Genomic DNA, 72,089 nt, shown 5'->3' with positions numbered 1-72,089 from the left:
AAAAAAACAGAAGAGGCTGATGCAGGATGAGACTAATGAGCAAGTCATTACTATGAACAACTAGAGCTCCGTCCCCTGGGGAATTATGGGACATAATGTGGAAGTACTTGGAGTCACTGCATCTACGAAGTGAAGAGGCTATAAAGTATTTGTTTTCTTAGTGGAGAGTCAGGCACTGAAACAGTGCAGAGGGGTTATGAGTGGGAGGTGTTGATAGGCCTCTGGCAGTGTCTGTTACAGAAGGAAAACAGCATGAAATTAGAAAAGGCTTTGTTTGTATCTCCATGGTGGACTAATAAATGCATATTGAGTTTGCTGGCTAGCTCTCAGTCACCTTAGGGTGTGGCCCGTGATCATGCCTCTGTGCATGGTACTGCCTCCCTGGTCTTCAGGGACCAATTCAGGTGCAGACATCTGCCTCAAGCTCGACCACTCAAATTTTCTCTCGTGAATTTGAAACTTGAAACACAATGACACATGGAAATGAGGTTACTGTAAGTGAATTCTGAAAGTGTCCATTAACTTTTGCCTGCTGAGAACAGAACAGATCTCTTGTTTCCTCTTCCTAAATTTTGGCTAAGTTTTCCCTCCTGTTTCACATTCTGTCATAAATTTGTTGTCCTTGTTAGTTAATGAAGAGAGTCAAGGTTGTTTTGTTGTTACTTAGTATCAACACAATGTCAAGATGTATTTTCTGCCACCCGCTGCCTCACAAGCACAAGGTCCCAAGTTCTATCCCCATACCAAAAAAAAAAAAAAAAAAAAAAAGTATTTACGTGAGCTCAATTTTAAAAGGCTTTATTACCCTGAATGAAACAGGAATGGCACAGTCTTTGTCTACATCAATGGCAGTCAACTAGCTTCATCTCCATTCAGCTCCACCCTGAAGGGATGCACCAACAGAGAGTGGGGTCCAAGCAAAGGGAAATCCCGACAAAATAGCAGGCATGATTGATATTGAAGAACTTAGGTCTGCCTATCCCCTTTGAGCACATAAACAAAAGACACAATTCACATTTTTAGTTAGAATTTTATGGGAACACTGCAGTCAATCCCAGGCTTGTGGGTTATCAAGAAAATCTGTTTGCTTTTCATAAAAAATGTGAGAGTTTAAACTGTGAGTTAAGAAATCCTTTGGACAGCAGGCACCCATACCTCAGTATATTAAATGTTTTTCAGTCATCCGCTCTGTTCATTATAGGAAAGTAAATTTGCTTAGCCACTAAATACCAAATGTTCACTTAGAAAACATTAAGGAATGTGATCAAGAGATTTTCTTTCTTGTGAAATAATTGCCTCAAAGCTGCATAAACACAAAGTGCACATTTTCCAGGGGAATACGAGAGTGAGCCTTGGCAATTAGCAGATTTATATGCTGTTGAAAATGACTCTCTTGCTCTCTTAAGACAGCTTCAGGAGCTCTCACAGTCTGCCTCTACTGCACATTGCTTTCATATGGGGAAAGCCCGGTGTGGGATTTGGCTCCAGATTTCTACTGGGAGAGTAAAGTTTTGGTATCCATGAACTTTTGGTTGGTAGTTAGACTGGGAATAAGAAGAGAAGACTTCTAAAATGGAAACCAGGAGACCGGGGATCTCTTAGGGTCAGCCACTACCTGGGTCTAGGACTATGGATAAGATACTTCTCTTCCCTGTGCCTCAGTCTCCTCACTGTAAATGTTGATCAGAGACTTTTAAAATTCCATTCTGTGAATTAATGCCCACTATTGGGACACAGTTCCTTGGTAACCCTGGATTCCATTCTTAGCATTTCCTCCTGTTTTAATAACAGTAATAGTAATAATAACAACAACAATAATAATAATAGCAACAGCTGCCAAGTGTATGGTGCTTATTATAGACAGGATGTTACTGTGAATATTTTACATGCATTGCTTTATTTAACACACACCGTAGTCTTCTGAGGCAGGCTGTAAGATTACCCTAATGTTAGAGATGGACAGACTGAGGCACACAGAGATAAAATAACTTTCCTAAAATCACATTGCAAAAGGAGACCATCTGGTGCTGAATTTAACCAATAATCTATACTGCCTCTCTTCTAAAAATCCACATCTGGAAAAACATTGATACTGTAGTTTTGTTTTCCTTTCTCACCTCTAGCTCAGTCTTTTACAAAAGAGTTTTAAAAAGAGAGTCAAGGAATCTTCATTAAACACTTTATTTGTGTAGGTGTGTCTGTGTGTGTGTGTGTGTGTGTGTGCTAATGTCAAAGACCATAGAAGAGAAAAGAAAAATATTTGTCCTGTCCTCAAAAAGCTTACTGTCCAGCCCTTGCAATCTTGATGATATTTCTGCTGGGAAGCTGGAGGGGAGATAACATCACAAACTGCTGCAAAAATTTAACTTGCTATTGTAATACTATGTCTTATTTTTGCTGTTGTCTGTTGCTGGATCCAAGTGATTCCTTGCCTATCAGTGGTCAGTGACCATCAGGATCCTGGGAACTGTTGGGGGCTGGAAGCATGAAACCCAAGGATATGAGAGATAGGACATAGAAGTAGCCAAAAGATCCATTCAGAAGCACCATTTTGGCCCTGGTGGGGGTTTCAGAAGGATTTCTTAATCAAATGCGACTTCATTTGCAAGTCTTCATTTGTTCTATCTGTCTGAAAGAGTGCCACTAATTCACCCTCTTTAGATTCCCACATTCATAGCTTTCCACATTTGACTGAGAACACAGCACCTTCTGTAACAATTGACAATTGAGGTCTGGTTACATCTACTTTCCTAGATTACAGATCCTCAAGGACACAGATAGTGACTTTATCTTCTCAGACTTCACACCTCCCCCCTTGGCTGTGAATCAAACTCATGATCTTGCACACATAGGCAGGTGTTCTACCACTGAGCCACACCCCCAGCTCCCTGGTATAGAGTCTTACAGACAGTCAAACTTATGACTAAGCAACACATACATGAGTGAAAAAATATGCCTTTAGGACAAGAGTTAAAAGTCTACCTGAAACTAGGTGATCAAAAAAGGGACTCTAAGTAACTGACGGCTTGAGGACTGGATCGAACCTAGAACCTCAAAGTTTATCTCTCTGCCTTTTGCTTCTGCTTCCTGTGACATCCTTTTCAGGTTGGTTCTGGTCATATGGTAACATACAACAGCTTCAGTTTTTCCATTTTATCAGCAAAGCATTATTTTTCAGTGGTTTCCATCAATTTAAATGGTTTGACACTATCTTGCCCAAAGATGAATCAGTCATCGTGCTTAGGAAATGGAGATCACCAGTGGCCACAGGAATTCTCCTAGAACTAGGAACTGACCCACCCTGCATGCATGGATATCAAGGAACTGGAATAAAAAAGATTCTGTTCACCCAAAAACAATTAAGGTATTTCATCAGAAGGGAGAATTTCTATAAGCCAGGGGAAAATATCATATTTTTCCATAGGAGGAAGGGATTAGATTGGGACTCAGAGGGTTGTTAAATGTAGCAGTTGGGCTTATACAAGATAAAGAGAAGATCTGGCCCCACAGATGTGTTGATTGATTTCTATAAAATAAGTTTCACCTTGTAGCTACCAAGTGTATATACAATATTCGGTTCAGTTGTTGACACTAAATGAAAGAATGAATGTACTGTATATTAAATTGTTTCCTGAATCTGATTCTTTTCATCTGCCTACCATTTCTGGGAGGACAGTGTCATTTCCCACTATTTCTTTGTGAGGACAAGCAGTGACAGAGTTGGGACTGGAACTTGGGATCTCTGGGGAGCCTCCTCTGAAGTAGCTATATGTGGAGATGGCGGCCTGCTGCTGGATGCCAGCAGCTTATCTGTGTTCCCTTAGTGCTGCTCCTTGTGGCTGCATTTATACCCCAGACAGCTGAATACTGGCATTAGCACATCCTTTGCAGGAAGGTTTCTCTCAGTCTCGGCAAGCAGAAAAGGCTTAGTTAGCCCCTGATGGCCCATATTGTGGCAAAACAGCCTCACTTTCCATTAGTGGGCCAGGAGAGTGAAGTCAGGGATTGCTTTTAAAAACAAACAGTGAAGAAACAAAGAATTTCAGAAAAAAGCTACTGACCCCTTCTCTCTCTGTGCCTCTCCATAGCTCTGCTAGTTTCTATTGTTCTCAAAGGGAAGAATCAGCAATTAGATGCTGATATAGAAGGCTCCAGGTAAGGCTGTGCTGTCTCTCACACCTTCTGTGCTAAGCGAGTATCTTAGTCCATTTTATGCTGTGGTCACAGAATACCTGTAAGTGAATAGTTTGCAAAGAACTATTCCTTACAATTCGGGAAGCTGGGAAGTCTATTTCTAAAGCTCCACCTCTGGTGAGGGTCTTCTTACTGCATTATTTCATGGCATAAGGTAGCAGGGTGAAAGAGCACTGTTAAGAGAAAGAGAGGGAGAGAGATGGAGACTGCACTAGGGGGCTGAACTCACAATTTCATCAGACGTCCACTCCTGTGTGACTAACCGACCCTGCCATAATGGAATTAACTCGTTAACAAGTTCAGAGTCTTCATGACCGAATCATCTCTTAATGGTTCCATCTCTTAACACTGAACTTCGGGAGACACATTCAAATCATAGCATTGGGTAACCTTGCCTCTTCTCCAGACCACGAGTCACTTTCTGAAGCCAGAACTCATGTCATTTCTATCTTCCACACACAAAACCTCGGAGAGGACACAATTCAAAAGTGCAGACAAAACATCTGGAAGTGGCGCTTCCTCCCCCGCTCCCCTAGCTAGCGAGCAGCTGAAATACTCATCCAGTGGGAAAACAAATGTTCAGCAAAGTCACTAATTACAGGCCAGAGACTCTGCCAGGCAATGGGGACACACACAATGAGCAAAACAGACAAAGCTGTTCCCATAAGATCTTAACTACTTAGCAGGAGAAACACATTTGAAATAGCAATGTTAATAATGACAGTAAACTTTACAAACTGTGATCAACACTACAAAATAAAAGGCAGGGGCCACTGGAGCTAATAGTGAAGGCCCTGGCCCAGTGGATGGGAAGGTTGTTAAAGTATTTGAAGGTCATCAAAGAACACTTCCCTGGAGAAAACACAAGAGGCTACATAGCAAAGTGATTGCCCAAGTATAGGTGCTGGCTTGGCCACTTACTCTACATGATTCCTAGTGATTTCTCTTCTCTATAAAGTGGGGCTATGATAACAATTGTTCCTGCTCCCTAGCTTATGAGCATTAATGACTTCACAGGGGTAAAGTGCTCAGATGGAGCTCTTGTGCATCAATGCTACAGAGTGTTTGCTGCTGTAGCCCTGAATGATGAACTCAAACTAGCAAAGAAAAAGTGAGAAAGTAGATGCTAGACCGAGAAAATGAAATGCAGTAAACACGTGAATTTTGCAACTTTGAGGAAGATGACAGGCGGAGGTTCTGGAGAGAACCATATGACAGATGAGTATTGCCTGAGTGAGGCCAAGTGGGGAGTGGGTGCCAGGTCACCTTGTAGAGGTCAAGGTAAGGATGCTCCAGTTCATTCCAGGTTCAAAGGGGAGCTTCTGAGAGGTCTGAAACAGAAGGAGGCATGATCAGAGTTATGGCTTAGGAAGATTGTAGCTGAATGTGACATAGGGACAAAAGGTAAGAGGAGGCAGAAAAGGAAGCCACTACCAAGCTACAGGCTTTCACTTTTGGTTCACTGTGGTACCTTACTTGTATCTGGGCATGGGTGGGGTTACTCTCTAGCTCCTGGATGAGTACTACACACCTGATGTGGATAACACTGTGGTTATCTCTGCTCTATAAATATCTACTGGCTGGGGAGCATGCTTTGGTTTCATCCATTCAGGGTACAAGTTAACCACGTACAACATGCATGTCATATAGCCCATTGATTGGCCTTCTTTGAAATTTGCAGAGCCCCAAGGGAAGTCAAACTCTGTTCTGCCTCTTCTAGCCTCTGAGTTCCATATAAGCTTTCCTAATCTACTTTTTCCTTTTCTGAGTAAGGGTCCAGTGGAATGCAATGCCACCATGGTCTTATGTGGAATTGGGAACCTGGTCAAAAGGAACAGCTTTCTGAAGATCCTACATAAATCCCATGCTGGTGGAGGAAGGATATAAAGGAAAAATAATAGTAACAAAGAACACTGCAGTTCTGTAGGTGACTAAGGAGCAAAACACTTTGACTCATTTAAATTTACTTATTTAATGTAAATGTAACAGAGAAGCAAGTTGCAAGGATGTCATGAACGGGAGACACAGAGATTTAAAATTAAATGTGTAACCTCAGGACACGTGTGATTTTTGCTTTATTCAGGGTACAGTCATTCCCTGTTGCACTGATATTTTAATCTCTGTTCCATTACATTTGTCTTACAAGGCCAAGTGGAGAATGCTTAATGCTAAGATATTTAAATTAGATCAGCCTGACCTGAGATTCATATTTTATATAAAGTTGCCATGAACTTGGTAATCCATTTTCTGAGATGTAACATGTTTGATGATTATAAATGAGTGAAGGAGACTCTCAAGGGAACTCTCAGATTTGGTGGATTACACTCAACTCTAAAATGTGTTTATTTCATTTGAGCACATGCTTTGGCCCATGACCCTTTCTGGAAACTGACATAGGTTAACTTACAAGTGTTAAAAGTTAAAGTTCAGATTGTGTTTGAATGTTCATCACTTTTCTGCTCACTAGGTAAGGTCAGTTGCCAGAGGTGTACACTCTCCATCATTTCCACCAAACCTCTTGAATAAGCAAGGGGCTCTGGAACTTGGCACAGGCAACATCAAATATCACCCTGAATAGTGTGGTACTGAGTCAAGCTGGGAAGGCACTGCTCAGGGTTTTAGCTTCTGAAGGCAGCAGGCGTGAGCTCCATCTGATGTGGCCTTTGGGCTTGGGGAGATGTACATTTCAGGATTTGCACATGTATTGCCTTATTTGCCATTCACTTTGCATAACATTTAACACCAAGATAAGTGGAAACATATTTATATGAAATACTTCATTGTGGACAACTCATCGTCTCGTTTCATGACTACTAAATATGTTTCTACAATAAATAATTTGTAATGAGGATCTAAAATATTTATCCAAAAGTTTGCATTTGGTGGTGTCACTACATTGGGTCATTTTTCTGACTGCTCACACTGGACATCTATGTGAAATAATTGGAAACCAAACTTCTTCCTGTTAGCAAAGCTGGAAGGAGCATCTCTTTATTAGTCTAAATTTCATCGAGTCCATTCTATCAAACCAAAGACTTGATAAAGAATAAAGGAGAAGAGTAAGGACATAGTATCTACCAGATTGAAGACCACTTCTTCCCTGTACTTAACACAACAATAAAGACATTTCCATTCGATGTAATAAAGAATTTCTTAATATGCACAGCTGTCTGTCAATGGAATTAATTGCATTAGTATGTAGGGAGCTCTTTCCCATGATAAGTGTGCAAACAGAGACTAGTTAAATACATTTGGAAGAACAGGCAATAACTACCATCTGAGGTCCCTTTCCACTCAGAGATTCTATTGTTATTTGATTCTTTCTAAGTATCATTGATCACAACAGTCTAATCAGTCTTAGAAAAAGATAGAAGTAAACAATGATTGAGAATCTGTCGTACAGTATGCACTCTGACAGGCATAGGCGGAGGCATAGTTACAAAAATTATAGCCCTTCAGGCTTCAACGGGAGAGCAACCAATGGAGAGGTTTTATTTTTTTTTCCCTATAAACAGGTACAGGCACCATCATTTTTCTTGACTTCTGGGGCCTACTTTCCCACTCTTTTGTTTCATGGAATATACCTGGGTTTGGCCTGAGGCAAGGCCCATGCCTGAATCTCAGCATCCACAGTCAGTGGAGTTTGCAATGAGGTGGAGAAAGGGAGCAACCCAAGTGCCTGTCAGCAGGAAGTAGCATCATTCATTCATAATACTCCAACAGCTAACTCACAGTAGGGACCTTGCAGCTGACCCAGTGAACAAAGTGAGTCAGTTCTCTCCCTCTGTGCCCACATGGACTGTGCTGGCCTTTGGCTGAATCCCAGATTCCCCAGCACTGACTGGGAGTGACCCTTCTGTTGGTAACTGCCCTGACTCCTGGCTGACTCTGGCAATCTGGACACATCCATAAATCTGTATCACTGATCATCTCCAGGAACAAATTCATTCCTTCTCTCTTGCTTATTTTTTATCAACTGACTTTCTCCCTTGCATTGTAAAGTTTGACATATTAATTGTGCATAGTTGTATTTATGGGCTGCAACATGGTAACCCCATTTATTTACACAGTATGTAATAATCAAATTGAGGTAATTAGCCATTTATTCTTCTTAAACCTGTTTCACTTCTTCTTGTTGAGAGGATTCAGACTCTTAGTTTTTATTAAATGTATAATAAATTGTTTTGAGTTATAGTCACTTTGCAGTGACATAGAACATGAGAACTTATTTTTCCTAACGGTACTTCACTAACTGTTATCAAACCTCCAAGTTAACCAATTATCTCTCTTCCTCCTCCTTTTCCTAATCTCAAATAAACACTATCTGTTCTCTACTTCTGCCTAGTTATTTTAACATCAAAACATGTGAGGCCGGGGATTTAGCTCAGTGGTTTAGTGGCCTGCCTTGCAAGGACAAGGACCAGAGTTCAATCCCCGGTACACACACACACAAAAAAAAAATACAAAAAAAAAAAAACGTGAATGGGGAGTTTTCATGTGTGGAGTCCAAACAGAGAGAGACTATACAAATTTTAGGGCATATAGACTATTTAACATATAACCGCATTGTACTTTGTGGAATTATAGTATAATCAGAGATTTTAGGCAAAGACAAAATTGAAGATAGAGTTGAAATAGGATTTTTAACATCTTGCTTAGTGACAAAGTTTCCTATTGGTAATCTGTTAACATTGATGTTCACCCTTGCTATTTACCAAAGGAATACAACTTTAAATAATTATGTCTTATTTTGTGTCCAGAAATCCTCCTACTCTAACCTTGGAATTGTTAGTTGGTTCAATTATCAGAAAAAGTAATTTAATGTAGCCAGTGCATTACACCATGTTCACATGGACTTTGAAAGGTAGAAAGTAAAACTAGATATTCGCTAATGTTTATTGAGCATTTACTATGCATGAGACACTTTTATATATTTATAAACAATTTTAATCTGATCTTTACATTCTTTCTATGAGGGAAGTATTCTTATCTCGTTTTATGTGAAAGAACTGAAACAGAGAAATGTTCCATAACTTGCCTAAAGTCAGAAAGCTAGTAAGTGATGGAAAGCTAGAATTTAAAATCAAGCGGTAAGACTCTCTAATTCATACTCATACATAAGAAATTTGTGTATATGTGATCCGTCAAGTTTGATGTTAGTTTTCTCAGTTTGTAAATGCATTAGTCATTGTAAGTGACTTAAATGAGCCATTTATGGTGCACAAACTGTTTTGGTGTCTTTTTGCCCAGGTTCTGCTCTGACCTTGTCAATGACTTGCTGTGATAGGAGACACCTATATAGGGAGAAGCAGGCTCTCCGGGCTGCAACTGCCTTGAGCATCTGTAGAAACCCCTAGCCAGCTTACAGAAAGGTACCATACCACTTGCATGCGCCCTAACTGCTTGTGAGTACCGGCCGTGTTGTCATGATCAGGGCAGACCTTTACTCAAAGGACGGTGCTTCCATTTCTTCTGCATACCTTCCGATAGATTATCTTTGTAAGTTTCATATTTCTTATCTGACAACAAAGCTGTTCAAGTCAGGTTATATTGTGATCATGCTGTGTAACAAACATTCTTCAAATCTCAATGGCTTAAAATAAGAGTTATTTACATTTCACTTAGGAATGCCCATGTGGGTAGCTGGCTTGGACAAGCTTGGGTCCGGTGGGAGAGCTGAGCCAATTTATGTCCCTTAAGTACCTTCATTCTGGGGTTCGTGGCCTGCTGAGACATGCTCTTATTGTGAGTGAGTACTGGAGTGAAAGAGGATAAACAGAAACCCCACAAGCATGTTTAACTGTTTTTATTATATCAGTCAAGTAAGTCATGGCCACAGCTAGTCAGTAGGGTAGAGATATATATACTCTGCCTTCTGTTAAAAAAAAAAGTAGGGAAAGGAAGGAAAGGGGAAAAAAATATGAAGAAATATTACAAACTAATCCAAAGAAAACTGCTTTCCTCACAAAGTTGCAAGAACCACACAAAAAAGTGACTAATTTAGTTCCTAACACATAGTAAGTTTTCAAATAAAAGTGAACCAACAATATTATTTTGACACTTTTACCTCAACAATGAAAATAAAAAGAAGTACCAGCTACATTAACTACCCCAACACCTCACCTTGGCTTTTATTAAACCCTCTGCTTGTCACAGGGAGAATTATTTATGCCATTATCATGCAGCAATGTCTTACTTTACAGCCAAGCCACCCCATAATTTGTAATGATTTATCTTTTGAAAGCTTTTCTGGGACCTTGTAGGAAGCCATTTTAAGAAAATAATCAGAGACATATGAAAATACTTGAGAATGAAAAGATGAAAATAAAGTGTTTGTGGATGGTGAGGGGAGGAGGGGGTGAAGGGAGGGCAGAGGTAAGTGGAAAAAATGAGAATCAAGACTTGTCATGTAGAGGTATAAGATCCCAACAATGAATGTAACTGTACTGTATCCCTAAAATGTACCAATAAGCTCAATTAAAACTGAAAAAAAAAGAAAATACTTGAGTGTGAAGATGTTCATTAATGTATTTTTTATAATCTCCAAAAATCAGAACAGCAAAATGTAAAAATATAATGTTTATATCCACACAAGGGAGTATCATGGAATGAATTTTTAAATGATCTTCTAGCAATACCAATGACATAGGAAAACATACCTAATATAATGCTAATAAATACATCCAATTATAAAATTATAAAATATAATCCCAAATTTTGGATCTGTATCATTAGTACATGATTAGACCGAAGTTTTTTTTTGTTTGTTTGTTTTTGTTTTTGTTTTTTTGGTACCAGGGATCAAACTCAGGTCCCTGCACTTGCAAAGCAGCCACCAGAAGCACTGAGCTAAATCCCGGGCCCAAGAAGTTTTAAAAATGTTAACATTGACTAGACAGAGCTGAAAGGAAGATGATGTAGCACAAGTACTGTTTATTTTCATATTCATTTTCTCCTATTTTTTTTTCAAATTTTCTCAGGAAGGAAAAAAGAAAGAATGTTTTTAATCTGCTAGCCTAGTCCCTGGTTGCTCCAACAATGGTGCTTCCCACACGTCTGGAGCTGAGACTTCCTTGAGACAATTAACACTGCCTCAGACCATTGCCCTTGGTCTCCCCGCCTTCGAATTATAAACAACCGATGTGATTGGAACCCTCATCCACTCTAGATCCAACAGCTCTATCAGAAAGACACCCCTGGCCTATTAGTGATACTGATGATCTTATTAAAGAGGAGGAAATTTCATTTCATTTGATTATTTTCTAGACCTTCAAAACAGTGTTTGGGGGCTGGGGATTTAGCTCAGTGGTTCCGGTGCCTGCTTTGCAAGTGCAAGCACCTGAGTTCGATCCCCGGTACCAAACAAACAAACAAAAAAGCAAAACAAAACAGTGTTTGGGCAGGAATTGGGCTAACCTCTTATCAAGGTCTTTGGAAAATGGAATGGAGGCATCTGAGGATGGAAAACTAGGGTCCTCCATTATGCAAATTGGTTCTTTCTGATTTGGAGAAAATGAATTTAGCTTATACCATCAGAAGGCAAATCAGCCCTAAACAACCTCATAAATAAGATTTGATGAATTTTCTCATGCCAGGAAGCTGGAGGCAATGATCAGGGCCTCAGATCTGGGTTCTTTCTGGTGAGAAGCATATCCCTAACTTGCTGTCCAGTAACCAGTGGGCAAATACTCTTTGCCCTTAGAATTTGACTCATCTGTAAATTTTGCTCAGTAAACAACATCACACAGTTGTTTTCTAGGCAGCGCCCCACTTTCTTTCCTGCGCTGCTAGCTTCCTGCAGCCCAAATTGGGTGGATTGTAACAGCGCCCAGCCTATGTGCACACACACAATAGTTGTCCTTTACAACTCCCAAATTGATCTGAACAAATCTGCTCAAGTCCCTCTTTTTGGACAGAGACCTTGTATGCCAGCTTTCTGCCTGGAGCACAGTTTTACTTCCAAGTTACAAACACTGAAAAATTGGTTTCATAATAAAAAGGTTGACAAAATTCTCAGCCATGGAGACTCAAGCAGTTACCTGCCTGATGCTGTCAATGACATTTGTTATTATTTCCTCATAGAGTCACTCTTTAATACCTGTCACTTTTTTCACTTACAGATATCAAGATTGTGGTTTTGGTTGCAAACTTTCAAGATGTGTCATGATGGCTTGTTCCAGGGAGCCAGATGCTTAGAGACAGAGCCAGGGAGCAAGGGCTCTGCACTGCACTCCAGTACTGGAGGAGAAGAGACACAACCACTGTATTTAAGTCCACATTGTGATGCGGTATGTGGGACCATGTACTCTGCTCTCTGTTCTCAGACAATGCTGAAAAATGGTAGCACACAGCAGAACTCTCCAGCATGAACCTCTCCCAGAGGACAAGTCTGAAGGATTGAATCCTCAAGACATCTCCACATTTGTTTGCTGCCTGGTGTTATTTCCGTTGTTGATGTTGGTGTTGTCACAGCCCGGCTCCTGAAATCTGGCTGGGCATGTCTTCCTCCCTTAAGAAGAATCTGTAGCACTGCCTGGTATAGTTTTAGAAACTCATTGTTTAAAATGTATGAACTAAAAAAAAAAAAAAAAGATATGGATGCAAATGGATTCAATTGCTTTGCAAGTCCTCTCTACCAAATCCAACAAAGCATCTCCTTGCTTATATGCCCACAATGTAATTGCCCCATTGACTCTCCATAGCCCTTGCACCCATGATTCCTCTATAAGGTAGATCTTTCTAGAGTTTAAGCACCTCAACCAGAAAGCCTGCAAGGTGATGAAAGCTGCTATTGTCTTTCTTTCCGTGCAGCCTTGGACAGCCTCCCCTTTGTGCTTCCAAGCTCTGCTTACAGCATACATGCATTCCATAGCCTATGTCCTCCACCCTGTGGGGGACTTGCCCTCCAAGTCTTTCCTTTTGTGGCTCCCTTCCCTTTGTACACAGCTAGCATTCTGTCCAGGGTCAAACTGAGCCCAGGCCTGCAAGCAGACTCAGGAGCTGAGTGACATGCCACACACCCAGGAGCTCACGCAGCCTTCTCCACTTCCCCTTATTTGAGAGATAGTAATAAACCCCATTAAAAAAAACTAAGCAATTATTTAGGAATGGCCTCTGTAAGCTGTGCTGAAAAAACTCATTTGGAACATAATTGATTTGTGAAGAGAGCTGCTTGCCACGTGGGGAGATTTGGTTAAATCCCCTTAGACCAAAACAGCAGTGATTAATATTCCAGCACAGGTCACTTGCCTTTTACCCTACCACTGACCCAGATGTCCACCTTGGAATACAAGATGGTCTTGGTACAAACTCATCACTCACTTTAGTGCCCCTTGAACCAGCAGTAGGAAAGAGAGGTGCTGCTGAGCATATCTGTGCTTTCTTGAAAGTTAGCTGCTATGGTTTATATTGCGACATCCCCTCAAAGCCTCATATGCTTAAAGGTGAGGGTTTGAGGAGAAGATTGGATCATGGGAGCATGGTCCCCATTATGAGGGATGAATTTATAGCTAAATGTGATGTTGGAAGGTGAAGCCTGGTTGGTGGGTCACTGAGGGTATAGCTTAGAAGGTTATAGCCCTCTGCCTCTTCCTTTGATCTCTCTGTGCTTCTGGCTGCCATTCCATGGACTCTTTCTCCTCTGCTCTGTCCCTTTGCTATGCTACCTGGCCTTGCATACCTCTGAAACCTCTACAGATGGTGAGCCATAATGAACCTTTCATCTGTAGAGTTATGGATGTCCAGGGTTGTGTCTCAGTGACAAGAAAGTAGATAAGACATCAGCAAAGGCGTCCATTGGCACCTCATAGAATTAGTCCCTGGATTTTAGCTTGTGGTTGCCAGTGTCCCCTTGGAGGGTTACATTATCACACTTTCAGGGACTCAGGGACTGAATGTGGCAGGAGGGCAATGGGTGTACCATCTTGCTCAGCCCAAGAGAAGCAGCTTGGCCCTTTATTCTCCTTGTGAGTGAGGAACACAGGCTTTTGGCAGCTCTTTCCAGGTTCTCACAGGGCTGAGGAAACTGCAAGTCCTCATTATTATGGTAGAACACTTGGTCATTCTGGTTGGCTCCCTACATCATTTGCTTAGGTTTCAAAGCTTTTTCAAGCCCTCTGTGCCCAGAGTGGTGTCTCAACCAAATTATGGGGTTGGCTGCATTGGTCTCTTATCTCCCAGAACTCTGCTTCAACGCAAGTCTCTAACTCGCGGTAGGTCTCAAAGAAAACCTGATGCCAATTAAAGCTCAATGTGAAGTTTAGTGGGACACTGGTTGCTGAATCCACAGTGATGGTGGTTCCAGCAAACCCAAGAAGTAGATGGCTGCAGTTTTCACACGCCTCAGATAGCAGTTAGCCAGGCCACAGTGGGATAGCTTCATGGTCGTTGTGCTTGAGCTCTGCTGCATTCTGCAGCTTTCCCCTGATTATAGTTATGAATACACAATATATAGTAACTCACTGAGCAAGGGGCCTGAGGAAACATGGGTCCTGTGTGAACTACACCCTGTGTCCAGGATCCCGAGAGAGGCTTGAGGTCCGGTATAAACTGTGATACTTTTCCTAGCAGGGTAAAACTCAAAGCTGGCCACAGGGGAAATCAAATCAGTTTGATTCATGGCCAAGTTCCATTAGAGCAACACAATTTACTTTCAGACATTGTGTAATTTCTGTTCACCATACGGGCACCAGTGGGCTGCTGCTTCCTTACTTTGACACGTGTGGGCTGTTGAACTAATTTATAATCAAAATCCCCTGAAGTTTACATTGCATTCTAGTGACCTTTCCTTTAAGGAATTGTATACAAATCGATCTCAAACCCCCTTTGAAACAATCTCCCACCACCCCTGCAGCAAAGATTTCTATTATTTCCTTTAAAGAAACAGGGGCACTAAAATAGGAATCTGATGCCTACTTCTATCCTGACTGTTTTCACATTTTACAGCTTCTGTTTCCCTCACCTGTGAAATGGGGGTTGCTTACACGAATTAGTATTGTAGAAATTTATATTTAAATGGAATTGAGAGGACTTTGAAGATTAAGAAAATGCAATAGGATTCTCTCTCACCTATATATATTCCTAAATATTAAACTATTAATTCAATTTATATTGAATTGAATGTCCACATGGGTATATTTAGATTTTCAACACTACCATATCTGAATATTCTCAAAAGTCATAGGGAAATGGAAACAAGTGTAGGACTGGACCAAACCAATACAACAGGGTGGTAAACCCCAGTGCATTCTTAAGGCATTCAGCTTTTTCTTTCTTCTTCCTTTTTTTTTTTTCTTTTTTAAATCAGGAGAATAGATTCAGTGAATCATTACTCTGTAGCTACACCTATCTAAAGATTGTAAGGCATTGCTACTATTACAGCTATCTTACCAATCTGATGTACTTTTAGAATTTGTCAGGGTTTTTTTTTGGTTTTGGTTTTTTTGGTACCAACATTTGAACTCGGGTCCTTGCACTTACAAGGCAGGCCACCAAACTACTGAGCTAAATCCCCAGCCCTTTGTTTTTTGTTTTTTGTTTTTTTTTAATGTGAACCCAGAGAAAGCCATGTTCTTTCTAGACAGATCAAAGTTAGGTAAGGTGAGATGTTGGATTTGAATACAGGAAGTCTGATGAAGTAAAAGCAATACAACAGCCCAAAACAGAGGTGCCATTTAGTTTAAATGTTAAAAATATTGCCGAATACAGAATAAAAGCACATCATGAAGAGGGTCTTCCTCGGATCTAGATGCACCTTGGTCAAAATATCTTCCTTAGGGGTAAATAAGAGAAGCCTGGTTCTCTTCCACATCGTGTCTGGGCTTTTGAATGATAGTAACATTTTCTAATGGCCCTGATCTGTTGTTTTCTTTCCTGCTCACCTGGCCTCCTTGGGGAGTCAGTGAACATCAGAGAAGGCTCTGGGTCAATGCTCCAAACACCTCACAGGCTCCACCCTTGAAGCAATTGGCTTTCCACTTAAGCTCACTCTCCTGTTCCTCCATTTCTGCAAGAGCTGTTGCAAAGCTCGTGTTCTTCTACTGTTTTCCTAAGAACACTTTCCCCTCGGTTTTATTTCAAAGCACGTTGCTAAATCTTGTAACTTTCCCAACTGCTCCCTCTTCCACGGCCCTCTCAGAGCCATTCTCTTATCTCCTCTGGTCCATGTTGTCCTAAAGAGATGCACAGGACCATGCAAGCAGATTGCAGTAGAGAAGGGCTGAGGGTCCCAGGCATGCACAGGACACACGCTTTGCTTTTCCTCTCTGTTTACCTGCTTGTTAGCCCCATTCTCCTGGTGGACCGCTGCCAGAACCTAAGAGAATTGATTGGCGGCCCAAAAATTGTATATGTTTCTGTGAGTGTGTGTTTTTATCATCACCTCTCTCCAAAATATCTCAGGAAAACTCTGATGGATTCAAATGGCTCAAATGCTCATTTGTAGGCCAACCACTATGGCCAGAAATAGGGTGATCCCATATAAGACAGCCATGGAATCTTCTAGTGGGAAGTCCTTCTCCCAGGGGCAGAATCAGGAGGATCATTTTATAAGGAGTGGTTAAGAATTAATATCTACTAGGGTGATTCCAGCCATGCTCCTCTGCCCTGTGGTGGAAAAGCAAGTCCTATAGGATGCGGGCCAAAGTGGGCCAGTTTTTCTCACCCAGGAGCATTGCCTACTCAGTTCTATCTTCTCCATAGATCCTGAATGGCAAGTTTATACGGAAGAGCGGCAATATCTCATGTGAGGCTGGAGAATAACAGCAGCGACCCTCAGATATGACATTGGCATACAGCACTTTCCACCATATCCCACGAAGGGGCAGCACTGTCACCAGTGAGGGAGCAGACCTGAGCTGAGAAAGTGATTTCCAAAGACTGCAGTGTCAGTGAGCAGGAGGGCTGGGATTGAGCTGCTGGAGCGCAGCACACATTCCTTAGTTTTGGAAAGAAAAGAGAAGGAGCCTTGAGGTGGGCAGGCTGTGCCTGGCAAATGAACAGGAGCTGAAGTACATCAATAAGGGAAGGTGGGTGCACGAGCTGATTAGCAGGAATGGAAAAAAGGGTATTTCACGTAGTTATGGGAGAACAGCATGCATCTTCACACTGTGCGTATGTGCCTGCACACACATGCACACACAAACCCCATACAACCACGAGAATCCCTGATCACCCTGAGATGGTAAATAGATTGCAGTAGTACAGCTGCTTTCACCCCAAGGAATACAGCCTCTCGACTCCATCCTTTTCACTGCATTTCTGTGCCTTTTAGCTCCCATCAGATACCTGCTTAACATTTGCCAGGGTGGCTGTCAGTGAGAGCTGCTCAAGCCTGCCAGGGGGGCACCCTCATAGGAAAAAGAAAACAAAAACCGCAGCCTTAAAAATAGAGCTGTCCACCGATGGAATTCTCTCCTCCTGCCATGACCAAATATTTAGTCACAGGGGAAATGGCTGATCAGACACACTCTCAACAAGGTCATGAGGTACTCAGCAAACAAGCACTGAGGCAGGCTTAATGGCATCTGCTTCCGTCACCCCCAGACCCTCGCAGGCCTCATAAGAGAGGCAGGCTGGATTGCTTTTGTGCCAATCTCTAACCACAAAGCATGCATTTGCTTTTATTATGCTGGATACCAGCCTGGCCCTGAAGTCTGCTGCTTGCACAGACAACATTCATTCATTCAGACACAAATGAGATCAATTCTTATCCGACTCACAGGTCAATAGGATTTTGGGAAGCCGCAGAGTCCTAGAGATTACATTATTTTAAAGACTGCAGAGTTAAATACAACGAAGTTGAAAATAGGGGGATTATTCAGCTGTCACACAGATGTCCGCCTCTGGGGAAAAACAAAGTCCCCTCCCCACTCTCTGCCATTGTGCCTGCCCGGCCTGGGCTGTCTTGGTGTTTCACGTCCCAGCTGTCCACTTCACTGCAGTTCAGTTCTCTTGTGAACCACAGAGCCTGCAGCCTGCAGGTCCCAGGACCTGCCACACACACCCAGAGCTCCATATGGAAATGGAGGGCTGACTGTAATCGTTGAAAAGACTAGATAAGGCTGGAAGTCCAGAGGTAGAGATTCTAGTTTAAGTTCAACTCTAGTATTTCTTTTTCCTACCATTTCAGTTCAAGAGAGGAAAAGATGGAGCAGGGAAGAAGTTATGCCTGAAAGGCAAAGCCGGTGAGGAGTGGACCCTTCTGACTTCCCACCTATGCCTGGAAAAGAAAAGAAAACCCAGTCCCATTTCACCCAATACTCTGAGCCCCAAGCCTTTCCTTGCAGGAAAACATTGTTACCTCCTATGAGGCACTGCTTGAGCTGAGGCCCTACTCTGCCCTTTCCTTCAGCTGTCCCCAAAGATCTTGTTTCCCAAAGCTCTGGGCTTGCCTGTCCCTGTGAGTTTCTGTCTTCTTTGAAAACAGGGCAATACATAGCTCATTCCCAATATCGAGGGACGCGGACTTGCCCCTTTTTATAAAGGCAACACACAGATAGAGTAGATGCCAGACCCCAAATTCCACTTCAAACAGAAGAGCTGATGTTCCCATTGGAATGGTAAGAACAGAAAGAGACTGAGAAAGTGGCTACTTTGAAGCAAAACAACTGACATCTCAGCAATTAATAATTGTGTTTTCCCAGAGACAGGCTGTGGATGTGGGGGGTGCTGAAATTGTTGGTTTCGTTGTTCTTTCTTCACATGGTCATCTGACTGGAGCCCTCCGGGCAACTGCTCCACTCTGCGTGTCCTGAGGATCTATCAAGTTGGACATTAATCACTAGCAGAGTTCATTTTCTGCCTTGAGTTTAATTTCATTAGTTGTACCTTCTTTCCGTGTTAGAACAATCTTTGATGCATTTGCTTAGAAGGCAGATAAGTGCCATCAGTGCTGCCCTTCATCTCCTGCCGACTGAGGCCTTCCTCCTGATGGCACAGACAATTTCAAAATGTCCAGGTTAGACCAGATGGACCTGGACACAATCAGAATACAAGTGTTTTCTCGTGAATTCTCCGAACTATCAGTGAGGAACTCGAGTTTACTGTGATTTTATATCCGTGGACAAAATACCCACACTAAGGGTACTATTGCTTCTGGAAACATGCAGAAAACCCAGGCAGTGAAACCTCAGGTTGGCCTCACTGTCCAAAATTACTGAAATCTACCCTTGACTGTCCACTAACAGTGTGATTCTCCAGGCCTCAAAGTTTTAAGAGAGTGTCCTGTCTCCCGTCTTCCTCTTTCTCCCTACAGAAACTACAACCTTTTGAGTTCAAAGACTGCTTTACTCATCTTGCCTAAATGACTGCTCGGTAATAAATGTTGCTGAGAGAAAAACATTAATGAATCTGAAAGAACATCGAAAGTATCATAGTGAAAGATAAAGCAAGGCTCTGTTGTCCCACGCACTTTGAACCTGGATAGTAACCACAGGGGCACATTTGGCAAAGAGACACAAGGCTGCGGCATATTAGAAGGATGCGTTAGTAGCAGAGTGTGTGTCTAGCATATACAAGGACTTGGGTTCAATCCCTAACACTAAGGAAAAAACAAACTTAGATATGTCTGACCTCCATGTTTCTCTCTTTTCCTCCCTTTGAGACATATTTGAGTGTCTACTATTTATCTGGCCCTAACCTATAACAAAGCTGAAACAGCAAACAGCCAAATCCCTTCCCTAGGAAAGCATCTTAGCTAGGGGATATACTAACATTTGCACACAACACCTACATCTCTGTAGACCCACACTCTTAAATGTTTGAATGAAAAAGAATACAAGGCTGGAGAAAGAAAATCAAAATGGGCAAAAGATCACATTCAATCTAAGACAGAAAGAAAACTGTGTTTGACACAGATTGTGGGGGGTACCCTGGACAGAGCCAAGATTTCACAGCCTTGGAGGAAATAGGATTATGTCAGGATAGAGACAGATGGTGTCACTTCAGGGCTACCTAGAGATTTAGTAATAATATACTCTAACAATCCACCAGGAGGAGCTGCAGAATAAGTTACTGCTTAAAGCCCACGCTACTAATTTAAGGCCATGCTCTGTATATTAATGAAGGTCATAAAACAGTGGTGTGAAAAATTTCTTTAAGCAGAAGGCTTTAGGGCAGTCTAAGGCTAATCCTAAATAGCCTTCCCTTGATAATTCCCTAGAATTGGCTTCAGGACCCCTCCACTCCCACACCAAAATCTGTGGATTCTCAAATCCCTCATATAAAAGAGGTATTTGTAGATAATCTATCCACACCCTTTTGTGTTTTTCTTTGGTTTTGTTTGTTTGTTTTTATGATATTTTTGGCAATGCTAAAGTTTGAACCCAGGGCTTCCTGCATACGCCGCAAATCCTCTACCACTGAGCTCCCAGCTTCCTGCTTTTAAAGTCATACCTAGATTATTTAGAATACCTAACACAATGCAAATGCTATGTAAATAGTAGTTATACTGCATTGTTTAGGGAATAGTGATAAACAAAACGTTTGTACATCTTCAGTACAGATGTAACTTTTCTTTTTGAATATTTTTTTTAATCTGTAGCTGTTTGAATCAACAGATGTAGAAGGTATGGATTTAGTTAGTGGAGAATACTAACTAGGCTAGAAGTCCAGAGGCTGATATTCTAGTTTCAGCTCCACTCCTGTACTGCTGTGTTTGCTACAGCAAATATCTTACTCCCCAGCAGTCAGGGCCCTCAAGTGTGAAAGGAGAGGATTGGGCTAGAAATGACTCTGAGTCTTTCCTGATGCCAGGTCCTGTCCTCATCACTGTTGGTGGTGTAACCATGTCCATGGAAGAGTAGAGAAAAGACTGGCTCCCATCCCGCTGAGTCGCCAGGTACTGCTTGCTCCAGTGGGTTTGAGAGCTTTTCTAAGAAACTCACAATTTACCCTCTACTTTTAGAAAATATTCAGACCATTTCTGCCCTCTACTCCTCTTACCATCTCTTTCTGTCACTGTCTCACTTTACTTTTCCTTTCATTCCATTCCTCCTTCAAGGAACAATAGAGTGGAAACCAAATGGTCAAGCTTCCAGGGCTTAGAACTCAGATCCAAGATTTGCCAGGGACTCACTGTTGGGCAAGCAGCCCCTTCCCTGTGAATGCATCAGGAAAAAGAACCAGTTTGTGGGCTGAAGTCTTCCTCAGGGGAAACAGTCTTGGATTAGGTACCCTGTAACACTCTTCCCAACATGAGACGTTTGCCAACCTTGTAAGGAGCTACCAGGAATCCATTTCTCAAACTCCCTGCCTCCAACTGCAAAAGTACCGCTGCCTGCAAGCTTCAGACAATATTTCCTAGGTAGAAGAGTAATCCTATTTCAAAAGGGAGTCGATACAGAGGAAAGCCTAGTTTCTGTGGAATATACTATCACAGTATCTCCCAGTACGTTGGCCACCAGTCACTAGGGTATTTGACAAACAAATATCCTCTAGATGACAGACTGATTAATTTCATGTAAAATAGTAACTGCAAAAGTCCCTGCCTGCAAGCTTCAGACAATATTTCCTAGGTAGAAGAGTAATCCTATTTCAAAAGGGAGTCGATACAGAGGAAAGCCTAGTTTCTGTGGAATATACTATCACAGTATCTCCCAGTACATTGGCCACCACACACTAGGGTATTTGACAAACAAATATCCTCTAGATGACAGACTGATTAATTTCATGTAAAATAGTATATTAATTCACTCTGGGAGCCTATGGAGCCAGATTCAAAGAGACATTTTTGCAAAAATGTTTGTTCCACACTGTGAGGCACAGTCAACAAACTATTGCCTGGCACGGCTCTTTGAGCTTAACGACTTTCGGCTAAGGGAGTCCTAGAGGAGCTATTGCCTGGGCTTTGGGGTGTAGACATTTCCATCCATCTCTGAAGAGATCCAACTGACACTGTGTGGGCTGGGATAGTCAGCAGAGGCTAGGCTCAGCAAGAAAAAATGCAAAGTGAAAGAGGTTCTTGGCACACAGTAGGGTGTGCCCAAAGGATGTATGCTAGAGAGATGAGAAAAGAGCTGAGAAAAAGAATTCAGCCTTTTATCTTTGGAGACATTTGTCTGGTGATTCAGCACTGCTTGCAAACCTACCCTGGATCTAGGACCTTGTAGGAGTGTGGCACTGGTAAGGCAAATGTGAAGAAGTCCCTTTATAGAATCAAAAAGCCAACTCCTTTTTTCCCCATGTGGTAGACACTGAATTCATAATGAGTGAGAAAGATAAGGAATTACAAAAATCTCTCTGAAAACGGACAAAAAATATTTTGGTTAATGATACAACTACAAACTCACAGGGCCTGATACGCAGGATGTAGCAGATTTGAGTGACAAAATTTGTCTCCATTGCTGTTCCCGAGCTTCCCTTGAAGTTCGCTCTGTGAGCAGGATTTCTCTTATCCCACCAATGAAGTCCATTCTGGTCAGCCAAAACCAGACCATATTCAACCTGAATCTGTAAACCCATAATCCTCGGAGTCACTAAAAAATGAAGCAAAGTAAGATTTGCTGGTTCTACAAGAATTGCTGTTGAGAGTGGTGGCATGTAGCAACAATTCCATCCAAACAGTATGGATTGAGATTGGGTAAGGCAAGATTTTCTAAAATAAAATCACAATGCCATGAATAAGAGAAGGGTGAATGGATTCTAGGATGGTCACTACAGACAATTTCTACAAATGTGCAACCAAGGAGTGCTGAAGTATTATCTGATGAGAAGGTAGAAGCTCCACAGAGAGAAGAGTTAGTACCAGGAGTGAGGAAGATAAGTAAAGAATTCAGGGACAAATATGCAGATGTGTGCTTGAGTATAGGAACATTAAGCTGGGGAAGTAAGAGTTATTACAGGCAGAGATGACAATATGGCAAAGATCTAAACACACACACACACACACACAAAGAAGTCCAGAGGCTGATATTCTAGTTTCAGCTCCACTCCTGTACTGCTGTGTTTGCTACAGCAAATATCTTACTCCCCAGCAGTCAGGGCCCTCAAGTGTGAAAGGAGAGGATTGGGCTAGAAATGACTCTGAGTCTTTCCTGATGCCAGGTCCTGTCCTCATCACTGTTGGTGGTGTAACCATGTCCATGGAAGAGTAGAGAAAAGACTGGCTCCCATCCCGCTGAGTCGCCAGGTACTGCTTGCTCCAGTGGGTTTGAGAGCTTTTCTAAGAAACTCACAATTTACCCTCTACTTTTAGAAAATATTCAGACCATTTCTGCCCTCTACTCCTCTTACCATCTCTTTCTGTCACTGTCTCACTTTACTTTTCCTTTCATTCCATTCCTCCTTCAAGGAACAATAGAGTGGAAACCAAATGGTCAAGCTTCCAGGGCTTAGAACTCAGATCCAAGATTTGCCAGGGACTCACTGTTGGGCAAGCAGCCCCTTCCCTGTGAATGCATCAGGAAAAAGAACCAGTTTGTGGGCTGAAGTCTTCCTCAGGGGAAACAGTCTTGGATTAGGTACCCTGTAACACTCTTCCCAACATGAGACGTTTGCCAACCTTGTAAGGAGCTACCAGGAATCCATTTCTCAAACTCCCTGCCTCCAACTGCAAAAGTACCGCTGCCTGCAAGCTTCAGACAATATTTCCTAGGTAGAAGAGTAATCCTATTTCAAAAGGGAGTCGATACAGAGGAAAGCCTAGTTTCTGTGGAATATACTATCACAGTATCTCCCAGTACGTTGGCCACCAGTCACTAGGGTATTTGACAAACAAATATCCTCTAGATGACAGACTGATTAATTTCATGTAAAATAGTGTATTAATTCACTCTGGGAGCCTATGGAGCCAGATTCAAAGAGACATTTTTGCAAAAATGTTTGTTCCACACTGTGAGGCACAGTCAACAAACTATTGCCTGGCACGGCTCTTTGAGCTTAACGACTTTCGGCTAAGGGAGTCCTAGAGGAGCTATTGCCTGGGCTTTGGGGTGTAGACATTTCCATCCATCTCTGAAGAGATCCAACTGACACTGTGTGGGCTGGGATAGTCAGCAGAGGCTAGGCTCAGCAAGAAAAAATGCAAAGTGAAAGAGGTTCTTGGCACACAGTAGGGTGTGCCCAAAGGATGTATGCTAGAGAGATGAGAAAAGAGCTGAGAAAAAGAATTCAGCCTTTTATCTTTGGAGACATTTGTCTGGTGATTCAGCACTGCTTGCAAACCTACCCTGGATCTAGGACCTTGTAGGAGTGTGGCACTGGTAAGGCAAATGTGAAGAAGTCCCTTTATAGAATCAAAAAGCCAACTCCTTTTTTCCCCATGTGGTAGACACTGAATTCATAATGAGTGAGAAAGATAAGGAATTACAAAAATCTCTCTGAAAACGGACAAAAAATATTTTGGTTAATGATACAACTACAAACTCACAGGGCCTGATACGCAGGATGTAGCAGATTTGAGTGACAAAATTTGTCTCCATTGCTGTTCCCGAGCTTCCCTTGAAGTTCGCTCTGTGAGCAGGATTTCTCTTATCCCACCAATGAAGTCCATTCTGGTCAGCCAAAACCAGACCATATTCAACCTGAATCTGTAAACCCATAATCCTCGGAGTCACTAAAAAATGAAGCAAAGTAAGATTTGCTGGTTCTACAAGAATTGCTGTTGAGAGTGGTGGCATGTAGCAACAATTCCATCCAAACAGTATGGATTGAGATTGGGTAAGGCAAGATTTTCTAAAATAAAATCACAATGCCATGAATAAGAGAAGGGTGAATGGATTCTAGGATGGTCACTACAGACAATTTCTACAAATGTGCAACCAAGGAGTGCTGAAGTATTATCTGATGAGAAGGTAGAAGCTCCACAGAGAGAAGAGTTAGTACCAGGAGTGAGGAAGATAAGTAAAGAATTCAGGGACAAATATGCAGATGTGTGCTTGAGTATAGGAACATTAAGCTGGGGAAGTAAGAGTTATTACAGGCAGAGATGACAATATGGCAAAGATCTAAACACACACACACACACACACAAACACACAGAGTCTCATTCATGCAGCTGCAGGTTCTTGAAAATATATATATATATTCAATTTAATTACACAACCACCCTATGAGAAAGCTTATGTTTTGTAGGTCTGGAGTAGGACTCAACAGATAATTTACATTTCTCACAAGTTCTAGGGTGATATTACTGCTCTTGCTTCAAAGGCCACACTAACATAATCATGGCTCTAGGCAGTGTAGCAAGGCACGTTAGTGGGAAGTCAGAGAAGGCACCGAGTCAGTAGATCTGCAGAATCTTTATATTTAAGGACCTTCATTTGAGGCTTGAAATCAAATGTGACTGAAATATCAAATATCTGGGTCTAACTACATTGTAAGAACACAATGCCCTGTGCTTGATATAACAACACATATATTTAAGAAGATTCAAAAAGCTTGAATGTGCCTTGATTTCACACTTAGTGTGAAATCATAAGATCATTGGTTTTCTGCTAGTGATCACAAGTCCTGGTGTTTGAGAAGTAATCAATAACCTACTTCCATTCCTACTGTCTCATTCTTTAGGAGTGGGGCTGGAAGCAGCATGATCAAAGACCCCTGAATAAATGCTATTTTCAGGTACCACTGTGGACGATGCCCCCAAAGGCTCAGCCGTTGTTAATTTGAAGTCCTAAAGAAGTCCTCTCTGGGGAAATAGTCCAAACCCATTGTATCATTTTCTTTGTTTAGGTTCAGTCCATTTATCCTCTTGCTCACTTTCCATACCTCATCTCTTCTTTTTCCACCCCAAATCTGGGTCAGCTGGGAGTTGGGCATCCACACAAAATCGATCTATACTATGGTGAGTTTGGTGGCTGCCAATAGTTTCCTGCTACCCAGTAGTAGAAAGATACCCTTCACTAGGGAGAACACAGGACACTAATGCCTAACCAAAGAAAGCAAATGCCTCTCCAGGTGCAGGATTTCTGATTTTCATCAGTCACATTTCATTGTAGGAAATAGAAACCTAGGCAGAATGGGGTGTGATATTCATAATGTGGTGTCTGCCCAATCTCTGTAAGGCCTGGAGAGGCAGCTCTTGCAATTATGAGACCACACCATTACCTTAGAACTCACCCGCCATCAGAATTGCTTGCTACTTTTGCTGTAACTAGGAGGGATTGGATTGGGAATAGAGGTGGAACAAAGCATCTCTGTCCTAAGCACTAACTCCAGATTTGACCACCTTGCTAGTGATGTGGGGAGGAAGAAGCACTTTGACATCCACTGAGTGCATCAAACCAGCAAGATAGATAGTTCATCTCTATCTGCCTTTAACTTAGTGCAAATCAAGTCTTGCTTGAAAGCATCTGATTAGTGGAGCCTCAGCCACACTCAGAGCCCTAGCCTTAAGCAGTCTTGGAACTGCAGCAGCGAATTTACCTTCTCCCCCTTCCCGCAGTAAAGTGACACCCACTGGGAAGAGATGGGGACAGATGTTGAGTAAACCAATCTGCCTAATCTGCAGTTTGTAGCGTTGAAAGTGAAAGGAAACAAAGCAGTCAAGAGTAAAGAGAATTTATGGTCTCATATAACTGAAAACTTAACAAGTATGGTATTTTAAGTGTGACTCAATCTAGAGACACCTCCCCGACCCCCAAACGAAGTCTCCCTGCAGCCCAGACTCCATCTCAGCTCTGCTTTCCACCCCGGTGTTTTATTCTCAGGCTCCACCTTGTGATCACATGACTTCACAACGAAGCACCCTTCCAACCTTCCATCATCAAATCCAGGGGGAAGTAACTATCACCACCGGAAGTTCCTCTGTTCGTCTTGGGTGAACACAGAATGCAACACGAAATAGTTATTTGCTTGCTGTGAGACATTGGGCAAGTCCCACCACTTCTCCATTCCTCTTCTACCTTTTATATACAAGGTGTGATTGAAAAATATAGTGTGTGTTTAAATTTTAAAGATTAATTACAGTAAAAGACACATTGTCATTAAACCCTGTGGTGGTTAATTGATTAATTATCAACTTGAGTGGGGAAGGCCAAGTTGAACTGAGTCAGTGTGGTTTTGGTCATGGAAGAACCACTGTAAAGAGAATTGCTGTCAGGATGGTATAAAAGGAGAATGAGAGGGAAGGGTTTTGGCTGATTTTCCTCAGAAGAGCTTCAGCTGTGCTTTTTAGAAGAGCTGGGTCCTCTCTGTCACTAAGAATGGCTGTTATTCTCTTCAGAGGAGCTCCAGTCTTCACCTTTAACTTGGGCATCTTCTCCTGGCTTTCGGTGGTGCAGAGTTTTCAGCTTCCAGCACTGGCCTTTCAGCCTGTGCAGACTCTTTAGCTTCTAGTCCCCACCCTTCAACCTGCCCTCCTTGGACCCCTATTGCAGATCTTTTTGCCTCCTGATTCAGACTCATGCAGAACATTGCCATAGGCTTCGAAAATTTGGCTGGATCCTTTGGATCTCTAGCATATGGAGAGATCTTTTGCAGTCTTCTGCACTTGACTCTGTGGGTGGCCATTGTAGGCCAATTTTGTAAATTTCTGTGTCCTGCATTAAGTCTGAGTGAGAGCATGTGCAAGCTTCTGTGGAGCCTTGCCTGGGCCTGCAAGTTCTGAAAAGCACTGCCTAATACAATTCCCCTCAAAATACTCCCCTTATTTCAAACACACTTATCTCATCCTTCTTGTCATTTTTTGAAATAGTTTTGGAAGTCTTCTTTCTAGAGTGTCTTTAGTTGCGTTGTTGTGATTGCCTTAATGTTATGAATTGATTCAAAATCTTTACCTTTCATGGTCATTTGGACTTTAAGGAAGAGCTAGAAGTCATATGGTGCCAGATCCAGTGAATAAGATGGATGAGGACACACTGTACTATTTTTATAAGCCTGCCTTTCCTTTGGATGGTACTTGGCAGCAGTGTTTATTGTTTTTTGTTTTGTTTTATCACTACTCTCAATGACACTCATGAAAGGGGATTTCCAGTCTGATTTAAGCAGAGTGAATCCTTTCAAAGTGAGGGAGAGTGTTTTGAGGAGGATATTTTTTAAACATTTGACTGTTTTTTTTTACACCCTTCAACCTGCCCTCCTTGGACCCCTATTGCAGATCTTTTTGCCTCCTGATTCAGACTCATGCAGAACATTGCCATAGGCTTCGAAAATTTGGCTGGATCCTTTGGATCTCTAGCATATGGAGAGATCTTTTGCAGTCTTCTGCACTTGACTCTATGGGTGGCCATTGTAGGCCAATTTTGTAAATTTCTGTGTCCTGCATTAAGTCTGAGTGAGAGCATGTGCAAGCTTCTGTGGAGCCTTGCCTGGGCCTGCAAGTTCTGAAAAGCACTGCCTAATACAATTCCCCTCAAAATACTCCCCTTATTTCAAACATACTTATCTCATCCTTCTTGTCATTTTTTGAAATAGTTTTGGAAGTCTTCTTTCTAGAGTGTCTTTAGTTGCATTGTTGTGATTGCCTTAATGTTATGAATTGATTCAAAATCTTTCCTTTCATGGTCATTTGGACTTTAAGGAAGAGCTAGAAGTCATATGGTGCCAGATCCAGTGAATAAGATGGATGAGGACACACTGTACTATTTTTATAAGCCTGCCTTTCCTTTGGATGGTACTTGGCAGCAGTGTTTATTGTTTTTTGTTTTGTTTTATCACTACTCTCAATGACACTCATGAAAGGGGATTTCCAGTCTGATTTAAGCAGAGTGAATCCTTTCAAAGTGAGGGAGAGTGTTTTGAGGAGGATATTTTTTAAACATTTGACTGTTTTTTTTTTCACAAAATATAAGCAAGACTTACATTCATTTTCTGCTGAGACTTTCCTCTCCCAATAATTTTAAACAGAGCCTCTTGAACACATCAATAATAAAACCTGTTGAAATGGAAACGTTTTTAAAATTTACAAATACAAAGCAGCACTTTATATAAGAGCTCTATGAAGTTCATCAATGTGAAAAATACTTTGAACTGAATATAAAGAATAGTCAGTTTATGTTATTTTGTAGAACTACTTTTCTCCTCTCTGGTTCTGGTTTCTCTTTGACTCTCTGGAATGTTCCAAGCACCTGCTAGATTTTCCCCCATCATCTCTCAGCACTATTCTGATACCTATTTTCCTCACTTTTAGAGCTTGCGTGTTTTCTATTCTTCTCTTGACTATGATCTATCTCCTTCTAGAATTTTCACTGTCCTGATTTCAGAGTCTATAATTCTCATTTTCCGAATAAAAGTTTCTTCTCTCTTCTCTCTTTCTTTTTGGATCACCATCCCTGTTTTCCCAATCCATATGCATTTCTTGGTCTTGATTGGTCCCAACCCTACTGTAACTGTTTCCTTTGGAGAGGATGGTCTTGTCTCATGTGTGACTTGTTATGGGATCTCTCCAATTTTGATATCTTGGATTTTGACTTCTGTGTTTGCCTGATTTTCTTTCTCTCGCAGACCTGGTTTCTTGGTGCCTTTGTTCTGCCCTTCTTTCTTCCTGTCTCCTGTCATTTGTTTGTTGGTTCCTGACTGCTTTATCTCCACCTTCACTTCCGGTCTTTCCTCGTCTCCTCTTTCTCACATCTTTAGTTGAGGCAGAGCTCTGACTGCTGGTGAATGAAGAGTCGCTGTCTTCACCGGAAGAATCTGAACTGCTTTCACTGCTGTCAGAATCAGAGTCAGAGGAGTCAGGCTCTGAAGACGACGATGCCGAAGATGAAGAGGTCAGGGAGGACTTACTCTGCGTAACATCTGGTTTCTGTGATGGCAGATGTTTTGGTGTATTTTTGAGATGTTCTCACAATTCATCCATTAAACCTCCAAGACCTATGGAGGTAAAGAAGTTGATGGCAAACCGAGCGTTTCTAGGATTATCTAAGGGTAATAATCCTTCAAAGAATGGCTGTAGGGTTTCGTCCCTTCATCTTGTGTTAAGTTTAGAAGACCCATGTATTCACACAGTCCCTGGAAGAATATTTTGACAAACATGCTACTACATGACGTGGTGGTTTCTTTGCTCAGTTTTATGCATTCAAGAACATTCCATGGAGGTGAATTGGTATATAAGAGGTGTGCAAACATCTTGGCAACACTCCTCAATTTGTTTCTAAGCAATCTTGTTATGGGATCTCTCCAATTTTGATATCTTGGATTTTGACTTCTGTGTTTGCCTGATCTTCTTTCTCTCGCAGACCTGGTTTCTTGGTGCCTTCGTTCTTCCCTTCTTTCTTCCTGTCTCCTGTCATTTGTTTGTTGGTTCCTGACTGCTTTATCTCCACCTTCACTTCCGGTCTTTCCTAGTCTCCTCTTTCTCACATCTTTAGTTGAGGCAGAGCTCTGACTGCTGGTGAATGAAGAGTCGCTGTCTTCACCGGAAGAATCTGAACTGCTTTCACTGCTGCCAGAATCAGAGTCAGAGGAGTCAGGCTCTGAAGACGACGATGCCGAAGATGAAGAGGTCAGGGAGGACTTACTCTGCGTAACATCTGGTTTCTGTGATGGCAGATGTTTTGGTGTATTTTTGAGATGTTCTCACAATTCATCCATTAAACCTCCAAGACCTATGGAGGTAAAGAAGTTGATGGCAAACCGAGCATTTCTAGGATTATCTAAGGGTAATAATCCTTCAAAGAATGGCTGTAGGGTTTCGTCCCTTGATCTTGTGTTAAGTTTAGAAGACCCATGTATTCACACAGTCCCTGGAAGAATATTTTGACAAACATGCTACTACATGACGTGGTGGTTTCTTTGCTCAGTTTTATGCATTCAAGAACATTCCATGGAGGTGAATTGGTACATAAGAGGTGTGCAAACATCTTGGCAACACTCCTCAATTTGTTTCTAAGCAATGGATGGTATCATACTTTTCTTTGAATGGACTCTCAAAGGCTTCCATGCATTCTTTTTTCAGCATGCAAAATCGCCCAGCTAATAAGCCAAAACATTTCTCATATGTCCTTCATTGGATACAACGGCCAAGTATCATATTGCAGAGTTCTTTTCTTTGACTTTCAGGAAATTCCATTTTCAGCAGTTTGTCAGCACATTCTTCAAAATCTGAACTTGAGCAAGCTGGGCATGGTGGCGCACAGCTGTAATCCCAGCGCTGGGGAGGCTGAGGCAGGAGGATCACTGTGAGTTCTAGACCAGCCTGAACTACATAGTGAGTTCCAGGTCAGTCTCAACTACATAGTGAAACCCTGTCTCAAAAAAATCTAAACTTGACTAGATAGCAAGATATATTGTACTACGAAATGAGACTAGATTAATTTCTGTTTTATCGCGAATAGTTACTTTTTGTCCTTCATCTTTTCTCCTTCCTCCTCTTCTTTCTCTTCTTCTCCACTACTTCCTATATCTTGGTCTGTATTTGATCACTATCTCCTCCATCAACTATTTCTTTCTTAATGGCTTTGTACTTTTTTTCATTCTCCATAAAACTAGGATCCATCTTGAAAATATTAAGAACATCTTCTGGGTTATAGTCATCCTCCAAAGGGAGCATATGGGTGAACTGATCACTCCTTTAACTAAGTCAAGCCCTTCTGGGATGACTGGGTGGTCCTTGAATCCATCTTTCCATATGGCAAACATCACTTCAATCATCTACTGAACTCTCTTGTCAATTTCAGACTCATGCAAAATGTTTTGAAGGCGTTCAAAGATAGCATCGATTCCTCTTGGTGACACTTGTGTCAATTTTAGTCCACATTCCTTGAGAATACCAATAGCCACTTCAACGCTGTCATCTGTGGGTCTCTCCAGCACCAAAGTGAATATCTCTTAGCATAAAACCTCATGGGCCACATTTTGGTTAATAAGACATGCCACAAATCTTCAAGTAGTCAGACAAAGTTGCTCATCATTTCTTCAATAGCCTTTTCAAAAATTAAGAATTAGCCTCTTGAGGATTAATTCTCCAACTTGTAGAAATTTTGGCACCAGTGTTGCATAAATGTGTGCAAAGATTGGAGATGCACTCTGTGCTTACAAAACAAATCTGGATGTCAGTCCTTGTCCTCTGACCATATTTAGAAGCTCCTGGATAGTAATACTTATATTAGAAATGTTGACTTTGTTGATAAGACCATTGATTGACTTCTTTAGGGCCTCCCAGATCATCCTCTGGTGTGCCAAGCTATTTTTATCTGCAATCTGTTCTTACACCATCCTGAGTTTTGCAGGAGGAATATATGCTCCACCAGTGTAAGGAGAGGATCCAGCTCATCTTTCTTCTTCTTTGAAGTAGGTTTATCTTGAGCCGAACTCTGGTTTACTGATGCCTCTGGGCTTCTTCTCCCTGAAAATGGAGATTTCTGGGACCTTTTCTATCCATTTGTTCTCTCTCTCTTTCTCTGCCTTTTTCTTGGTTCCTGCTTCGTAATTCCACAACACTGTCATAAGAATGTCTTCTTCCTGAACTTTCATAGTCTGACCTGCTGTAATCAAAGTAATCTCTATCCCGGGGAACCTTTCTTGCTCTGCATATCTATTTTCTGGAGAGGGGGTCCTCTGATACGAATTATAATTTTCTCTTCTGTCATGACCAGAAGAATGTCTGATCTGTGCCACACTGCTTTTCATTTTCTGCTGTCAGTCGATCTGATAAATCAGACTCCTCAAGTTGTTCCAAGCTACAAGTACTCGATGGCTTGAATCCCTTGACGGTTTACTTTTTCTGTCTGTAAATACTAAGACCCCACCACACCACCATTACACCAGATGTCTTGAAGAGGATTAATAACAACATCTATTTTAAAATTTTTTAAAAATTTTAAGCATTTACCAATTTTTTAATCACCCTCTGTACATTGAGAAAGTCTGACCATCCTGATGGTCTTTCCAGACCTGACTTTCCAGATCTGCATTTCCTTCCCTGAACTCCCCCTATACTGCCTTTAGAAATGCCACATTTTCTTAGAAAATCCTCAGGTCCCAGATTATTCCTCTTTTTTTTAGGAGTGCAGACTGTTTAAGCACAGCCTCTTTCAGATCCATCCCATTTTCCCATTGCTTTGAGCCCTTACTTCTTACTCTCTAACATATTTGTTTTGTTTTGCTTTAATTTTAATTACACCTACCAGGGCGACATCACCAGAAGGTCTCATCAGCAGGAAGATTAGGATCGATAAGAAAGTTAAATGATGACACAGGTGACTGACCTCCACAGAGGTGCAGGGCACATAATCTCACATCCTGAAGGAAAAACAAAACTCAAGTTCTATTTGTAACCATTTAATTCTGAAACACCTTATAGTTGTCACCATCCATTAATTTCTTATTGCTCACCAAGCAATGTGATGAATGCTTCTCATACATTGTCTCTAATCCTCTCAACAACCCCGAAGGGTATATATGTAGCAGCGTGCCTAAAGAGTGAGAGCTGAGACTCAAATATCATCAAACAAGTGACTACTGAGAATTGATCACGTGCCAATTACAGCTAAGTGATGAGAGTGTGGGCAAAAGAAACCAAGACTCAGCTTTTACTTTTCCAGAAAACAACCTAGAGAAACAGCAGGAGATGACAAAAGACAGGGACTGTCCCACGCAGCATATACTAAAGCCCACAAACTCAGAATGTCTGGCACCTGGCAGGTGAGACTCAGAGAACATTTCCTGAAGGAAGAGTGACTAGAATGAAAGCTCCCATTCTCTCTTTCATAAATAATATCAAGGTCAAACACAGTTCATGAAAAAAGAGCTCATTTTCCCTGTAATGTGATGATTGTATCAGGAAGAGAACAAAATGTGGGCATTAACTTCTCACAAAAGCCTATTCTGGAAAGCCCCTTTCCTGCAGTCCCAGACGGCCATCTATTCTCTCCTTAAAAGAACTTGTATGGTTTGTTCCTGCCACAGAGCTCTGGGTCAGCAACTTTTTCATATTATATTTAGAAAAAGTAATAAAATGGTTCTCCCTGCAGGCTTTCCAACTGCATGGTGTTATTTCAAATTTTAAAAAAACAAAAGCAAAAAGGGCCGGGAATTTTGCTCAGTGGTTGTGCTGCCTGCCTCACAAGCACAAGGTCCTGAGTTCGATCCCCGGTATAAAAAAAAAGAAAGAAAGAAAGAAAGAAAGAAACATGAACAAATTACACATCTGTGGGAATGAAGGCACGCAAATCATTCACAGGGTCCCTTCTAGATGGCTCCCAGTCACTCCCACACCCCCAATCCAGGTGAGGGATTCTTGGCTACACTCGCAGCAGTTTAGTGGAAATCCTACAGGTTGCAAAAACCTGCTCTCAAATCCTAATCTAATACTTAGCAGTTCTGTGTTAGCCTCTATCTACTTCTTCAATTCATTTGTGGAGGTGAAGAGTGACAATACAGATGAGGTACTTTTCTGCTACCTGGCGTACGATGTGAGCTTAGTAAATTATGGTGATCATGATTACTGTTGATCACTCTGCCTGCTCATTGATTTTCTTAGGGCCATCACTGTTTAATAAAACACAAACCTAATATCTCAGTCTAAGCACTACACAGAAATGAGCAACAAGGGCAACACCCACCATGGAGGGCTCTGTTGTCAAAGGCAGAGACGAAGTCTGGATTTTTCTCTTGGTAGAAACAGGCTGTTGAAGAAACATCTTTGTGGACAGTCAAGCCCTCATCTTGCACGTAACCCATGATGTCTGCCCTACAAAGACCTGTAATAGACTTGTGTGGGAGGAGGGGAGGTGGTTTTCTGTGAAAAGTTTTCATTTCAGTAACAAAGGCTAAATAGTTCAAATTTGTCTGGGAATGGGGACAGTCTCTTGAGAGATGGCACAGAGGTGTGTTCAGGACATCATTCTCTATGTGTTTCTGACACATTCTCCTAACAGGGAGGCAAAACATGAGACCTAGGAAAATATGAAAGCCTGGCTATTTTAATTGCTTGGTGTACAAAAGGATATACATATAGATTTCTGTGGCATAATCTTTGCAGAATTAGTTATTTTAATTTCTGATGCATTTAATCCAAAAATGTTCTTTTCCCCAGAGTAGTATCTAAACATGAAAGTCATATGATGTTTAAATATTAGTTTGAGGAAGGAGGGTTTTTATCCTTTTGGGCAATTTTGTCCACACGGATATCTGCAGAGCTATAAGATTCTCACTGGTCTTCAGTTTTTGAATCATTGTGCACATTCTCAGAATAGCCAAGATTCTGATGACAAGAACTCTTTTCTTTCGTGTGTGTGTGTGTGTGTGTGTGTGTGTGTTGGCTGTGGTTAATACTTGGGATGAACATGGGTCCTTTGCACTAAACCACACCCCAGGTCTTTTAAACTTTTTTACCTTTTATTTTGAGTTAGGATCTTGCTGAATTGCCCAGGTTGGGTCCAAACTTATGATCTTCCTGCCTCAGATTCCCAGAGCACTGGGATTACAGATGTGAGCCACAATTTCCAGATTAAGTCCCAGTCTTGAATGATGAGATGTCATAGCACCTGACTGCTTGTGAGCCCTCTCCTGGATGACGAGGAAAGGCAGTGAGTGTCTTCGTAGATCTGGGCTACACTGAATACAGCATGGGCACATCAGGTTTGTAAGGAATTACCTACCTAAATTCTATGGCATGAAAGAATATATCTGTTCTGTCCTGAGCTATGTGGGACTATGATGTCTGTGCTTTCCCCGGCTGTAGGAACTGCAGTGTCTGCTGGCCCTGAGCTGTGGGTGACTGTTTTGTGTGAACGCATCTAGGTTATTGGCAACTGCCTTTTCTGCCCAGCCTAACCTTTGAGAGATGATGGTGACTGTCTTAGTGTTCTAGGTGACTGTTTTCGGGGCTTTCTTAGGATCCTTTGCTGGGAATATACATGGAAACTCTGAAGATTTTAGGAATTCACATAGGTCGTTGAATTTAGATTTCCTTACTTCCTGGAATCTCTGCATCTTTCCTAGAGAGTCAAGGGCTTATAGCCTCACTTTAGAGACCTTTCCAAAATCAGCATAGTTTCTCCTCAGCTCTCTTCAGCCCACACAACTTAGTCCACAGCTGTGTCCTACATAAAGGGCAATAGATGTAAAAAAAACTAGTTTGAATGAGCAAAAGAAGCACAGGAAGGAAAAAGAGGAAACTGTGTGAGAAAACCCATTTCAGTTCACCCAGAGATAACTAGATCTCTTTCCTCTAATAACTCCCTTTGGATAATAAATTTTGTTTCCTTGTATTCCAACTAGAAGGTCCAGAGAGATTTTACAGGGAGGCAGTGGACACACTAGTTCCATGATTGAGTTTCTTCTTATCTGTCTTTTCTCTTCTCTGTGATTTATGGAGCGGACATGGTTTCCTCCTTTGGCAGAATGGACTTCTTCCTCTCTGAGATCTTTAGAGACCTGAGGATTTCCAGGGGGGGATGTCATGTCTTAGGGAAGCACTACACAGGAAGACGAGAGTCAGATAGATGGCGGCAGCTAATTGAAGAAGATCCATAGCTAGGGAAAACCACAATGTGGGTTTCCACATTGTAGCAAGGCAAAGTGGGTTTGTCTTTATGTACGAACATAGACTCAAGGAAAGCCAATTAGGGAAAGACTTGCTGTTGGAACACCAATCCTAGAGTAGGTTCAATCACAGAGAATAGACAACGCAGCCACAGGATAAAGCCAGCTATGGGGGAAAGATTAGGCAGAGACAATCACAGCAAAGGATCATTTGAAGGGCTAGAGAAAGAGTCAGTTGCTAGGAAGGGCCACATTGTGGTTCTTGGGCCTATTTTTTTTTTGCCTGGTCTCCAGTCTGCTCTCACTCCTGATTTGTAAAGAAAAATAATCTCCCAGGTAACAAAATATGGCTGATAGGAAGAGATAAGAATTTGGGAAGAGTTAAGATCCAAAGGAGCTCTTCTAAGAAAAGAGAAAGTAGCAAAAGCCAAGAAAGTTTGTAGGGGAGTGGAATGGTGAGAAGAAAAGAGGATAGTAATGTAGAGAGGATGTTGATGAAGACCATGGAGGAGGCCCTAGAACCCTAGATGGGGGAGGCCATTATTTATTTACTTTTCTGAGTCCTAAAAGAGAGAAAATATAAGAGCCCTCAGAGAAATCTGGAGGTCATTTCAAAAAGATCATCTTGGTAAAGCTGATGGGCTGAGCAAGTCAGGTGCGGCTGAAAGATTATTCTTAACATTGAGCAACTGGAAACTACCTCAGCGTCTTCCCTTTGAGATCACTGAAATAGATTACAGTACAGTGTGATATTCTTCAGTCTTTTCAAGAAAGTTTTAAAAAGAATACTAAGTGTCACAGAAAACTAGTCTTGTGAACTAAAAAGAAGTAGGTTGACAAAAATACCCATGCAGTGCCTCTGTGTCCCTTGTCAGACCATGTCCCTTCCTCACAGGGAAAGAAACTCAGGGTAGAAAGCAGAAAGTGCAACGTCCTTAAAGTGATGTGTGATGATTATATTTAACAGACAGCAAGAAGACCAGCATTGCTATAGCAGGTGGGCAGAGATGGGAGGAGAGGAATCAGTAAAGACAGGAGGGTCCAGACTTCCAGAGCTTTGCAGGTTGTAGTGAAGAGTTTCTTTTCAATTTCTCAATGCAATAAGGAATTTATATAAAGTGATGAGATAATGTAACTCATGTTTTTCAAGTGATCACTCTGGAAGCTGTTTGAAGAAAGGCTTATGGCAGAGGAGAGACAGTGAGCCCTGGAAGAGGCTACACAGGAGGCAGGTGAGAGACAATGGTAGTTTCTTTCCCTTTATACCAATGGTCAACAAACTATAGCTACTCTGTAGCCTGAGAACAAAGAATATTTTTACATTTCAAAGATTTTTGGGTTTGTTTCTTTTTTAAGATGAATAGAGATCATAAGACCCACAAAGTTTAAAATATTACTATCTTATGCTTTACTGGAAGAATTTACCAATCCCTGAACCAGACCTTTGTTGGTGTGGCTTATCATTCAGGTTTTAGGTCAAATGACATTCTGTAGAAGCCTTTCTTTTTCAAGCTACAGCAGTGGCCTTCCCCTGACTTGATATGCCAACTCCTCATCGATAATATCAATAAAAATCCTCATTGAATGTATATCATGTGCATGAGAATGTTGTAGATTTGTGAGAGCTGTCAATCGATGGCTTGAACACTGGGTTAGGTTCAAACAGGTAAGGCTATGGAGCCAATGAAGCAGGCAGGGTAGTGAACACAGTATGTGTGTGTTTTATGCTCTTGCCAAGAAGGGCCTCTTTGAGAAGATGGCATTTGAGTTAAGACACAAGAGAGAGAGAGAGAGAAGGTGTATGCCATGTAGAAGAAGCCATCCCATAATTGTGGAGGAAAGAATAGTTAAGAGCTTGGTGCTGTGTGTGTGTGTGTGTGCGCGTGCGCGCGTGCAATGATGAGCGTGCGCACATGCGCACACACGCACTGCAGAGCAGCACTTAAAATACAGCAGGTTAAGGCCACTTCAAGTATATAGAACAGACTTCATTCACTTCCACCTATGAATCTAGTATGGTTTTCTAGCCGAAAGTCTTTAAATATCCCTTTAAATTGGCTTACCCTTGTATTTAGCAGTTGGCAAATGGCACAGAGATCTCAATTTTTGAGTTTACTTGAGGAATTAGGAATAAAATTTTTAAAACTCAAAAATTAGAGTAATAGGTTCTGAATGCCAAACATATTTAAATTCCACTTGAGTTATTTTCAGATTACCTTAAGAATTTCCCTCTTATCAGGGCAATAGGAGAACATCACTTCTTATTTACCTGGAGTTTAGGTCTCATCATGTCACCAATATTTTTAAAGAAGGAAAGCACCAGTTATGGCTTGTGTCTAGGTGTCTCCCAAAAGCCTTATGTGTTAGTAGATGGGGCTTTTCAGAGATGGCTGGATCTAGAGTATGTGGTGATGAGATTGAGTATGTGTTGCTTGGATCAAGGGCATGTGATTACTAAAGTAGTCCATGGATTAGTTTGGTATAGTTCTGGGAGTGGATAATGGGAGGTCCTTCCCTGTGGTGTGAGTGCTACCCATCCTTAGGGATAGCACTGGATACAATGTAATGGACAGAAAGAGGGCTGCTATGGTCCCTTTGCTTGCTGGTTGCTGCCTTCTTCCTGTCATGAACTATTTATCCTCCGATAAATAGTGATGCCTCTCTGCCATGCAATCCTGCCTTGGAGCTAGCCAATGTGAACTGAAACCTCTACAAACTATGAACTACAGTAAATATTTTCTCCTTTAACATGGGGTATTGGGTGTTTTTTCTCAGCAAAGAGAAATATGTATAAGACAGCACCAATAATATTCAAAATTCTTCATTTTGTTGTATTTATTTTTTTGTGGCTTCAACTGAATTCCAGGAAATTCGTGTACTTAGTTCTTCTTTGTGGGTTGAGAGCCGAGAATAGGTGTTGAGCTAGCCTACAGTACTCCAGTGTTGCTTAATTCTTTATGTGTGTGCATGTGTGGGTGTATGTGTTTGTGTGTGTGTGTGTGTGTGTGTGTATGGTGTTTGTGAAGGTGTGTACCAATGTATTTTTCTGTGCCATAGATTACCTACATTTTTCTAATCATGCTATGATGAACACATATTATATATATATATATATGTGTGTGTGTGTATATATAATATATTATATTATATATAGATGTACATATGTATACAATAGCTCAAAAAATTTCAAAGAAAAAAAGACTGCCATCCAAGGAGGAAACTGCATTACTAGAGCAGAGCAGTAGTGTCCTTACAAACCAGGCCCATGACCCTCAGAAGAGGCCCAGAAGGTACAAGCTGTTCATCTTTCCATGTAGCTGGGGAGAGTTAGAGTCAGGCACAAGCAGGTCTCCTTCATCCAAAGCCAATGCTTCCCCTTTCAGCTCAGAATCTTGGCAGGTGATTTTACTCCTGTCATCAAGGGCTACACACAAATGATAAAATGATGGTGGGTTTTCTGTTTATCCTGTAGAGAGCGAGAGAGAGAGAGAGAGACAGAGAGACAGAGAGAGAGACAGAGAGAGAGAGAGAGAACATTCTGATCCAGAGTTAGAATCCAGGGTTCACAGTCAGAGTATGGTCCCACTCAATTCCATATTTATAGAGCAACTGTAACTGTAGCAGATCCTGTCAGGGCTCACCCAGCTTTCCTCACTGTTCATCATTTCTGTGCATTCTGGTCTGACTTTTCACAGCCAGGGCCCGTGTTCCTCTGCCGTAAGCCCCTTCTACCTGCTGAGAGTGTATTTGACATGCTAGGGAATCAGCACCCTTAGGAGCAGCCTGGAAACGACTGACAGGGCAGGGAGAAAGCCAAGAGTGTGTCCTATACTATCCGCCAGAGCCCCCAGTGGGCTGCTTTACTTTCTCTCCTTAATTTCTCATTTTTAAAAAAAATTTTCCCCTTGTCCCTGCCCTCCCTTCACCCCCTCGTCCCCTCCCCATCTAGAAGCACTTTATTTCCATTTTTTTCTTTATCTCACATTTTTAAATGTTCCCTTATTACCCTTCCCCTATCCATCCCACCTTCCCTACACCTTTAGCCCCTTTCTTCCCATTTCACAATGGCAGTAATCTTAGGATCTTCTGTATTATTGCAGATTATTCACAACAGGGAAACTATTCGGTATTTACACATGTGTGACTTATTTATTTCACTTAGGAGTATAGCCTCAATATGTATCCATTTTCCTATGAATGAATCTGTTTTCTCGTTCTTTATGGCTTAGTAATATTCCATTTTATAGAAAAACCACATCTTCTTTATCCAGTCTCCAACTTCTCCTTAATTTTTTTTCAGTGACCACCTGTACTCAAATCCTCGCCTCAAGACCTGCTTCTGATGAACTTATAAAAAGATGATCCAGTATAGAATGATCCCTGTCCACATCCTTTTCTGTGTTCTCAAATAGTTGCTGTTCAATCAAAAGGAAATTTTGACTTAATCTAACCGATATTTTCTAAGCATCCAACATCTGTTAGTCACTTTATTAAATAGAGAAAGAGATGAAAAAGAAAGAATGACACATTGTTTTTGGTGCTCTGAGCATACATTCTAGCTGGAAATGTATGTCTCAGGCATCTCAAAAGTGAAACAACTGCCCAACACAATATTGCAAAGGCATTTGTAAGGAAAAAAACAAAAGCTTTTCCCTCTTTATTCTCACACCGAACACAGATCACTTTTGTGACCAGATGACTGGAAAACATTTACACCAAGTAATTTTCCAGCAGACACAAACTGGGTATCCTACAACTTAGTTCAACTCTGGAGTTAGAGTCGGATCCCAGATATTAAGGGCTCAGTCCCACAAGAATGTCTTTTCTTCAGAAAACAATCACAACTAGTAGATTGTTACCTATGCTGCTATTTTGTTGTCTATAAATTAGAGTTTTCGTCCTTACCTTCTTGGATCCCCTTAATTCACTAGGGTGGTTCATAGTACTCAGAGAAATGGTTATGTTTACCAGATATAGCTGTCCATGACATCATAAAGAATACAGGCGAACAACCAGATGAAGACATGCAAAGGGTAAGGTGTAAGGGTACTGGTAAGTAGAACAGACGTGTCTTCTCTACAGCTACTCTCCTAGGCCCTCAGCACCTCCAAGTTCATCAGATTTTGCTCAAGAGTTGTGAAAGAGCTACTCTCTATCCTACCCCAGTCTCACTCCTTCCTGGAGGTTGGCAGATGGGATTACAAGCTCCAGCTCTCTACTGACATGGTCTCGGTTGACTGGCCCCACCAGAGGCTGTCTGAGGGTAGCAGCCTGTCCTCTCATTACCAACAGCCAAGTACTCTGGAAAAGGCTACTTATTGAAGAAATTCTGAGTTTCATGGGTTCTATGACAAGAAGTAGGAAAAACACCACATATTTTGACTGCCCCACGGAGCTAATTGCATTAGCAAGTACTCGTTATTGGTTAGTAACTTGTGCATCCCGGGGGCTGAGGAGCACGTGTGTAACCTTGACACCGGCAGGAGGGGTGCGGTGGGAAGTGGGGGCAAGCACAGAGCAACTAGCTGGGCAAGGAGGATCCCCGGTACTGGGTCTGAGGAATGGGGGGCAAGGGGTTTATTTTTCCCTCTATGTTATTTCTTTGCTTCATGAATTAGGACAAATCTTTACAACGCTTCTGCAAAGGCCTCCATGGGCCTGTGAAAATAGCCCAGCCTTGTTATGAAGCTTCGGTGAAAACTTGCAGGCACACAAATTCAATTGTAAATTATTAAAAAAAATGAGACTTAATGAGACAATATGTTTGAAATGCAAAGTTATATAAGGTATATAAATTCCAGGGATAATTATTTCTGTCATTTCTAACGCATCTATTCATGTATTCCTAATTGCTCGATCCGTCAACATTTTTCAGTTTATTTTTTTATAATCTCCCCTCCCTATCTCAGTATGAAACTCACATACTCATTTTACCACCTTGTCTTGACAGAGGCTGCTCAAATACCTGGCCTCTATTCCAAATTCCAAAGTAAACCCTAGTTTTGGAAATTTGCCCCAAGTTCCCTACACGAGTGACCTGTGTGGATTCCAGGAATTGAACAGCCTTGGCCCAGCAAGAAGGTCATTGTAGACCTGCTGATCTCCTTCTTACCTTGTGTTTTTGAGCCATAATTGCTTCCCAGATTGATTTGGTTGTTACCACGTTTCTGGCCATTCTGAACAAAAATATTCATAGAAGGCACAGCTCTCTCCAGAGGGTCAACTCTTTGTTTCACATCAAGAAACTTTGTGTATATTTTATTAAATCTCACCATGGCTTTGAACCCCCAAATTGGATGGGGTGCTCCAGTTGCCAGTTGCCAGGCTCCTCAAAACCTTTGGAGCCCCTACAATCCCCACTCCCCTTTTAGCACTGTGAGAGCATGGTGGTGATTTTTACGGATCACGGGGCAAATATTCTGAACAAGTGAAGGTTGCTTTTGAAGAAGGATAGAAGGAAAAAAGGTCAGTAGAAAGGAGACAAGGAAAACTTAAGTTAAATTTGTACTTTAAGGAAAACTGTAGCTTCAGAACGTACAGTTACCCAGGTTACATTATCTTTTTCCTTTCTAGGAAATTCCCTCCAAAAACATTGCACCTGTGCTTTTCCTTGCACAGATATCCATCCTCAAGGAATCAGCACTATAAAGTGTGAAGCACATCTCTAAACTTCAAATGCATGCCAATGGCTTCCATTTTAACACAACCCACTACACAGGTAGCCAGAAAAATGGTGGGAATACACATCGTATGTCGCCCATCTTGAAGACACCCACAAGTCCACACAAACCCCCAACCCCAGACCACATGCAACTCTCTCGAGGGTCCACACTCTGCTCTATGTGCTTCTTTCTATTTTCCTAATAACACCTACGTGTCTGAAATTCTTTTCTGTGCTGGAAGTTAGTCAACAACCTACCCAGGAGTATGGTGGAGAGGAGGTCCCCATTTCCTCCTCACTTCTCATCTATTGACACTTTTGAAGACTATCCTCAATCTGGTAATTGTGTTTTGGGACTTATAAATTTGGAGTCCCCACTTCCATTGTTATATACTTGCATTTCTAGCCCATGATATTGTCTTGCCTTCATCTCCGGTCACTCATACAATGAGTAGTTCATAATTTGGAGTGAGGAGTTCATAATTTGGCAGGAAAGTCCACATGGCATAACATCCAGGCTCCATTGTAGCAATGAGAGGGAGCACAAGTCTTGTATTGCCTTGTCTTTCCTTGTTTAGTGTCTTCCTCCTCTGTCAGCATGTTAAGGACGAGCTCTCTGCCATTCTGTGCCCTGGCCCCCCTGTTCCTAGCACAATGCCCACATGAAGCTGACACTCAGAAGATTGTGCTACTGCTGCACATGTCACTGGCCACTTAGGTCCAGACTACTCACCAGTCCCCCCAAACAGAGGGAGCCATTTTTAACATGGAAAGCAAAAAGGCGTTATGCAAAAGCTAGCTCTGAATGATATGAAGGGGCCTTTCATTCTCCCGAATTTCCATCTCACTTTGTTCAGGAGCACAACAGCTTTTACAGTAAAAATGAGAAGGCTCAGATAGAATAAGACACTAGATGAGGATGGTACTGATCCTCCAGTTGGTTCCTGGGGCCAACATCTGCGTAGTTCTTTCCAGAAAAAGGTGTTCATTTAGGACCATTCCTCTGAGCTGATGTGGGGCTGACACTCTTACTTTGAGGAAATTTGGAGAAGCAGCTCAGTTTTTAAGGATCCAGATTCCCCTCTTGACTAGCATGGTAAAGGAAATATGTACATGGACACATGTCCCCAGGCACAGCATCGTGTGTCAGCAGGGCTCAAAGACACCCTCTACCCCAACTTGGCAACCTGTATTCCATGTTGGCCCAAACTGTTGGGTAAGCGAGAGGGCCCTGCGTCTCCCCAGAATGTTCTAAAAAGGAAACACACGCTTGTATAATACTTGCCTTTCAAAATTAGCTGTATTCAAGTCAGCATTGTATGTCAACTGCAAGAAACTGGGCAGGAATACTTATCACTTTGAGCTATTTTTCAGACCAAAGTACACATCCAAATAGCATTATCAGAACTGGCAGTGCACAGCTGGAGGAAATACCATGCCAGGCATCTCAAGAGTGGCCCTTGTCTGGCTCCTCAGAGGGCTGGAAATGCCCTTTTGCTTTCTGACTGTGCTAGCCACACACCAACTGACCTTTCCTGAAGAATTCCAAGCTGTCTTATAGGCCCAGACATAGTTGTTACAGACTCTTATAGGAAAGTAAAATATCCCATCTCAAATGTGTTTCTTTGGAATGATTTGAACTGATTATTTAGAGAAGCTGCAGATTCTGCAGACACAGGAATGGTTTTGAAAAGCTGTTCTCCTATAAAAAGCAATCTACATCTATCTACATTAGTCAGGTAAATAGTGAATACAGGCAGAGGCTTTTCTACCTGCACCTCTACCTTCTTCTGCTTAAAAGGGATCTTTCCTTGGGAAGAAGAGATTCAGGGACCAAAGTACCCAGCTAGAGATGACCACATGCTAGCTGTTCACCTGAATCACAAGACCACCTTGGCTTATTGCGCACCTGAACCTCCCACAGCCTCTACCAACTCCCTTCCAACCAGAATCTCATACCCAGTTCCTTAAGCTCTACCCAGGGATCAACTAATTTGCCTCTCTTTGAACCTAACACTTCCAAATCTTAGGGATTTAGGCCTGCACTTTTTCTTGTTCTCTGTCCATGGTCCTTTGTTTATTTCATAGATTAAAATTATCAAAATGTCAGAGGGAAAAGAGCACATTTAAAACTTCCCTGTATTCTTAATTTTCATATTATGTACAAAACAACAGATCTCTAGAGGTAACCCAGTTGACACCTAACAACCAGTAACAATGGTTGAGTGTTTCCTATGACCCAGTGCAGTGCTACATTCAGGACCTCTGTGACCCATCCAGGGCAGGTAAGGGTGAAGCAGATGCACCTGCCCAGGGTGCAGAGTGTGAGGGGACACCTGTTCTCACATGTGTAGTTGTCCTTCTCCTTTTGTACCATAAGCATCTCCCTTGCCTCATTTTAGCATCAGTGCTCCCACGCAAACAAATTTGCAAGGGAGAAATTAGTACGCCCGTGCATTAATGAGGAAGGAGCTCCAGGTGTGAAGGTGGCAGAGCCTGAGTTTGTGGATAGCTGCTAATAACAGCAGGGACATGGTGTCAGTTAAAGTACCAGGACATGAGAGCCTGAGGAATCAGACTGATTTTCAAGGGTGACGTGGTCAGCAGGCATATCAGGTGCAAGAGAAATAAAATAACCTAGCTACCAATCAGACCCAATAAGACTGAAGAATAACCTACCTTGCTTTAAACAATGTTAGCCCCCCATGGAGGGGAAGGGACACACTCGTGCACAGAGCAGTCACTGATCTACTTTACTTCACTAGCATAGTAGAAGTCACAGCCAGAGTCAGAAACCTGAGACGACAATGAGAGAGTGCTATGAGGTCTACATCTAAAACATCCCGCTCATGTCTCATGTTTGGAGGTGGGGCCTAGTCAAAAGGGGCAGATCATTGAGGGTGTCATGTCGAAGTGTATATTCTCATTCCTGACTCATCCCTTTACTTTCTGCTTCCTGGTGCCATGCAGTAAACAGCTGTCCTCTGTCATACTGCTGCTGCCTTGGAGCCAGCCGTCCATGGATAGAACCCACCAAAACCATCAGCCAAATTAAACCTCTTTCCCTTTAAGTTGTATTTTGTCCCAGTGACGGGAAAGTGGCTAACACAGACAGCGTTACACGAAGAGGCACACAGAAGAAGACACATCATGAACTCCACTTCCACGCACCATGACACTGGCAGACCAGTCCTGCTTTCTTTTGAAGTTCTGTAAAATGACATTTTCTTATCTTCTTGCTTGAATCAGACTGGGATTTATGTCCCCTATCAGTTTTCTCATCTTGCTTCATCATAACAGTCAAAGTCCTTGTTCCTGTATTATTGTACTTCTGCTCAATTCTCCTGATGGGAGCTCAAGAACCCACAGAATTGCTAACAGTTGGCCCCTCAGTCCTGTATCCCTGTTCTGTATGCCCCAAACCATCCTGTTGATTCCTGCTATTGCTGATACTGACCTCATGCCATCTTGCTGAAATAATGCAGGCACCAAGTGGATGGGACACAGGTACAGACTTGTCAATACTTGGTGAGTGACTTTAGATAAATTTCCTAATCTCTGAACTTCTGTTTTCCCATGTAGAAATTGGTAAAGATGGTGTCTGTGTTAGGATTACTTAAGTTAAAAGCTATGGCAGTGTTTGCGAAACACTGGTGCTTTGTCATTGTATTTGCCATCATTAGACACATTTGACCTACACAATGTTAGTAATGCAAAGTAATTATCAATATTTACAACTCAAAGGAGTTCCCACAATAATATAGCTTGCCAGCTTTTCTTGAAAAGTTGGATGTTTTGCCAATGCTGGACTGACTTGTGTGAGTGGCAGCTGACTCCTACTATGGGCATCTCCCCTCCTGAGTCCCACAGGTCCTTCCAGGCCCTTTCTTCTCATCCATGCTGCTCCGCAGGCCCTGCAGAAGCATTTGAGTCTGTACCTCCTCACTTAGTGTTCGTCTGCTTTGTATCTGCCAAGGGAGATTGTGACATACAGCCCCTACTTCTGAGCTGAAGCAACGGGGGCAGTCAGGTTATGATTTGCATCTGGAGTAAGATATGCATCTGGAGAATGTGATCTGGAATCAGAGGCCAGTGGGAGAGCGTAAAATGCTCCAAGCTAAGGCTGGGACGGAGGATCTCTGATGACGTCATCCAGGAATCTCAGCCCAGCATTTAGGCAACAGGATATTGCCAGCTTGAAGGTACAGACTTGTGCAGTGATACATATTTACCTGATAACTTAACAGCACTTGAAATTTTCCAGATACCTGGCCACACATCTAAGGTCATCTCTCGAGGACAGAGCTTGCAGAGCACACAAATAGGATGCCCCAGAATGGGCATCTGGCATAGGAAATCTAAGCTCCTTCCCAGGGTCACAAGGTCCTGACAGTTTGGCCCCTTCCTGACCTTATTTCCTGCCAGCCTTCACCTTGCCTTTCAGACATCAACCATACTGTGCTTCTCCCTGCTTTAGGAAGTTTCTCAGCTTCTCCCTCTTTCTGGCTCACTCTTCCTGCATGCTCACAATGGACTCCTGCTTCATTGAAATGTTTCCTTCATGAACTCCTCCTGAATCCCAGATCTCTGTACCTTCAGCATAGTCACTTAGTGTCTGATCACTGTTTGACGGACATCATGGCTCTTACTACGGTCAGGAATTATTTTATGTACCGATTTCTGCCCTCAGTACATGGCTACTTCCCTTGTATCGCAATATTCTTAGGAGAGCACAGACACACAGTGGGTGCTGAAGAAGCAGACTAGCATGGGGAGATGCACGCACAACCGGCGCATTGCCCACTCAGTCTGCTCATCACCTATTGAACAATGTGTCATCGAGAACAGTTTCACTTGAGAGACACCTGTCTGCACCCAGTCAGTTAGTGAAGGACATAAGTGCCATGGAAAAGTACAAATACGAAAGGGAAGGAATGTGAAAGAGGAGTTACTCATCTTATCCAGGTGCACAGGAGCTGGACTAAGGTAAATCAACAGAGAGAAGGCAGCAAACAAATCCTTTTGGTTAGATATCTCCCAAGCCACCGAAAGACTATTAAAAATGACTGTCAAAAATCTTTCAAGAGAAAGCTTTCTGAATTCCATGAGCTTGAAGAACATGCTCCTTCTGCCTCATGGAAATGAAACAAGAAGAAATTAAGACAGTAAGCAACTTTGCACATTTCTCTGACATTTAGAAGCATTTTCAACACAGTTATATGCCATTGGTTATGACACTGCCTTGTTCAGTTGATATATATTGCACTTTTGGAAGCTCGGCATCCTATTTTTTTTTCATGTAGGTGCAACTTCCTATTTGATTAATGGTTGACTTCATGTGTCATCTGTGGCCAGTTCTGGAAATTTAGGCAAGTGCTTCCTGCAAAGGAATATAGGTTCCTTCTTACAATACCGTTTTTATTAGATGATCAGATGTCATCTCAACGCTATCTCATTTCCCTTATTCCTTAAAGTCTTTAAGAGAAAAGTCTTTAACATTCTGTGCACACATACATGTAGGCACAGCAACCCACATCCACGTGGCAAATGATGAGATCTTGTTGTAAAATATCTCTGCCTTTCTAACTGTGGGTGAATACAGATTTCTCTTGGCCTGTGAAATGATCCATCTCCCCTGCTCCTTCTCTCTGCCTTAAGCCTGTTTCTCCTCATCTAATGAATCAAGGAGTTATATGCAAGGGATTTACTAAGAAAGTACACTCCCGAGAACCCCGCAGGAAGCAGGACCAAAAGAGGAAGCCACATCAAGACGTCCTTTCAGAAGTCAACACCTCAGCTTGGTCCTGATCTGGAATATAAGTTACACTGGGGAGTTTGTGGGTGGGGCACAAACACATTCTCAGTCTTGAATCTTGAAGGTAAAATGGCCCTAAGCTAAGGGTAATGTTCAGACTAGGGCCAGCTAAAGCAAATACGCCTGCTGGAAGGCTCCGATGAGATGGAGACAAAGCACCAACAGTGTCCCTTATGTCCTCGGACTCTTTCTTCTTTCCTTCCACATTGTAGTTTATCTCCTTCTGCCTCTTCTCTGTCCCTCTTGCTCCCTTTGCCTCTTCTCTCCTGTCTTCTCCTCCTTTCCTCTCCTCTTCTCCCTATTTCCCCCCTCTCGCTTTCGTTTCTCCTCTCATCTCTGTCTCTCTCCCATAGGCAAGAGGTTAATCCTAGCTTAGTTTTATCGCTTTTATTTTTCTTTACAAACCTTAAGCTGACCTTATCCTCATTCTACTGATGCGGAATCGGAGGCTCAGCAAAGTAAGACAACGTATGTAAATAAGTAAGACACTCTGGTAGCCACACTGGGTCTAACTCGCAGCTGGTAGCCCACCCTGTGTGGTCTTTGAGCTGCCCTGAGCACAGCAGCTCCACTGACTCAGATGTTGCCACTGAGGAAATCATTCCAGCTACTCAGACACATGTGACAGTTATGTGCCAAGTATGCACATTGGTGATGCACACCCGCTTATGACCCTCTTAATGATTTCATACACTTTCAGGCTGTCCCTGGGATACTTCTCTCCCTGGCCTGAGTAGCAAATCCTATGATCTGACAGCTTTGCTTTAAAATATCTAATAAAATTAAATAGTGTCATATAAAATTAAAGCCATAATTAAACATTGATTAGCATGTACTGTCTGCTGGCCTCAGTTGCTACTGCAGTATCTTAAAAGCTAGTTATATAGCTTTATTGATTGAAAAAAAAAAAGACAAAGTACAAAATAAAGCCAGCGAGCTGGCTGTTCGTGGTTGAAAACAGCAAGAATGTTAAATTGTAAATGCTTCAACCGAGTATCAGATCTGATGCTTTAAAAGAATGTTTTGGCAAGGTGAAGTCAGGGTGGAAAATATTGACCTAGGCAATAAACATGTCTCTTAGAGACCTTTACAGAAGAATGAATGTTTTATGCACAAATGTTTATGAGACTTTAAACTCCTTAGAGGGGTTTTTATTGCATTAAAAGTTCAATTATTAGCATCAAACAAACAAACAAACTGCGATCCCACATCTTTTTTCTTTCAGTGGAATGGGAGAAATCAATAGTCAGAATTCACTTGTTTGTCTTTTCACTCTGCTTGCTAACAGGAGATTGTAGGTGAGCCTAGAAACATATTTCTGCTTCCGGCCAGTGAACAACTATAGCCCCAACCCCATTTTCCAAAGAGCTCTTCGCTTCTTTTCTATGTAAACTTATTATTGGGTTGATTTTTAACATTCTGATTAGCTTTTCTGCATCAGTAAGTAAATAAAGATGTTCCTGTTCATCATCATCTCTTCTCCTAAGACATAAATATAAGGAAACATATATTTTTCTGTCCCTTTCTTTAATCTTCAAATTGGGTTCACACAAATGAGGAATAAGAGCACTGTAATGGATGCTGAATTGGATTTCCATAGGGCAGCTGAGTATAGACGAGATGGAGAACCTACCAACCAGAAATGTAGAAAAGCAGCTGGACTTCAATTAATGAAGTCAGAGTCGTGAGCTCTTCAGTCCATTGATAACTTCTATCTGCAGATTGTTGTCTGTGTCCGGCTCGATGCAGAGAGTATATGCACATTGTCTTACGACACTGGGGCTGATGGGCTCTGAGATCTGGGATGAGAACAGAGGTAATTCTCCCATAGTCATATCGTTAGTAAGCATCAGGGTGAGAACACAACCCCTGGAGGGCCTGATTTTGTCCCTTGCATGTTTCCTTCCACTTCTGCTGTTTCCTGCTTCTTCACTTCGGGGATATGAAACACTAATATTCTCAGCAGCTCTTAAGTCCTGGTAAGAGCGGCCAGTGCTAGAGAAAGAGTCAGGAATGTTTATCAGTCCACATTTACTTAGGCTGGGAAAGGGCCGACCCTTACATCAACCTCTTTCCATTTGATGCTGCCTTGCTGCAGACAACACGAGGGGGAGTTTTTACTTGGATTCTGCGTGGTGCTAGAGCTTTCAAACTACTTCTACATCATTCTCCCCTTTGCTCTCTGTATTTGACAGCACAAGAAACTGAGGCTCAGCTGAATAAAATTGCCTGGTCATAGCATCTCAGCATGGAAATGACAGGCCCAAGGTTTGATTGTAGACTTCTATTATCATATGTGGGCAATGACACCCCAGTGCTTCCTAGAGATCACAAAAACATGGAAAAATAGGGCCTGGCCACCTAAACTCAAATTATGACTCATGTTTGCTCATGTTACATAATATGAAAATTATAATTCATCTATATCTTGAAGAATTTTTGACCTAGCTGTGGGGAAAGCTACAGTGAGGGTAGTAATTGTCAGGCAGGGGCCAAACCTCCCCAGTTCAGTAGCACTGAAGAAATATACACAGTTCACATAACTAAGGATCTGGCAAGGGAAAGAGATTTGTCAGTACAGGTGTGATGAGGGTCACAAACAAACCAAATATCTGTAAGAATAGGAAAATGTGTGGATTGTATCCTGAGCTGCTGTCACCATCCAATAATTACGGTACAGAACTCAAACTCTTCTCTCTTTTACCCAAGAGAAAAGAACTGTTACCAAAGTACATGTGAAAATAATAATAAATCAGCATGGCCTTGTTCTCTGCCATGGTTTACATTATCCATGTTTTCTCTAACGTAATGGAAAGAATGAATACAGAGTGCCCACATCCCATCTTCTAAGCCATCAAGCAGCATAACTTCACAAAGCTTCCTCCCTGACTCTGCCCCTTCTGCTTTACTCTTATGAGACCCTGATAATGACTTCATGTCCCACATAAATAATTCAGAGCAATTTTCCCATTATAACATCTTTAGTAACCTGCAAATTTCCTTTTGCTCATACAAGAGCACACACTCACAAGTTTGGAAGCTGGGAACATAAGCAGCTTGTAACTTCACACCTTGGCACATGGTGGTGAGATGTGCATTCCATAGGGCTTGGGCAGCCCTATCGCCGTGACCTTGCTGGTGGTGATCCACATGGCCTCTCTTGGGAGGTGGCTCCACTCACTGCCCGCGATATTCCTCAGCCGACTTTCCATGTTCCTGGCATCTCCAACTTCCTGGGGTCTTTGCTGCACCTTTGGCTTCATGTACTACCTTCTCCCAGGATCCTGGAAAGCAACTTTGACCCAATCACACATTTTTTTGCCTGATCTCTCAGACTTTCTTTTAAAATTTGGGTGGAAGCCTGTTAGGAGATCGCACGTGTTAAAATATAACCCTCCCCCAGCCATTTTATATCTTACTTCCGGGTTCTTTCCCGACTCTGAGTCCTTTCTCCCGCCGAAATTGTAAAGCGCGAAACTAGAGCCTCTCCAAGGTGCGAAATTCAAAAGACAACCTGGCTTGAGATAGGATAACAAAGACCGCTCCTCCCAAGGAAGGATCTTCCGCTGCCCGCCCTATAAGTATCCCAGTACTTCCTCTTCTCACTCTGCCCTCCGCCTCCTGCTCACCTCCCTATAATAAAAATCTCCTGCCGGACCTCTCGGTGCGTGAGTGGTATAATTGGGTAAGGGGCACCTAAAGGGGGCTCGAGACCCCTTTCAAAGCCTCTACAGCACTGTAACTTTTGAGTTCTGCATGTTGTCAAAGGCAGCACCAAGTGAATGATGCCAAGGTCTGCTACAAGCCATCCAGTAAACACAGAGAGAAGGGAGGAGCTTGGGACAAGAATAGCTCCTTTTGGGTCATGCCTCATGTACCCTCCTCCAACAAGGCTCCACCTCCTAATAGCGCATTCATCTATGAACGTAAGGACAGATTAATTCACTGAGAAGTCTATCAGCTTCTACACACGTGAGAACTTTCTGGGACATTTTAGATCTAAAGCATAACACACACTTTCTGTGACCCAAACTTTACACATATTTCTTCCTTACCAAACTGAAAAAAAAAAATTTTAATCTTTTTGCTCTTCTTTTTACTCCCAATTCTCACTATAAAATTGGCCAGCAGTACTCAAGCCACAGCATGACTGTTGGGCTGTCTTGAAATTTCTTCTACTGGATCAATTAGTGTTTTATGTTTAAACTCAGCCTCACATAAAGTTTCAGGTCACGTACAAAGTTTTTGACAAAATGAAACACGCATGGCATCTAGGCCAATTCCCAGAGTCCCCTTCCCATCTGAAATTTATATCTCTGGCCTTTACTGCCCTCATTCCCTTCACCAGTCTGATTATTTACACTCAGATCAGCATTGCTAATCAGGCTCTGCTTACAGCATTTTAGGCTTTCTCTAGTTGGCTTCCCCAACCTTTCTCAAATCCTTCCCACAAACCAGTTCCAAAGGCTTCTGAACCACATTGTCTTGTGTAATCATAGTAACAACTCCACTTATCTGGTACTAGCTTTTATTTTTGTATTGGTCAGCTTTCACATTTCCGGTACAAATTACCCGACACATGCAAAACTGAAGAGATGTTTATTTTGGCTCACAGTTTCAGAGATTTCAGTCCATGGTCAGTGGGCTGTAAGGCAGAGGGGCATGGTAGAGCAAAGCTGCTTACTCCTTGGAGGCTAGAAGCAAGGTGAAGAGAGAAAAGGTTAGAAAAAAAGGGCTAGAGACCAGTTACAATCCTTAAGGTCACACCCTCTTCCTGACCCATACCCAGAAGTGTGTCTTACTAATCTCCTAAGTATCTCTCAGGCCAATCAAGTTGACCATCAAGATTATCCACCATAGAGGGCCACAATTCAGCCTAGTAGAGTTTACCTTTATGCTTATCATGATGAGCTCCTCCTCCTTCTTTTTAAAAGATCATCTTTATTAACTAGAGTGGCCCATTTGTAAAATTTCTGGTTAATCAAAGCTTTTTGTATCTAGTTTCTGTGCTCCATTTACTAGGGAAAGGTTGATTTGATCACAGATTGCCTCATTCACTAGATTGTTACAGGAATCAAATATAGTAGTAGATCTTCAAGATTCAGATTCACAAAGCCTGGATTCAAATTCTACTGCACTCCAAGACTCAAACCTTAAGGAAAATACAGAGTACCATGAACTGACAAAGGCAGGATTCTAATTTCACTAGACAAAATAATTGTGTTGAATTGACTAAGAAAATCCAAAATGTGGGTATTTGCTTTTAAAAAGATGTTTTACAAGTACTTGTATAAATAATGTTCTCTGGCTTTCTGAATCTTAAAATTATCTTTAATATTACCTTTTGATCTGCACAGACCTTAGAAATATAGTCTTTAAGCCTCTGAACTGATGGGCCACTTCACCCAATTCTCCCACACCTCCAATACAACAAACACATGGTTTTTACCTTTGAAATTTTTCCTGATGAAATTCATCAGAATCTGCCACTGTTTGTTTCGTTAGGGTAGACAGAATGATTCTTTTCAGGCAGCTGTACTGCTTTAAAAAAAATACCAGTAAATTAAAAGTGTAGAAATACAAATGTTCTAAGCAGTCATGGCATGCTTCCCTGAAACACAATGATTTGGCCATGGTTATAAATCAAATGCTAATACATTATACATTTTCTTTCTTTCTTTCTTTCCTTTTCATTTTTTCGTCTTTCTAAGATTCCCAGGATGGCCTTGAACTTGAAATCTTCTTGTCTCAATTTCCAGAGTGCTAGGATTATAGGTTTGAGCCATTATACCTAACTAAACTTTTTTATTATTTGAGAAACAAAGATACTATTAAACTTATATCCCCTGGGTGAACTTTTAGAAAGGACGCAGTGTAAAGCCAAAAAATATTTGATCTTCTGTTGTTACTTTTAATTTTTTGACCCGCATAATTGTATCAATGGGCCTCTCTTTAAAATAAATCTATAAACAATACGTTTTAGAGCTAGTTCCAGTGGCAAAAATTTGCTCAACAAAGAGCTTTTTCAAGCAACAACTTTCATCCAAACCCTTCTATGAAATTTGGTGGCCCATGTTTGGTTTCTAGATCAGCTTATTTTCATGGAAGTAGCCTTTTAAGCATCATCCTGCTGTGTCTTTTCTGTTTTGAATTCTAGTAGTTTTGAACTCTACTTCCCTATTAAACAGAGCACAGACACTAGAAAGTTGATACCTCCACAATATTTTGTTTCAATTGCCATATACCTGCTTTCTGGAAGCTATCCTTTACCAGCATGGTGGCATACCCAATCCAAGTGGCCCTACTCCTGGACTATAGAGAGGAAATAGTAGTTCGGTCCTCTGGACACAGTGGTAGGTCTGGGCAAGGGGAGGAGCAACAAGGGATGTGAACAAGCAAGCAAGCAAACAAACACAATGCAATCCTATGAAAGAAGTTACCTTGGGTGAAAAAAATAAATTTCCTTTCCTATGTGACTGTGATAAATTAGGCCTGGAGATTCTTGTTGTCAATTTTGCATCAAACACAACTCACCAGAGAGCAACAACAGTAAGGAACAAAGAGAGCTGAGAGATAGAAAGAAACAAAGTATTGATGATTTTTTTGTTCAAGGTCCTGGATCCAACTATGGACCCCTGGATTTTAAGTTACATAAAACAAAAATTCCTCATGCTTAAGCTAGATTATTCAGTAGCAAAAGACAGAAAACGAACTCAGAATCCAAATAAACACAATTCCTTTAAGGCACAATTCAAATTTCACCTCTCCCAGGAAAATTTCCCTCCTTAACCTCCAGAATTTCATGTTTCCAGTGACTCATTCAATGTTTGTGTCAGGCAGTCTAGGGAAGAAACAGAATCCAATGGTTCAAATAAATAGACTATAAAGAAGGGACAACCTGTGGAGTTATGGGTAGGGCTAAAGGAAACTAGCTGGAGATTTTGGAGTATCTGGAGACTCGCAATAAGCTGGATATAAGGGGAAGAATTGCACTTCTGGAACACAATGAGTTTGAGCCACTGAGGAGGAACTATCCATCAGCACCTGTGGTCATGGGAGGATCAGTCACTGCCAGAAACACAGCAGACATGGAATATGAAAAGAACGGACGCGTCTTATCTTTTCTCTTTTTCTTGAATCTCCTAATAATGCATATCATTGTTAAAGTCAAACTGAAGGCCAGAGGGAAAGAAAAAGTTCAGGTATTACCACCCTATGGCAGTGATGAGTCTATCAGCGTGCAATGGGTCAAAGAAGAATAGAAACCAAATTTAATTGTGGAAGTGACATTTAGCCCCATGGTAAGGTCTCACTTCTGAGTTTAGTTATAATATATGTCTCCTTGTGAGGAGAAATAGTGCTAAAAATTTAGGAAGCCTCCAATTTTGTACCAACTATTCAATCCATGGGAGAAAGAATAGGCATCCTCCTAGGAAAGGCTTGTAAGGGCACCTGATGCCTCAGTTTCTGTGTTAGAAAAGTAGAGTCAAAAAAATGCAAAACGATGACTCACGTTTGAATTTGTGCCAAACCAACTATTTTTCCAGGAGGCAGAAATGACTCCACGGGCAACAGTGTTGAATCATCTACTGCTAGTGATCTGGCAGAAAGTTCCTGAAGTCAACTGAGGCAAACAAGGGTATGAATGAGAATGGAGTGGTAGGGCCAGAGGGAGTACATACTACTTCTTACAGTTGTGTCAGACTTGGCCCTTTTCCGCTGTGACTTCCAGGTAGACTCACACACAATCTTTCATCTTGCCAATTTTGCCTTTCAGTTCCATAATGTTGTTCTTTTACAGGTGGTAGCTCTTGCTTCCATAGTCTCCCAGTCACCTGTACATGTCATTTCCTTTACCTGACTATTTCCTGTCCTCTTCTTGGCCAGTTAATAGCTTTTTCACCTTGTCCTTTCTGAGCAAGTCTCATCTTTGGGTCTGTCCTAAGGGGCAAAGCCATTTTTCAACAGTCTAGGCTTGAGAGGGAAGGATGAGAAGGAAGCAAGCAGTGATCCCTTAATTTTGTGGCTGGTCCACAACCTCATCAGGCAATATTCATAGAAAGTGACAAGTAGAAATTAGCCGGTATTGATTTTATTTCCTTAACATCTGAAAAACAATCCTTACCAAAGATGTCTTTCAAAGATCTCTCTGGCAGAAAATACAGGGTTCTGTCTTAGAGAAAATCTGTTTCTGAATACACATCCAAAACAATTTCTAAGAAAAGCAGAATCAAAATCAATATTTCCACAGTTTATGCCATTCCCTGCCTTCATGGAGATATGCAACTTAATTTGCAATCATTTTGCCTTACAAGGGAAACTGCCTGCAATGCTGACTGGATCAGAACCACTCATTTCAGACTCATTATACATTACACAATATTGCAAATGTCAACTCCCACCTCCTAACCAGGCGTAGCAGCAGTGCTTTCAATAATAAATTACTTCTATTTACTTCAATACAGTGGAAAAAGAATTGAAAGCATTAAGGATTCTTTTGCACCTGAAGGTAATTACAAGTAACTATACTAAACCCAGGATTGTGGCTATCTTCACTCAGCTAGGCTGGGGTTTTTAAAGGGATTTTAGGGGAAAAAAAGATAAGGTTCTTTCTAGAGCTTAAAAAGTTATAAATTTATAAATATGCACATACATGCACAAGCAAATTCTAAACATTTCCATAGTGTGGCCAATTAGTTATATTGCTTTTCTATTGGAACAATTAAAATGCTTAGCAAAGGGTGATTGAAATCAAATAAAAGAGAGGAAGAAAGTGCCTTTATAATTGAAAGTCAGTAAGCAGTTAAAAAAATGTAGAGATCTTTTATTGGTACAAAGAGATTTTTAAAATTTTGATTAATTTAACTAGAAAACTATACAGTGAGAGATATTACACGTATGAGCCTGATAAGCTGAAAGAGTCTTCGGAAAGTTCGCATCTGTTCCAAAGCTGGGTGGAAGAGAAGAGGTGACCCACAGTCACACAGGCCCAGAACATTCTGGGGAAATATTGGAGATGAAACCAGGGCTATAGGTATAGAAAGCAGACAGAAGAACCGAAAAATACCATTCTTGATTTTCCGAAGGAGAAAATGAGAAAAAATATAAAACAATTACAATGGTATTCAAACCTTAGAAGTCTAGGTCTGCCCGGCACTGAACAAAATTGTCTTGCAAGTCCCAAAATGCAAGCAGGCTCTGCCCATACCCGAATGTCTACAAGTCAAGTATGACAGAACAAAAACCATTCAAAAATATCTCAAAATATGCCTGTAACATTTTCTCACCTGTTTAAAAGGGCATGGAGGCATGCTAAATATAGAAAAAGCTTTTTATTCAAAATAATGCTTTTTGAAGAGTTTTGAGTATGTGAGTATAGGTGTGTTTTGCTAGTGATTGAACCTGGCAAAAGTTCTATTACTAAACTGTATACTCAACCCCAAATATTGACTTTAAAGACACAGAGTCTTCAGGAGCAGCAGTAGATGGTGACTATCCGGAATGCCTTACTCAGATTCCGGCTCCTGTGCATGGGGCCTTTCCAGAGCGAATGGGCAGGTCTAGGTGAAAGCAGCAACTAGTGTCCGTGTTTCCTGATCATTCTCTGGAGAAACGTGTCAACCTCTTTCATCTTCCAGGACAGTCGACCCCACCTTTTCTCCTCGCCCTCTGCATCCCGGACCTGTTTTGAGTTACACCCCCATTTTAATGTTTAAATGCTTCAGCCTAATGCACAGATGCCTGACTCTGGCAAGCAAAGTGGAATCCAGCTGGAAATTATGGCGAGTGCTTCACATTTTTAAGAGGATGTCAATCTCTTGAATTAGACTTCAAATTGTAAAGATGGCAGTTCCCTTCAGCAAGTGAATCACTTCTATAATAAGTTGTGCTCTCTACTGGGAGCCTGGTATCTTGTTTCTTCCAAGTCAAGGCGCTTATTAAAACAGCCAGAATAGCTACAGCAATTAGGAATGTGGGGCTCCCTAAAGAACAGAGGCTATGGCAGTTTCCCAAGGCTCCAGGTCTCCAGTGAAATAGAGAAGCACGTTTATTCATTTATTTAATGATTCAATCTTCCAAGAGAAATATGTTGTGTGTGATTGGCCTAGTGCAGTATGCTGGGGCACGGCCGTGGAGAAGACCTCTGAGAACCTGCCTTGTCTCCCGAGCACTAAGTCCCTTTATCCTACGTAGCTGCTTTAATAGGAAAATTGAGCACTGTGATTATTTGAGGGGGCAAACGTCCATCCTTCAAGGCTCCACTTCAGGCTTCTGTTTCTCTCCAAATAGCCCTGCTGCTAGTTAACACTCAGGACTCCACTCAACTATGATGCATCTGTTCAGAGAAGTCGACAGTGCAGGGTGGAAAAGTCAGACAGGATGCAAGGCAGAGAGAGCGAACCCCCGAGGAAGGAGAAGGAGAGAGGGAGAACCTGTGAGTCGGTTGAAGACTCACGAATCTAACTGGCCAGGAAACCCCGAAATACCATTAGATCTGTTCAACTTCTGTAAGAAACGCTATTTTTGAAAACTCACGGAAGGATTTCAGTGTTATAAACCAGGTTGCCAACACATCTCATCTCTGGGATGACTGAAATTACTCATGGGTGATAAGAATTATACATGAAAATTTGTTAGTCATCCATATCTGAAAAGCTGGAGATTTGACTCAGACTCACAAAACCCAGTCTATTACTCTTCTGCGTGTCTGTTGCCAAATATTGGTGAGAGGAGAGATTTACCAGGGTTCCATTGTGAACTCAGAGATGAGATTTTTCTTCAGACTGCTATCATTCTCATACAATTCATTCAGCCTTACATCTTGCTTTCTGGAAGTTTCCCAAACTTGTGTTGACTGATCACAACTGCGTTGTAACATTCAAACATACTTGCTAAAATTAAGACAGTATTACCAATCATTAATGACTTACCACTTTTTAATCGAGGTAAACTTGCCATGTAAATCTGCAAAGTCTGGCTTGTTTGAAGTATAAGCAAAATGATCTATGAATTTCTTTGCCAATTGTACTTGAGACCCTAGGAAACCTTGCTGAATTCAACAAGGCAGGCATAACAACTGATTCATCCGGTTAGTTTTAACATATGAATGCATAGGTCATATGTACTCTTTGAAGTGGTTATTTGGATTTTTTGCATTGGGTGCATGTAAACAGCCTTCCACATCATTAATCTTTTACTGATGATCCAGAGTTGCATGTATATTCTGATATGTCAGTATCTGGTCCTCCAATTCCACTTGAGGAAATAGAATAATGAGGAAAGAGCTGTTCGGCGGTATTCATAGTTCTGTCCCCTGTCATAAACACAGGTGTTTAAGAAGTATTTGTGAAATGAATGTCATTAATTCTGGGAAGATGGCTTCTTCCAGTTACATATTCAGTGTGAGACAGAAGGCTCCGTTTATATCCACGACTACAATCACCTGCGAGATTCTAGTGTAGAAAGGAAGAAGGCCTTTCTTGTGCTCCCTACACACACAGAAACCCAAGCATGTGCCTGTGAACCCCTGCACACCACCTATTTCCCAGAACAAAGAACTTGTCTCATTAACTTAAAGCAAAAGAGTCGTTCTTTTAGTTAGATTTCCATTACCCTTTTGTCAAACTCATTACTAAAATCTTTTCTCATTAAACTCAGATGTGTGAACTGTGAATGCTACAAAATGACAAATTTTATAAAGTTTCAATAAAAATCACTTTTGTTTTGGAAATTTTAGACTCATGAAGCATACACTTTAACTTCATATACCTTATTTTGGTATTTCCTTACTATATGATGTTGACTGGCAATTTACTTTCTCCAGGCTTTCTTTCCTCATCTGTCAGATGAAGCCAATAACAAATGAGGCAAGATTAATGTCTTGCTAAACTTATTTAATACAAAGTAGAATCATGAAGTATTATTTTAACCCATTGAACTGGCAAAATTCTTCCTTTTTGAAAACCTAGTGTTTTAAAACCTAGTGCTGCTCAAGATGTAAGAAAATAAATATCCACACTCTCTGATGGTGGTGATGAAAATTGGTAAACCTGTCTGAAGGGCAATTTGGGAATGTATAAAAAAATCTTGACATAGTAATTGCTCTTCCAGGGTTTGATCCTGAAGAGCTAATCAAGGATGTGACAAAACTTTGATGAACTACCTTGTTTTTAAAGTGCTCTTCATAATTACATAAAAGTGAAATAACTCAGTGTCCAACAATGGGAAAGTACTTAAGTAAACCAAGGTACCTTTATATAACAAAATGGCACGCAACCTGAATAATTATTCACATATATTATCAATAGCATTATATATAGTTTAAAACTGTGCCTATATTAACAGTTTTATAAAGATATATCTACCTCATAAAAATATATATCTAATGTGCATGTATCTGCATACTATGGCAGAATGAGAAAGAAGGACAGGAAAAGAAGGAAAAACAGTTGGATGGTGTAGCAGTTTTATATGTATATGCATGTACCCACATGGATAAGACAAAATCTATGAGAACAATATTTTAGTAGTGGCTATTTCAGGGGCAATGAAATTACCTTATTTGATTTTCTTCTTGGGCTTTTCTATATTTGTTAAAATGCCTTTCAAAACCCGGAGAATTTATTTTAAACTTATTTCTAGTATGCACATTTTCTTAGAAAACTTAACAATGCTAAACTACTATTATCTATTTATGTCTTTTCTATCTGGAGATTCTTTGTACCCACTAAAGCCAAAGGATATTCTACCTCTGGGCTTTTAAAACTACATGGCTTTTTGTTCATGAACCAGATTCTCAGATTTCTGCCTCTTGTACTTCTCTGTCCTAGAACTGTCCACCCTGAAGGACTTCATTCAGAGACCCCTAGGCTCAAGGCTCAGAGTAACCAACTTGCCTAATAATGGCAAAGGCCAGTGGCATGTTGATTGCTTGAGTCACTTACTGTGCATTTAAATAATAGATCATGAACTGGGGCTGAGTAGAGAGAGAAGTATTGGCAAGCACTCCATCATCTCCCTAGCTATGGATTTTGTCATTACTGTATTTGTCTTGTGTTACAGTGAGTGAAGATTGTATTTGTGATTGATGGTAGCAGATGGGCAATTTAATCTGCTATTTACTTTCTGTGATGGTGAATGGGGGAGTAAATGCAGCCAGAACCCTTGGCTAAGCATTTGCTAATATCCTCTATTGACTGAGACACTCAGGGAGTTTAACTTTGGTCCATGGGCACAGCCTTCACACAGAGAAGGAGCCCAGGTTTCTTAGGAACAACACTTCCTAGTAACCTAGGAAAGGGCTTCCAGACACTTGGTGTACATTTTTTGATGTAAACACCATGGTCAGCTAGGAAATAGGTGTCGTTATTCCCACTTGATAGGTATGAGGGGTGGAGGCACTCTCTCCAAGATCACACAGTGGCAGGTATCAGGATTAAGGTTTGAGGGTAGGCCTCGTGATGTTAAAACCTGTTGTTTCTATCACACGTACCACCTCAGTGTCTTGGATCCGGTTCTTCCACAGGAACCCAAACCCTGGAGAACAAATTATACTTCAAAGTTTATCATCCACTTCTGTTACACATAGGATAAAGAGAAAGTTGATTTTGCAAAACAATTTTCCCATTTTATAATAATTTTAGATTTACAGCAGAAGAGTTGCAAAGATGGTAGAGGGAGTTTCCATCTTCCCACCACGCTGATATCTTACACTAGCAGGATACATTGGTCACAACTGAGAAATTAACACTCATACATCATGCTTCTCTCTCTGTGCCAGGACCCAACCAAAGAGGGACTTCTCAGGATAGGAAGGCAGGAAGGGTCAGGAAAATAGAGGGGCCCGGGTATGATATGAGAAGAGGTGGCTGGCGGTGGAAGGGACGTGAAGATGAGAAGGGCAAAAGGTCTGGCTGTTCTGCAGCTCTGCTTGAGCAACTTCTAAGAGCCTTGGTGTGGGATTGAGGGCATGAGGAAAGAGCAGAAAAGAAGAGCCCAGGAAGTGCCCCCCCTTGAGCACATTCCAAACGTGATGTGCAGGAAAATGTGCTGCTGTCTTGAGGCACAGCAGGCAGTCCTTAGCTCCATCTCAAGGGAGTCTCAACATTTTCTAGAAGTTTTCCGAAACTCATGCAGATGGTGGTGAATGACATTCTCATCGTACAATGACACAGAGAGGGAGACCTCAAAGTGCAGCTTGAGCCTTTTACCCTATATTACCTTACAATGCTGGGCACTGAGCAAGGACATTTCTTATCTACGCACTGAAAAGTGTCTATGCATTTAACCTCCTATAAAAAGTAGGAAGGACTCGATGGTCAATATCAGAGCTCTGGAAAAGAAAACAGAAAAGTATGTAAGGCTGTGCCTAGGGCTGCCTGCTCCTGCTCCTGCTGCTCCTCCTCCTTCATCTTTAAACAACAGGAATATATATTCTTGGGGTTGGGGATTTAGCTCAGTGGCACCAAGTCTGCCTTGAAAGCACAAAGTCCTGAGTTTGACCCCTGGTACTGGAAAAAAATAATAGGTTTGGAGGCTGGAAGTCCAAGATCCTCCTGTCACCACAGTCAGGTTCTGGTTAGGACTCTCTTGCTTGACCATATTGTGCATGAGTGAGAGCTCAGGAAGGAAGAGGGGTGGTGTATCCTTGATATTTCTGTCCTAGTAGTAAAAACTGCATCCCTGTTAAGCTTGGGTTCACACTTTGCACCTGAAAACTTTACAGAGTACATTTTGGTTTGAGAGATTAAACCAAAAGCCCTGTTTTATAGAACTCTAAGGAAATAAACCAAGCCAGGTCAGAGGGTAAGAAACAGGAGATCTGTGTCACCTGTCTGTCAGTGTTTGAGAGAGCTTTTATCTCTGTGATGTTCTTCATAGTAAGGGTTGCTAAGTACTGACTTATGACCCCCACTCCCTCAAACTTTTAAGTGGAAGCCCTAATCCCCCTAACACTATTTGAGAATGGAGCCTTTGGGAAGTAATTAGGTTTAGACAAGGACTTATTTTACTGGAAACAGGATAACTCAGAGGAAGATCAACAATAGAGCCCCCCCTCCAGCTATTCAGTGGTTCTCTCCCCACATTCCAGCCTGTCCTAGGCATTCTTCCTGATTCTAGGCAGGACTGCCCACAACCCTGAGGTGGTGAGTTAGCCTTCTTTGGTTGAAAAGCAGCACCACAGAGAGGATTGGATATTACCAGCTAAAATTGAAGTTGGAAGTGCTCTTCTGAGGTCAATGTGGGGATGGTCAGCATGGGCTTCCCAGAGGCCCCTTCCAGGGAGAACTTGCTGCACAGCTGCTGGCAGTGAGGTCTGCAGATGGCTTCCGCTGTGCCAATCCTATTTCCTTCCCTTTCCTTCAGTTTTTAAATTTATTTCCCAGCATCTTCTCCTGGAAAGCCCAACCTGAGACACCTCCCAAAGGCAAAGCTCTAAGGAGACCTGAGTGGAAGAGACAGATGAGCCTCCTACTGTTGCAGAGCTGAATTTCTGAATTCTATTATTTAAAACACAACCTCATTCCACACACTGCCCTTATTGCCCAAGCTGCAGACTGTTCCAAATGAGTATAGTAACCCACGTGTCCTCCAGGGGCATAGAGGTAGAATAAATAGGCACAGTGGACAAGGTAGGGACTGGTGGCATCTGTAGCAAACTCAACCTTTCCTGTAAAAGACATGGAAATGAGAGGCTTAGATATACATATGTGTGCACATGCACACACAACTGTTATTGCTACAGGGGGTTGTTTTGGTCCCAAGTTGCCTCTGGGCTGCTGGATTATAAAACCTGGGCTAAAGGGAGTGACTTTTGGTCTTTGCCTCAGTTTCTGAATCTAACAGGACCCACTTCATAGATTCATTTTGACAATAAAGCAAGTTAATCTCTGTAAATGATTTAGCATAGTGCCTTGCACACACAAAAAAAAAGAAAAGAAAAGAAAAGAAAAGAAAAAAAACATTTAGGAATGTCAGGTATTGCTGTAGTCCTTACACTGGTGTTTTATAAAAAGCATAAAGGAAAAGAAATCACACCAATCCTATCCATAGCCTTCACAAAACAAAGTCAATGCTACTTGCCAAGTCTTGTGGCTGGGCTTGGTTTTGAGATTTAAGTGCTATCACTGTGAAATATGTGTTTGTAAGCGCCCAAAACCAATTGATTTCAACCTTCCTCTTTCCCCATCCCCTGAAAGCCTAATTTATATTTTAATTTACTGATGGTAACTGATTATTATAGCATAAATACTCTATAATGGAATTCCTATTAAATCACTTCCCTAATGATCAGGGGGGTGCAGTGCCTTTTTTTTGGATAAAGTTCTACATTTGGAAGCATTTTCAAAGTGATATCTCTAGTTCTAAATATTTCATGGTCAGCTTTGAGCAGTGATTGGGTCCGGGTCCCCATGGATTCCATCAGGGCACATTAGATTATGGGAAGCAATTTTCCCACAGTAATGAGTTCTGCTGTGGCTGCCAGATGACCTGAGCGGGCAGCAGGCACCCTGGGCAAACCTCTGCTAGCTGATGGAAAGGCTGAGAGATAGGATAACTATCGCCTCTTTGTTTGCAAAGTGATTCCACAGTGATCTGAGGGGCTGGAGACACATGAGCTACCACTAGTACCACACCCAAAATGGTACAGTGACAGTCAAAACTAGATACCTCCATGTTTCTGCACCTTGTCTGTCAGTCTTGGCTTTTTTCTTTCTTTCTTTCTGTTTCTCTTTCACCCTGTTTCTCTGCCCCTCTTTTTTCTTCCATATTTCCATTTCTTCCTCTTTCCTCTCTTCTTCCTTTCTTGTTTCCAACTAAAATTTAAAAGTATAAGAATTCCTCCCTACAGTTAGTAAAAATATTTCAGGAAAATGCGATGTATTTTTTCACTGTTCCCCTATTTGCTTTATTAGTTACCTCCCTCAAGTTTGTTAGCTAGGAATGGACCTCAGCTTGCTGTATTGCCCATCAAGTGCTCCCTCCCTTCCAGGCCTGCCTTCCCCCTACCCTTTTCTCTGATAGTTCACACTGTACTTCTCTTGCAACTGCACAGTGAACAAAAGAAAGCAGGATGAATGCCTGTGGACCAAGTAATTTGGGCGTCAGTTGTTCCCCTTTGAGACGACGCATGTATCAGTGCATGATGATCATGTGCTACCCTGAGAGCTGGCCCTGCATCTGCCACCGCAGGTCTCTTGCTCTGTGTGAGCTTCCCTTCTTTTGGTGCTCAGATTCCCACCTATGAAATACGGGGTTTTTATGCGGGCTTTCTTCATGGGGTTGTGCTCAGGACCATAGGACAGAATCCCAGAGGAGTGGCCCCGTCCTGTTCATCCTGAACTCAATCATCATCTCACCCTGAATTCAAATGTGTAAGATACTGCTTACACTGTCTTGGATAACTTCTATGCCGTAGGCCATTTCCTTTCTCCTTCTGCATAGCTGTCTCTCACTACTTGAACTTCACCTAAGGCATATACTAGTTTAAATGTTCAGATTTTAATGTGCATGAAAAACTTAAGAATCCAAACCTGTGCCTTTCCTGCTGACGTCCAGTCCCTTTTAAAATAATCAATAAATGTGACCAAAGGTGATAGACTGTTCTCCACGAGAGTGCCTCCACCCCAGCTGTTGTGTCTGCACCAATGGCTTCTGTGGCCTAAGATAAGCAATGAGATTTCCAGTGGCACTGACTTCAGTGATCTTTTGTGACTGTAAGGAGATCATGAGCAGATAAGCAGGGGAGGTCCTTGGTTGGCCCAGGTAAACCCTTCTCATGATTATTTCTCCATTGGCTTTTTCCTCCACTCATCTTCAACTGCTCTCTCACTTCCTCTCAATTGTTTGACCATTTCTGGGTTCCATTTTCTTCAGTTATACTTGTATTTGTTGAAAACCCTACCTGTACTTTGCTAGATTCTGGGTGCCATGAGGTTGGGCAGTTGGGAATGAGCGATTCCCTCTGCCCTTTACTCACTCCCAGGCTAACACAGACCTGACAGCTTAGCAATAATGATTCTAACGTGAACAAGGCGTTTAAGCAATGTTGAAAGTGTTACCTGGGCACAGAGGAGAGGGGATTTCCTCCAACACATGAACCTGGGAGCTGTCATGCAAAAATGACATGAAAGGGTATTTCAGATAGAAATGAAGGTGTGGGCAGAGATACAGAGACAGGAATGTCAGGCCCAGTGTGGGTGAAGAATAACTCAGTGGGAGATTAAGTTAGAAGGCTAACAGAGGAGATCAGCATGAATTAAATAACAGAAAATTATGTTCTCAGTAGAATTCTCAGATGACCACCAAGATCCCTACCTACACTGGTGTACAAACCTTCTCCATATTTTCCAACCAAACAAGAATCTACGCGCTAGTGCTAAAGTTTTTACAGATTTAATTAAGGGCCCAAATCATTTTATCTTTAAACATTGGGATAATCCTGAGTGGGCCCTACATAACCAAATAAATCCTTCAAAGGAATAAAGTTCCTCCCTGAGATATAGTGAGAAGCATGGGAGAAATTGAATGTGAGGGAGATGGGAGATTATTTGTTGCTGAATTTGAAGTTGGAGGGTGACAGGTGGTAGGAAACATGGACAGCTTCTTGGACTTGCAAGTGGCCCTAGTTGACAGTTACTGTATCAAGAAAACAGAAGCCTCAATTTTAACATCAGAAGGAATTGAAGTCGGTCAACAACTTGAAGGAGCCTGAAAGTAGTTAGGATGAGTCTGTGCTGCAGACCTGAATTTAGAGGCGTGAGTTGTGGTTGTGGTCTGTAACAGAGGCCTTGGGAGATCATAAATTTGGCAAGGGTAGAAGCCAACACTCATAAGTAGAGCAGGAAGGCTCAGGACCACGCAGCAGTTGTTCTCAGACACAAGGGTGCATCTAAACCAGCTGGAGCATTTGGCAAGATCTGGATCCAGCTTCTGACTTGGCAGGTCTGGGGATGCTACTCTCATGGATACTTTAAGAAGACCTCCTTGTGCTAAAGGCTAAAGGCTAGTAAAGAAAACAGAAACAGTGGCCACAAAATAGGAAAAAGATAAAGAGAAGATGGCAGAGTCTTGTACTGCTGCCTTTAAACCTCCACTTTGATCTCCTCTAAACTTTTAACCAAGTTCTTTGCTTGTTAGTTCATTAATCATTTTCACTGTTTGTTCTCACTTGGGTAAGTTATGTAAATGACAGATGGGTCTATGATTTATGATTACTCTATTATGAGCCAAGACTTGGATACCTGGGTGCCAGGCAGTAGGTTTTAGAAACCGGTAATGCCCAATCCCTGTTCTCAAGGAGCTCTGGTCTGATTTAGGTGATTTAAAGATGATCACATTTAGAGTAAAATTTTGTTATTTCCATAAGAGAAATCAATACAATTCATCTCAGATATATTTAGAAACCCACTTTGGCATGAATTCAAAACTATACTTGTCTTTGGGGAAATCACACTCCAGTGAGGAAGACAAACATTCGGGAGACTATGTTGATAATTGCTTTAATCACGCCATATTTCAATGTATGTGGGAGGAATAGAAGTAAGAGTGGGCCAGGGAAGATTGGGAATGTAACTTATAACCCGCCTCTTCCCACCAGACCCAGACTCCTAACAGCAAGTCAGCTGTGTGCCCCATGTTCCAGTCACCTTCCCAGACTCCCAGCTATGAGCACATGGATCTTTTGGGGGACATTCCAGATGTAAGCATAACACCTAGCATGTGGGAGGCCTGATTTAAGTCCTTAGTTCTGAAGGAAACAAAGCAGAACAAGACAAAATGAGATGGGGCCGTCATTCTGACGTGGACATTAAAAACTGGGAAGGGGATGCCAGGAAGTGAAATCTAAAGAAAGGTTTGTCTTTATGTCTGAACCTGAAAGTGTGGAAAGACAATAGTGATGAAGTGAGCACCTTTATATCTGCTGTCAAAATGTGTAGTTGTTGATATTGCTTTCATATTTGCAGTCTTTTGTAAAAGAGAAATAAAACTAAAACTTTTGACCACTAGCTTGAGTTCCCCTTTCCTTCCTCTTTACAGAAGGAATAACTATCATATTTACTGTGTGTATTTCTAGTTGATTTGTAATATTCTGTATTATATATGTTTGCACTTACATATTTTGTATGTGCTTTTACATACACATAATTTTTTCCAAACTGTCATTGTCACTGTTCAATTAGCTTTTCACTCAGTATTATTATATTAAATATAAAATTATGCAGTCAACTGATGTGCATTTATAATGTGCTACATTGGGAGTTGACAAACGTTTCCTGCAAAGGGCTAACTAGCAAACTTTTCTGTTTAACTCTACTACAAAAGTACCAAAAGCAGATAAGACATTGTGTAAATGAGTATTTTGGCTGTGATCCAATAAAACTTTGTTTTTTTGAAAAATAAGTGATTGGTCTAAATTTGACCTGTGGGCTGAAGTTTCCAGCAGGCTGGGCCCCATATGTGTTGCCCAATCAGAAGTGTAAGATGCAGCAAGAACAGAGGTGGGGTCTGAACGTGGGAAGGATCTGTGGGAAGGACAAAGGCCAAAGGGAACATCTCATGTTCATCTCTCAGTTTCGAATCCTGGGAGATGGTAGAACACGAGGAATTGCAAATATGGAGCAAAAGTGATGTAACCCCAAGGCCTTAAGTGAAGATATCATAGAGGAAATAACATCTGGGCTGCGTTTGGAGGTTGAGATCAATCACAGCAAAGGCAGCTGCAGGAAGAATGTGGAAGAGAAATTATACAGAAGGAATTACCTGGTCAAAAGCATGCAAAGCTGCAAGCACAGTGTGGGCTGGAGGGCACGTGCCTCACTGGGGTGCGACTCACATGCTCAGGTGAGGCCAGTGCAGAGGGAGATTAGAAATATCTGCAGCTGCAGAGGAAAGGGGCTTCCCGCGCTCCACTGGAGTGGAGGAACTCATTTCTAAGGAGCAAACAGGAGCTATTGCAATGTTTGATGTGCCTTTGCAATGCACTAGAGGCTGTAGAATTGCTCTCCAGAATAAGTCAAAGTACACGTGGAGAGAAGTACCAAAAGATCAGTGCTTTAGAAAGATAACTGTCATAAGAGACTGAGGGGTACAAGAGTGAAAGCAAAGCAACTTGTAGGGGCAAGAGAAAAGAGAAAGATTAACAGAAAAGAGGAAGGCAAGATATTTCTGGAGAGAAGACCTGCGTGAAGAATAGGGCACCGCAGACAGTCGCAAACCCAAGATGCAAGGTGAATTCTTATTTTGCTTCTGAGTGCACATGACTAATGAAAGACAAAAGCTCTCCCTTCAAGCACCCAGGGAATGCATGAGTTGTTGGGAATGTGAAGTTGTTTCTCCTTCTAACCTATCTTTACTACTCAAGGAACGCCAACCCCTGAAAATGAAATCTGTATGAATTTTCCCTGTAACATAACTGCTCCATATCCAGAGTGAACGATGCCTTCCTCTTGCTGCATATTTCCTCCTCTATCTTCTACTCGACACACAGAGAGGACATTTTTGGCTTCACCTAGCTCCCTCCCAAAGCTACTTTGTACCTTTAAGTTACCATCCTTCCGTCAGGAACAGTTATGTGCTACCTTCCATTCATACCGCTGTGTTAACTCTATCCTATTGCTGCCCCAGGGGAAAGTTTGTGTAGTACATCAGTAGGCCTCTGGCTTTTGTCTGGCTTTTGGTTGACTTCAGCTAAAAAAAAAAAAGACTCTGGGAGAAAATTGGCAGGAGTCACAGGAGTCAGAAGAATGAAGTTTCTCCTCTGGTTACCTCCTTAGGGGGCTCTGCCCTTTGAAAAAAGTTTCGTCCTCCCCTCAAGAGGCCCTGTGATCATAAACCTTTAATCACTTGTTTCTTTTCTGTCTCAGCCACTTTGGCATTACTTGGATAAAATACTCCACACTCACAATTTAAAAGAGGAGAAGTTTATTTCTGTTCATGGTTTCAGTCGATGGTAGGCTGGCTGCAAGGCAGGAACAAGAAGGCAGAGGGGCATGTAAAGGAAAATGTGCCATGACATCCTAGAAACAGAGTGGGAAGGGAGTAGCAGAAGACAAGGATATACCCTTCTAGGTCATATCTCTAGGGACCCACCCCTAATCAGCCTCAGCTCCTAACAGTACATTCAATCACCGAACTCATCAATGGCTAAGTGTAGGACTCTCATAATCCAAGCATCTTCCGCCCATGTGAGAATTTGGGGGACTATTTTAGATTTAAGGTAGAACATTTTCTCTTCAGGTCTAGAGGTGATGACCACTCTTGGTCCACCAGCTCGGGCTCCTGCACTGCCCTTGTTTGTTTCCCACACCTTGCCTGTATTTCTGTAACTTTTTTTAAACATAAAATTTTCAAATGATCCTCATTTGAGTGCATTCTTTCCTATGAGGGCTGCTCTTTGTGGTGATATATTATTTTTCTGCTCGCAGTCTGGGGACAAACACAGGCTCCCTCACAGTGGGTTGAAGATGCATCCAGCAAAAACCAGGTTTCCAAAGAAGCCTACTTTTCTGATGTCTTCATGTTTAATAAGACATATCTCACACTATGGAGTTTGTTTGTTAGGGAATATTGTGACGACTTCAAAAGAACTGATCAAGAAGGATAACTTCTTGAGGCCTCTTAACTATTCCACCTGTTGTCAGTGTTCCCCATGTTAATACCTGAGCCATTGGAGTTCAACCTCCCACTTTCAGTAGAATGTGATGAATCCTCTATACCAAGGAGGATGCTTTTAATACTATTTTAATAGTCAATAATATCTCCTTTTGGTTTTTCAACCAAAGCATAGGTAGAATTCTCAGATTTAAACTTAGTGCAACAAAACAAAACAACAACAACAAAAAAACTCACTGACACAGGCTTTGTGTGTTTTATATTAATATTGTTAGTTATATTTCATTTATGGGTAAGGAAGCTAGTTTTTTTTTTATTCTGATAGGTACAGAATTTCTTTTTTAAACCTACATAAAACATATTTACCCTAATGTAGAAGGGAGTCAATATTAAAGAACAGTATCAAACAATGTTGCAAGCTGTGAAAACCTAGTGGTAAGA

The 72,089-nt window shown here is 41.7% G+C and overlaps 1 pseudogene; it reads right to left on the bottom strand.

Annotated features, from left to right (window-relative positions):
- Positions 1 to 29,140: 29,140 nt before the first annotated feature.
- LOC104874045 lies at positions 29,141 to 32,724 on the bottom strand (annotated as a pseudogene).
- Between the last annotated feature and the right edge of the window lie 39,365 nt (positions 32,725 to 72,089).

This window comes from Fukomys damarensis, unplaced genomic scaffold (assembly GCF_012274545.1).
Source record: "Fukomys damarensis isolate Sample0158 unplaced genomic scaffold, DMR_v1.0_HiC HiC_scaffold_19, whole genome shotgun sequence".
NCBI classification, from domain to species: Eukaryota; Metazoa; Chordata; class Mammalia; order Rodentia; family Bathyergidae; genus Fukomys; species Fukomys damarensis.
This window is presented reverse-complemented; position numbering and strand designations above follow the sequence as displayed.